At 39.4% G+C, this 72,089-nt stretch overlaps 1 long non-coding RNA gene and 6 gene segments (V, D, J or C); 5 read left to right on the top strand and 2 right to left on the bottom strand.

The window, feature by feature from the left end:
* Nucleotides 1-8,482: 8,482 nt before the first annotated feature.
* On the bottom strand, nt 8,483-8,705 carry LOC122993864. The gene is made up of 2 exons (XR_006406444.1): nt 8,661-8,705; nt 8,483-8,544 (listed from the first exon to the last, which is right to left on the bottom strand). It is a non-coding gene; the product is annotated as an uncharacterized LOC122993864 (long non-coding RNA).
* A 204-nt stretch (nt 8,706-8,909) lies between these two features.
* LOC122994096 lies at nt 8,910-10,628 on the top strand. The segment is given in 3 exon segments: nt 8,910-8,931; nt 9,204-9,281; nt 10,133-10,628. Coding segments are annotated over 3 exon segments (429 nt in total).
* Nucleotides 10,629-31,957: 21,329 nt separating this feature from the next.
* Nucleotides 31,958-32,480, bottom strand: LOC122993835. The segment is given in 2 exon segments: nt 31,958-32,312; nt 32,429-32,480. Coding segments are annotated over 2 exon segments (396 nt in total).
* Nucleotides 32,481-32,676: 196 nt separating this feature from the next.
* Nucleotides 32,677-34,413, top strand: LOC122994094. The segment is given in 3 exon segments: nt 32,677-32,698; nt 32,973-33,050; nt 33,902-34,413. Coding segments are annotated over 3 exon segments (432 nt in total).
* Nucleotides 34,414-47,869: 13,456 nt separating this feature from the next.
* On the top strand, nt 47,870-50,207 carry LOC122994093. The segment is given in 3 exon segments: nt 47,870-47,896; nt 48,783-48,858; nt 49,710-50,207. Coding segments are annotated over 3 exon segments (432 nt in total).
* A 2,710-nt stretch (nt 50,208-52,917) lies between these two features.
* On the top strand, nt 52,918-58,204 carry LOC122993842 (the record flags this gene model as incomplete). The annotated part of the segment is given in 2 exon segments: nt 52,918-53,220; nt 57,885-58,204. Coding segments are annotated over 2 exon segments (375 nt in total), but the record flags the coding sequence as incomplete, so codon positions are not given.
* Nucleotides 58,205-67,575: 9,371 nt separating this feature from the next.
* LOC122993831 lies at nt 67,576-68,252 on the top strand (the record flags this gene model as incomplete). The annotated part of the segment is given in 2 exon segments: nt 67,576-67,750; nt 67,930-68,252. Coding segments are annotated over 2 exon segments (474 nt in total), but the record flags the coding sequence as incomplete, so codon positions are not given.
* Nucleotides 68,253-72,089: the final 3,837 nt, after the last annotated feature.

Genomic DNA, 72,089 nt, shown 5'->3' with positions numbered 1-72,089 from the left:
CAAGTTACCACGTGGCTAGTTCAATCCTGCCTTCAGCCCAACACTACAGAAACAGTCAGCATGTTCTTCACAAAAAGATCAACCTCAACACCGGATCCAGATATCATAGTCTCTGGAAAAAAAACTACAGACTGAGTCTGAGTTTAAATACCTTGATATCACTGTTGACTCTAATCTGTCTTTCACATCACATGTTGCAAGGAATGTTAGATTCAATCTAGCCAATTTCATATTTACAAGGAGCTGCATGACCATTAATGCAGCTGAAATGTTCATGAACACAATGATTTTCCCACACATCACGTACTGTCTGACAAGTTGGGGACATGTCAATAAAACCAAGCAGAAGCCAATAGAATCTGTACAAACAAACAATAAAAACTATAGACATGAAGCCACAAGGATACCATCATTGCAATATTTTGATAAAGCACAACTTATTAAGCTGGTTAAATACAGTAGACTGTGTCTTGTTTTCAAGGTAATACACAATATGGCTCCTCCACCACTCTGTACATACATCACATTAAAAACAAGCTGAACTACCAGAGCAACAACTAGAGGAGATTGTCTTATTCCAAGAAGACAAAGTAGTTTTGGCCAATCTGCTTTTTCTGTCAGAGCATCGCAAGATTGGAACAATTTACCACAACACATAAGAAACTGTGTCAACTATCATTCATTGACCACAACATTAAGAGCCTGGTTCATTAGAAATCAAACTTGTGAACACTAGAACAGTCTTACTTGTCATTATTATGCTTAGTGTAAGAGCTGCTCTTGTTTATCATCGGCTTTGTATGTAACATCCACATTTTACCAGTCCTGACATTGTGCTGTCAACCTATTTGTTGATTTGTTGATTGTTGTCATGCTATTGTTGATTTTGTGTGTTTTAAGAGCTGTCTTTCTTGTCTCTATGCAGTGCAGGCTTGTTTGTATCGGCATATTCTCACTGCTTTTATTGTTGATTGTATTTTCGATGCTTTTATTCAGAATATTTCTGCTTCTAACTTTTGCCTGCCCAGGGACAACGGGGGGGGGGGGGGGGGGGGACTTTTGACTTGTCAGAAAGTTGTTTCTCTACAGATTGATTGTGGTGAATTTTCTGCAGATTCCTCCTTCAGTCTGACCTTCTTGGATGATGATGACTGCAGCATCACTGTCATTTCTAAAGCTTCCATCAGCCTGAATGTAAACAGACTACAGCAAGAGGAGGAGCTACACAACTGAATATGAAAGGCTTCATTTGGAACTGAAGAGATACTGTGTTCTTTCTATTGTTCATTCACTACAAGTCAAATAATGTTACTTCATTTCATTTGGATGATGATGCTCACTTTTCATACTGGTAAGTACTCAGGACACCAATCAGCATGTAACAAGAGATGATAGACATCATTCAATAATGAAAATAATCATTTTCTTTAGAATTTATTTCCTGTTTAACTACTAAACTCAGTTTAAAGATATTTTATCATTCTAAAAATACAAATTTCATGCTAAAATACATATTTGTTGTTTTCAGGATCCTCTGAGGATTTACTGAAACCATTTAAAGTAATGCTGGCTTTGGAAGGAGACAATGTGACTCTCTCTTGCAAATATAAAGTCTCTGTTTATAGCCTCTACTGGTATCAGCAGAAGTCCAGTTCATCTCCACAGCTGCTCATCATGGAAAATTCAGAGAAAGAAGGGTTGTCTTTGAAACATGACAAAGAAAATGAGAAATTACATCTGCAGATCTCCTCTGCTGCAGTGACAGACTCTGCTGTGTACTACTGTGCTCTGCAGCCCACAGTGACAGGAAACACCAAAACTCTGTACAAAAACCTTTGGAGCAAAGACAACAGAATACTCCACAACATCCACTAGAGGGAGTCACACACTGTTAAACTTCAGTGGTTTCTTATCAAACAGTCTAGATTCTTTTCCCTCATGAGACACAGTTGTGATGAAGAGTTTTACAAATGAATGTCATTTGACATATGAGTCTCCTCCTACTGACTGCAGAGGTGGCTGCATGGCAGAGAGCTGTTTGATTCCAGCTGTGAACATCAGACCAAACACAACTCACAAAACCACTCAACACTTATTCAAACTCAACATTCACTTACAGCACATTTCACTTGTGTAACCATGGAAACACTGGCTGTCATTTCACTGTTTTCAGCTCTTGTAGGTACGTATGTTTTTGTCATTGTGTGATATTTTCCAAATGATGGATATTTGACTCTGGAACAGAACTTTAATACAACATGTTTCCTTCACTAGGTAACACCTTGGAAGATGATTTCTATAGAAATCAGTCAAATGAACAGTTGATCAGTTTGTGTCCACAGAGTAACACTGTACAGTTGACATTTTCCACTGTCTTCTCCTCTCAGCCTCATGAACATTGTTAGTCTAATGGCTTCATTTTCTCTACTTTTTCCAGGACTAATAGCTGGAGACACAATCTCTCCTGAACAAGATGAAGTCAGTGGAAGAGAAGGAGAATCTGTCACACTCAGATGTACCTATGAGACAAGCTATTATCCTGACCTTTACTGGTACAGACATCATTCTGACCTTCAGGCACCTCAGTTTATACTCTGGAAAGGATCAGTTAGTGGTGGATATATTCCTGATGATCGATATAAATCCCAAACAACAGCTACAACAACTGAGCTGACCATACAGAGTCTCACCCTGGCAGACACAGCTCTCTACTACTGTGCTCTAGACACACAGTGATAGAAAGTGTAGAAGAGGCTGTACAAAAACCTGAACACAGATATCTGACTACTCTTCAAAGAGGAGGGAAGTGGTATTCAAACCACAGCTTCATATCAGATGGATTCTGCTAATTCCTGTTTTATCAGAGTCACTGTGGTTACAGCTGCTAATGAAACACTGTGGGAGGATTCACATGAGCAGCAAATCCACATCAATGACAAACCAGCTGGATGATGCTTCAAACACAAGACACCATCAAACATAATAAATGGACACTGACCGACTGACTTCATCCTCTTTGTTGGGAAAAGATAATAATAAATTAGATTTATATAGCGCCTTTCAAAACACCCAAGGACACTTTACAGAAAAAGGAAGAGAAAAAAGAAACTAAGCCGAGCTTAAATAATAAACAACTGTGAGGTTAACAAGTTAACTTTGGGCCAAAAGCCTGAGTAAACACGTAGGTTTTTAGGGCTGATTTGAAAGAGTCCAGGGTAGGAGCGTTGTATATTTTGGAAGGGAGAGAGTTCCAGAAGGTGGGGGCTGCCACACTGAAAGCTCTGTCTCCAAACGTTCGTCGGCAGGTGCGGGGGATGGAGAGCGGTCCTGAGTCCGAGGACCGCAGGCTTCGGAAAAGCGCAGGTCGGTAGTGGAGGTCAGAAAGGTACTGGGGGTCCAGGGAGTCGAGGGTTTTGTAGGTGAGGAGGAGGAGTTTGTAGGAGATGTGGTATTTCACAGGGAGCCAGTGTAGGTGAATGAGAGTGGGGGTGATGTGCTGCCAGGGTTTGGTGTGGGTGAGAACCCTGGCAGCGGAGTTCTGGACATATTGGAGCCTGTCCAGGGTTTTACTGGGAACCCCGAACAGGATTCCATTGCAGTAGTCCAGATGATTTGAAATGAAGCTATAGATCAAGGTGTGAGTAACAGTGTTGGAGAGTGACAGCCGGAGTCGGGAGATGTTCTTGAGGTGGAAAAAGGCAGATTTGGTGACGGATTTGGTGTGTTACTGGAAGGAGAGGGTAGAGTCTAGGATGACGCCCAGGTTGTGGACTTCAGGGGACGGGGAGATGGAGCAACCATCGACCTCAAGGAGAAAATCCCCAACCTTCTGGAGCAGCGCCTTAGGTGCCACAACCATGAGCTCTGTTTTCTTGTTGTTTAGTTTGAGCAGATTGGATGACATCCATGATTTTATTTCCTGCAGGCAGTTGATTAGAGACCGGGGGGGAGTTATGTGGATGGTGTGGTACTGAGATAGAGCTGAGTGTCGTCAGCGTAGCAGTGGAAATTTAGTCCATGATGGCAAATGATCTGACCGAGGGGGAGCATTTAGATGGTGAAGAGGATGGGCCCGAGGACGGAGCCTTGAGGCACGCCCTGGTTGACTGGGGCAGGTGGAGAGTGAGAGCCGTTAATGGAGACAAACTGTGCTCTGTTGGTGAGATAAGATCGAAACCAGGCGAGAACAGTACCAGTGAGGCCTAAATCAGAAAGACGGTTGAGGAGAATGGAGTGGGAGATCGTGTCAAAAGCGGCTGAGAGGTCGAGGAGGATGAGTAGACTGATATGGCCGGAGTCAGCAGCGATGAGGAGGTCATTTGTGATCTTGATGAGGGTGGTCTCTGTGCTGTGATGTTTCCTGTAGACGGATTGTAGGGTCTCAAAGAGCATATTGTTAGACATGTGATGATGGAGTTGGTCGGCGACCACTCTTTCCTGGAGCTTACTGAAGAAAGGAGGGTTTGAGATCGGTCGGAAGCTATTGAAGTCGTCGGGGTCCAGACCAGGCTTTTTGAGGACAGTAGTGACTGAGGCGGTTTCGATACAGGTGGGTACATAGCCAGATTCCATGGAGAGATTGATGATATCAACCATGAGGGCCATGAGGGAGCGGCATGTGGGCAGGCAGGCTTTAACAAGAGGTGTGGGCATGGGGTCAAGGCAGCAGGTGGAAGCTTTGGCTTTGGTGATCAGTTGGTAACAAAGGGAACATCAACAGGGGAGAAGGAGGAGAAGCGAGATCGGGGATGGCGAGTTGTGGGCAGGGCAGCGGCTAGTGGCTGGGGCGAGAGGGGAAGACGGGGGGCAGCGTGCGACTGGGTTGGGTGTGAGGGAGGAGGGACAGGCGTCAGGAGCTGCTGGTGGATAGAAGCCACTTTTGCCTGGCCACAATCAGCTCCTTCCATTGTTCACTATCTTTGGCTACATGTTGAGGTTCACCCCAAATACACACTGAAGCATTAAAACTCTGAAATTACTGCTCATTTATATTTTCACACATCAGAAACTCAACAGAAACACTTTGACAGCTGAAGCTTTTACCAAGTTTAGAATCAGCTGATTCATCAAAACTGAAGCTTCCACAACAACATGCATTTGCATTTGACCTCTGAAGGCTGCAGAGGATCAAAAGACACTAAACTGTTGATTTATATTCAAGATGAAATAAATTCTGAGAAGAACATAAAAAGTCATAAATGTGTTCAAATATTCATTCTCAGTTTTCAGCTTTTAAGATGAAAAATATTAAAAGAGCAGCAGCAGCTTCAGGAATATTATCGCCTTTTATATGTTGGGGATCGAAGTGAGTCTGCACCAGATGTAAAACAGGAAACATTCAATCTCCAGTGATGACTACATACAAGACATGCTATGCTAGGAAAGGAGAGAGGCACAAACATGTGTTTAGTGTAAAGTTGTCAGTAGGAGGAATAACACAGGGCTGTGAATGAGCTCTGTCACTGTGATCAGACTCCTCCTTTAAATCCACCAACTTAGTGTTGATGAAGACTAAACAGAGATCAGAGTCTTCTTTATACTCGCTGTAGCTCAGAGTTACTCAACACTGCAGATATGACGTCTCTGTTCATCTCAGTGTTGCTGGCTGCTATGTGCCTTGGTATGAACACAGCTCTGTTTCTGTCATATCAATCCAACATTGACATGATTCTTTAACAGCTCACTGATACTGTTTGTTGCTGTTTTACAGAATGCAGAGCACAAAAAGACAACGTGCTGCAACCAAAGAGAGATGTGACTGCTGCTGAAGGAGAGGCAGTAACACTTGACTGTCAATATAACAGCAGTAGTACAAATTATTACCTCTTCTGGTACAAACAGGATGGAAACAACAGCCCCAAATTCATCCTGAGCCGCTTTAATATTGGCACAGGAAAAACAGAGGACGAGTTTAAGGAAAGATTTTCATCCACGTTGGATTCTACCTCAAAATCGGTTCCTCTGCAGATCTCCTCTGCTGCAGTGTCTGACTCTGCTGTGTACTACTGTGCTCTGCGGCCCACAGTGACAGGAAACACCAAAACTCTGTACAAAAACCTTTGGAGCAAAGACAACAGAATACTCCACAACATCCACTAGAGGGAGTCACACACTGTTAAACTTCAGTGGTTTCTTATCAAACAGTCTAGATTCTTTTCCCTCATGAGACACAGTTGTGATGAAGAGTTTTACAAATGAATGTCATTTGACATATGAGTCTCCTCCTACTGACTGCACAGGTGGCTGCATGGCAGAGAGCTGTTTGATTCCAGCTGTGAACATCAGACCAAACACAACTCACAAAACCACTCAACACTTATTCAAACTCAACATTCACTTACAGCACATTTCACTTGTGTAACCATGGAAACACTGGCTGTCATTTTACTGTTTTCAGCTCTTGTAGGTACGTATGTTTTTGTCATTGTGTGATATTTTCCAAATGATGGATATTTGACTCTGGAACAGAACTTTAATACAACATGTTTCCTTCACTAGGTAACACCTTGGAAGATGATATTACTGCCAGCAGTGCTGAAGTGTTTTCATCAGAGGGCCGTAGTGTTACTCTGTCCTGTAACTATTCAATTAAAGCTAATAATCTCCAGTGGTATCGACAAGATCCTGGATCAGCTCCTCAGTTCCTTCTCCTGATCACTGATACAACATCTCCTACTGTGGTGAATGCAAAACCTGCAGACCCTCGACTGACTGTTGAACTGAAGACAAAGCAAGTTGATCTGCAGATCTCCTCTGCTGCAGTGACAGACTCTGCTGTGTACTACTGTGCTCTGCAGCCCACAGTGACAGGAAACACCAAAACTCTGTACAAAAACCTTTGGAGCAAAGACAACAGAATACTCCACAACATCCACTAGAGGGAGTCACACACTGTTAAACTTTAAGGATATTAAACAACAAATGCTTGAGGAACATCCACTAAAGGTGTCCTCTCTCTCTCTCTCTCTCTCTCTCTCTCTCTCTCTCTCTCTCTCTCTCTCTCTCTCTCTCTCTCTCTGCTGCTGTTTATCCTTCAAACTGAAACTGGTTCACACAACTTGAAGGTTTCGGTCCAGAAATTTTATTTTTTAATTTTAATATAATGAAACTAAAGTTTTATACTCTTGCTAATGGGTGATTTTTGAAATGATGAAGATGTAAACTATTAGTCTGGTTGTTGAAAATGATACATTGGAGTAAGAGAGAGCGCTTTCAACTTTTTATCTTTAGTTCTGAAACCTGTCTGTTGTCATGGTTCAGCAGTGATGCCTCTCTGTTGCCATGGTTACTGAGCTCAAAGAGGGAAGTGAAACACTGAAGAGCAGAAATGTGATCAGTCTCTCTCCCTGCAGTGGGTGGAGTCGCCCCCACCCTGACTTGTTGCCTAAACCCAACTACACACGGGACTCAGGATGCAAACCCGGGTCTCTGCTGCCAGAGTCCTGCATGTTGTACGCCTGCCATCCACTCCATCCTCCTTCTGACTTCACAGCCATATATACCATACCATCATAAGGATGATACAGTTTAATACTAATGTATGTCAATGTTTAGTTGAGTTTTTTTCCTTCTCAAACACACTGCTGGTCGGCTCTTTCATGTGATATCTTTCCATGCAGATAGGTCTGTGAAAATGACTCCCGCTTCCTTTGTTGGGCTGACAAATCTCAGAGCTGTGTGTCTCAAAACCTGCACAAATAAAATATTTGATATGAAGATAACAGCTTAACCACCTTGATTTTTTCCCGCCCAAATACCTGACATGTTTCTGTTCCTTAATGATCTTGTTACAACATGTGAGCTGTTGTTACATATGTAATAACCACAGTATATCACCTGTTTTGATGGTTTTGGTTAAAGGTCATCAGCCATACTGAGCCATGGCTCACCAACAGTAGCAGACTGGTATATTCTCTCTTTTCAAAGAGGAAACACTGAGCTCATAATTAATGACAAACATGGGATCATTGTTGAGTTGATGCTAAGAAGCTGTGATGGTAAACTTCACTGATTTCAGAGGAATCTCCTTATAAATAAAACTGTTTGTGTGAGTCCTTTATTTCATTGTTTGAATATAGTTTTAGTTTTGACACACTTAATAAAGTGCGTGTGTGTGTGTGTGTGTGTGTGTGTGTGTGTGTGTGTGTTCAGTGAACTGTATCAGTCAGTTTCTGTTCAGTCTGACTGAGGGAGGTTTTTGTACGACGCTTTTTCACTGTGTGAACACACCCTGACTGGTGATATTGTGGAGACTCTGACAGTAATAAACTGCTGCATCTTCAGCCTGAACTCCACTGATGGTCAGAGTGAAGTCAGAGTTTGATCCACTGCCTGTAAAACGATCTGGAATCCCTGATTCTCGCTCATTACCAAGATAAATGAGCAGTTTAGGAGTTTCTCCATCTCTCTGTTGGTACCAGGCTAAAGCGTGGTAGGTGCTCAAACTAAAAACATCCTGACTGGTCTTACAGCTGATGGTTGCGGAGCCTCCCAGAGCAGATGTCACTGCTGCAGGCTGAGTCACTGTGATCTGGCCTCTGGACTCTGAGGATACAGAGACAAAAACATAAAGCAGCGTCATGGTTTTGATGGTTTTGTGGGCTTCATTTCAGAGGGACAGATGTTCATAGAGGAGAGGAGTTTGATTCTCTGGACTTTACCTGTGAAGCAGCAGCAGAGGAGAGTCCAGATGAGGACGGAGATCAAAGTCATGTTGTTGATGAGGAGGATTTCTGTGGCTTCTGTTGTGATGAAGGACAGCTGTCAGTCATCCAGTGTTCAACTCTCAGGACTATAAACTCTCCCAGAGCACTGGAGCATGGTGCCGCTGATGCAAAGTGGCTCTCTATGGAAATGCTCTGACTGACTCCAACAGGGACTTGGATTACTCTGATGATGCTGTTTCATCAATGGATCAATCAACTTATCACAGTATTGATTAGGATGTGTCAATGATTATTTTTATGTGGTTTGGGCTTCATGTGTATTGACGACTGTTTTCTTTCAGAAAATATTTTGTTACACTTAAATGTATTACAACACAAATTTAACATTAATTTAAATTAATTTATATGAAATAAAATCACATTCATAAATTGGCGGCTCTGTGTTGTTGTAAGTTTTTGAGTTATTTCAGTAATTTTACTTCATTTTGGTGAGTTTGTTTGTGTCAAAGTCAGAGAGCCGTGTCTCTCTACACTGAGAGGTTTTTGTACGGCGGCTCAATGAGTTTGTATCACTGTGGTTGACTTTTGGTGGAGGAACCAGACTGGATATTGGAAGTAAGTTTCTGCTAAAATATTAAATACTGTATCATCAGTTAAGTTATAATTTCTACGTCTGAACATTTGTAGTAGATATAAGTTTCCACTGTGCTGATCTAAAACACTTTAAAGTCTCAGTTTTATTGTTTGTTCCTCTTGTGTTTCCTTAAAGTTGAACTCAAAGCAGCTTTACTGAACTTTTTTTTGAAATGTTCAAGTTAATTTGTTAAATGTGAACAGCTTGAACTGCAGGACAGAGTAAAAAACAACAATCCTACTTTAAAAATGATTTTAATTTCAGCCTTTAATTCTCTGTTTTAATTTAATAATTTAAATTCAAAGAAGATAAACAATGTGAAATGCTGTGAATCTCTTATCATTTAAAATGTCTCCAGTTGTCTTTTAACCTCAGTCTGAAATCATTTTGACAGATTTTTGAGGGTTTTTCATTTTTTGAATGTCTCAACATTTTCCGTATATTACGGTGGTCTGTTAGTTTTGACTGATGAATCTGATTAACTGTTGATCTTTTGATAGTTTTGAAAGTAAATATGTTGTTATAAATTCAAACTAAATCATAGATGTCTGAATTATATAATCAAACTTTATGTCCTTATTTATATATAGTGTATAGTGTAAAATAAAATACATTAAACAGTCATATAAACGACTTAAAGGAGTTTCTGTCAGATGTTTTTTCTGCTCCACCAGTCACTCACTGACACACTGTTTCACTTCCCTCTGAGAAACCTCTCATGCATATCAGCACAGAAAGAGTCCTCATATGGCTCCACCCTCTCACAGTAAAGGTGTCCAAGTGTCTGGTGTTGGATTCACAGCTGTCCTCTAATCTGATTGGTGTCTCCTAGGTGATGTCCGTCCCACCCTGACGGTGCTGCCCCCCTCCAGCGAGGAGCTGCAGCAGGGGAAGGCCACGCTCATATGTCTGGCCAACAAGGGCTTCCCCTCAGACTGGAGTCTGGCCTGGAAGGTGGACGGCAGCAGCAGCAGCAGCAGCGGGGAGGAGAGCAGGAGCCCCGGGGTGCTGCAGAAGGACGGCCGCTACAGCTGGAGCAGCACCCTGAGGCTCCCTGCAGACCAGTGGAGGAAGGTGGGCTCTGTGACCTGTGAGGCCACCCAGGGCTCCCAGACTCCAGTCTCAGAGACATTGAGGAGAGACCAGTGTTCCCAGTCCTGACCTGACTCATTGGGACTCTGCTACTGGTTTTACTCTGCTACTGCTTTCAGTCTGCACTTTGTCTGTTTCTTTCTCTCGTTGCATGTTTCAACATTTAAGTGTTCTGGTTTGCTGTAATGTTGAATGTTTCAAAATTTTAAAACAATAAAGTTTCATCAAAAATGCAACTGTCAAGGTGTATTTTACAATAAGAGTGACATGTCATTTGACCTTTTTTCTATTCCATATATAGAATCCATTAGGAGCATTAACTCAGTTAATATACACATCTACGATAGAAACAAGTCAGTCCTTTTTCCAGATCACCTTTTAATTCCATTGTGTACCATGGAATATATTCTTCATGTAGCAGTATCATCTCTATTGATGCAAAGGTAATCCACCAATCTAGGGTATCTGTCACCACTAAATATCTGGTTAAAAACATGGATCTTCTTGAAGAGGGACATGTTTTTTTTCATTTTCAACATTAGATAGAGAAATCAGGGTATCATCAGCATCATGTGATATAAAATGTCTCTGATCTGAGATTTAAACCAAGTCATAAGTAAGTTCCACTTCAGCGACAGACTGAGAGAAGAAGATAGCACAGTCTCTCTCTCTGTCAGCAGTCTTCACATTATCTTTTTTATTTCTTGCAGTAATATTGATGTGCTTTATATGTTAAAACTATGCAGATCTATACATCAAATCAGTTGTGTCCATATTATTAAAAATATAACTGCTGTTATACTGTATGTTACTATAACTACTGAAAACAGATATATTTCATCCACGCACACAGAATTTGGTTAAAGGTTAAGGTCACAAGGATTTCAGGTGATGATTTTACAAAGAAATAATGCTCCAGGCCTTGCCCGCCACTGGATTCTACTGTATTAGTTTGTTGAGATTACGTGTTGCGATTATTATTCTCCACAATGAATCACAATATGAACTACAAACACACTAAAAATGTTAAAAGTTACAAATATTACTATGCAGTTTAAGAGAGCATGAATCAGTTTGACATAATAAAGCTTCTGACTTTTTTAAAAGTAGAACAAAGATGAAAAGAGAAGCTTTTACTTCTTTTAAGTTTTACTCCCAAATGTATTAATTTATTGATTGTGTTCGGTTACTAACACTGTAATGTTTTGATAACTTGCATTATAAAAATTCCACAGAGAGTGACTTTAAATGTACATTGATGTAAAACATGAACAATATCATCATGCTGAAAGTTTAATGAGTGTTTAGTGTTGGTGTTCTACCATAAACTGTAATTTAATCAAACCTCTAGTGATTAAATCTCTGTGCAGCTTGAGTCAGATCAGTTCCTCTCCAGCTAAGGGAGGTTTTTGTATGATATTGTATCACTGTGTGAACAGAAAACTGTCACACTGCTGAATGTAGTAAAATCCTGAATTTCCTGTAATAAACTCCTGACAGTATTAAACTCCTGTATCTTCAGTCTGAACTCTACTGATGGTCAAAGTGTAGTCAGTCTCATATCCACTTCTACTAAAATGGTCTGAAACTCCAGACCGATGATTTGTAGCCTGATAAATCAGGAGTTTGGGTCATTCTCCATCTTTTTGAAGGTACCAGTTGAGGTAGGCACCAACACTTGAACTGGTTCAACATGTGAAATTTGTGAAACAAAAGCAGTGAACACTCCTGGTATTTAATTTAATATTATTTTCATTTAATTTAGCTTTGAAATTAAAGGAGGAAATTATTACTTCTAATTTTAAATGGTTTCTGAGTGTGTTTACTATTTCAGAGGTTAAAAGCTATATAGCCTTCATACTCTATACCAACTTATATTAGAGTGTGGTACTGTACTGTGTTAAAGGGTTAGTACACTCAATTGCTTGTTACAATAAGGTAAATTCAAGAGGTATAGGATTTCCAAAGTGACCCAAGCAAAAAACATTAAATTAATCAGAGATAATATAACAAAGGAAATTAGGATAAAGAACTCAGGGCCCCATCTACATAATATAGAGGGTAGACGGGCTACACTCATATTAGAGTAGGTATAATAACAGGGAAATAGTCCTCCTTGTTGGCCGCACAAGAAAGGTCAATTAGAATTATGATTGTCTTTTAAGGTTAAGTGACTAACATGCAAGCACAAGACAACAGAAACAAGTTCACTTTAGTTACATTCACATTTATTACTAATAATAGTACTAAACACTACAACATTTTACAGACAAGACACAAGAGGGAAAGAGAAACTGGTACACAAGGCTATGGCTAGTGAATGATTGAAATGCATGATGCAGAGTTATCTATTGTGTAGTTGGTATGAGAGACCTGATAAACAGATGAGATGACTGTTACCTGAGAAGCAGTGAGTCAAATCAATGGTACCACAACTGAGTTCTGAATTGTCAATTGAAATGAGAAATCATGAAAGCACCAGGGTTTAAGCAAGTTGGTGAAGGTTTTGTATGAATACTTGCTTGCTCTCTGGGGTGGCTTCTTACGGAGAATCGAGTCTGATGTGCTGGGGTAAGGAGCTGGAGTCTGGATCTTGTAATGATGAGTAAATCGGCCGGTCCGAACTTGAAGGGTTCCCATTGGAAGAGAGCTCCTGGTTTATGCTCTCATGCTCTCCTCGGCTTGACCCTCAACTCATGATTCTAGATTCCAATGGTGGGGGTCTTTTATCCAGATGGTACCATCAGTTCACATTGGGGTGTGAAATGGTCTCTCCATCTTGCTGGCTCTTGTAGCTTGAAGGATCAAAGATGGTTTGGGTCAGTGGTCTGGTTTGGTGACCATGCAGGAGATGGGGGTTCATTATCTGATCCTTTCTGTTTGCAGGAGGTGGTTCAGATGATCTGGTCAGTGAGGAGTTTGGGGCTCTCACTTATATATTATTGGCCAACATTCCTGGGGGGTTGAAGACAGAGTTGGTCTGTTGCTTGAGGATTGTGCTGTCTGCCTTCAAAACATGCAGGGACTTTACCCTACATCTTTAAGCCTATGTTGACGTCTTTGCATGTTCTGTTTGGTCTGATTAGCAGTCTGACAACCAAAGAAATTCAGTGTATGATCATGTATGACACAGAAAAGCTTCAGATCCTCACATTTAAGAAGCTGCAACCATCAAATATTTGGTACTTCTGTTGAAAAAATGGCTGAAATTATTATTTGATTATCAAAATACGTGCTAATTAATTTCCTGTTGATTGACTGGTTGATTGATGGCTGCAGATCTATTCCAAACACTGAGGGAGTGTTTGCTGTATCGTTCAACACTGAGGCCTCTAGTTTCACGGTGGGAAACTGTTTTAACAGAATCTCCCCTTTGTGCTGGTCCAGCACTGCTTTTTCCACACAGTCCTCCTGAACAACAGAACGTCTCCTGCTGCTTCCATGACACAGAAATATAACGAACATAATCAGTAACAAGTTTTAGTTCAGGCAAGCTGTTCTTTTTCATGCACACAGAAAGACATTTTCTAACATTTTAAATAGTTGGAGCGAGTGTTTGGCCTGAGATAACTGTCAGGAGCTCCAAGTAAATATGATGAGTTTGTCAGGAGGCTGATGGATCTCAGTGTTCAATTCAAACTTAACAGAACTGAAAGCCGTGTTAAACTGTGAGGAAGTTTATGATGTCATTGATGGTTCAACAATCTACAGAGGTGATTTCCTGGCCCCGCCCACTGAGATTTAACTCAACCAATGAGATTATTTCTGTCTCCAGAGCAGAAATGTTTGAGGAAGTAAAATCCCAATCAGCTTGATGCTGAGGAGAAGGGCTGTGCAGCAGAGAGGCTGTTTAGTTTCTTCATTCTACTGCAGTGGAAGAACATTGATCATCTGCTGTCTGTTTGGTTTCAACAACTCCAAAGACATGTTGCTTTACCTCTTTATACTTTTATCTCACTTTATAGGTGAGTGTTACAACAGAGATGAAAGTCTCATTTTACCTGATGTATTAACCAGATATCTGTTTTTCATAGCTGGATGATTTTGTCATGTTTGTGAAGTAAATTCACAAACAGAAAGAACATGTTGGGTTTTTAATGCATTTTAAAATGATCAAAGATGACAGTAAAAGTCAAGAACCTCTGTTGAGTCTCTTTGAAAATCTCTTGCAGACTAACTGACATGAATGACTCATTTTGCAGCCATGGGTTCCATGAACAGCATAAAGCCAGAAAATACTGAAGAACGTGTTGCAGAGGGAGGAAACATCAACCTGACCTGTAAATATGAGGGTTTGATCTACAATATCCAGTGGTACCGACAATACCAGAGATCCAGACCAGAGTTCCTGCTCTACATCACAGAGGACGGATCGATTCATCCAACTGTTTCTGATTTCTCAGCTCACATTAGCAAAACAGAGAAAGAGAAACGTGTTGATCTGCAGATCTCCTCTGCTGCAGTGTCTGACTCTGCTGTGTACTACTGTGCTCTGCAGCCCACAGTGACAGGAAACACCAAAAATCTGTACAAAAACCTTTGGAGCAAAGACAACAGAATACTCCACAACATCCACTAGAGGGAGTCACACACTGTTAAACTTCAGTGGTTTCTTATCAAACAGTCTAGATTCTTTTCCCTCATGAGACACAGTTGTGATGAAGAGTTTTACAAATGAATGTCATTTGACATATGAGTCTCCTCCTACTGACTGCAGAGGTGGCTGCATGGCAGAGAGCTGTTTGATTCCAGCTGTGAACATCAGACCAAACACAACTCACAAAACCACTCAACACTTATTCACACTCAACATTCACTTACAGCACATTTCACTTGTGTAACCATGGAAACACTGGCTGTCATTTTACTGTTTTCAGCTCTTGTAGGTACGTATGTTTTTGTCATTGTGTGATATTTTCCAAATGATGGATATTTGACTCTGGAACAGAACTTTAATACAACATGTTTCCTTCACTAGGTAACACCTTGGAAGATGATATTACTGCCAGCAGTGCTCAAGTGTTTTCATCAGAGGGCCGTAGTGTTACTCTGTCCTGTAACTATTCAGTTAATGCTTATAATCTCCAGTGGTATCGACAAGATCCTGGATCAGCTCCTCAGTTCCTTCTCCTGATCATTGAATCAACATCTACTGTTGTGAATGCAACACCTCCACACCCTCGACTGACTGTTGAACTGAATAAGAAGAAAAATCAAGTTGATCTGCAGATCTCCTCTGCTGCAGTGTCTGACTCTGCTGTGTACTACTGTGCTGTGAGGCCCACAGTGACAGGAAACACCAAAACTCTGTACAAAAACCTTTGGAGCAAAGACAACAGAATACTCCACAACATCCACTAGAGGGAGTCACACACTGTTAAACTTCAGTGGTTTGAATCTTCACACATTTGACTCAGCCGTACAAAAGACTCATCTGTATCCAACATGTGTGAAACCTGGATTATGATGGTGACTGCAGCATCAGTGTCATTTCCACAGTTGAATCACAGAAGTGTAACAGAAGGGATGAATGGGTCCGACTCTTTCTCTCTTGATAAGGATTCCTGTCTCTCAGCTCAGAGTATCTGCTGATGCAGAGTACTGATCCCATAGCAGTGCTCTCTTTTTCCCACATTCAAATCTGTGCACCCCACTGCTTGAAACTCATTGGAACAACTTCAACATGAGGTCACATGAGGTCATGGATTGCTGACGTGACTGAATGAATATAACTGGTAGTGAAAATACTGAAGTATTATAATGACATGGAAGAAGAGACTGTATTACATGTAGATTGGTCTCATCATGGCAGATACTTGATCTGATGAATCACCTGAGTATTACTGCAGATACTGATGTAGTGTGTCAGTGTTTGTCTAACAGAGAGAACTATAAATACAGAACTACAAAGAGACGGAGACATTCAGGGAGGAGCTAAGCTGTCAGTTAACAGCCACATTTAGAGCAGCAGCACCTGAAAACAAAGAGACTCACCTCAGTTTGCATCACAAACATGTCCAAGTTACCACATGGCTAGTTCAATCCTGCCTTCAGCCCAACACTACAAAAACAGTCAGCATGTTCTTCACAAAAAGATCAACCTCAACACCGGATCCAGATATCATAGTCTCTGGAAAAAAACTACAGACTGAGTCTGAGTTTAAATACCTTGAAATCACTGTTGACTCTAATCTGTCTTTCACATTACATGTTGCAAGGAATGTTAGATTCAATCTAGCCAATTTCATATTTACAAGGAGCTGCATGACCATTAATGCAGTTGAAATGTTCATGAACACAATGATTTTCCCACACATCACGTACTGTCTGACAAGTTGGGGACATGTCAATAAAACCAAGCAGAAGCCAATAGAATCTGTACAAACAAACAATAAAAACTATAGACATGAAGCCACAAGGATACCATCATTGCAATATTTTGAAAAAGCACAACTTATTAAGCTGGTTAAATACAGTAGACTGTGTCTTGTTTTCAAGGTAATACACAATATGGCTCCTCCACCACTCTGTACATACATCACATTAAAAACAAGCTGAACTACCAGAGCAACAACTAGAGGAGATTGTCTTATTCCAAGAAGACAAAGTAGTTTTGGCCAATCTGCTTTTTCTGTCAGAGCATCGCAAGATTGGAACAATTTACCACAGCACATAAGAAACTGTGTCAACTATCATTCATTGACCACAACATTAAGAGCCTGGTTCATTAGAAATCAAACTTGTGAACACTAGAACAGTCTTACTTGTCATTATTATGCTTAGTGTAAGAGCTGCTCTTGTTTATCATCGGCTTTGTATGTAACATCCACATTTTACCAGTCCTGACATTGTGCTGTCAACCTATTTGTTGATTTGTTGATTGTTGTCATGCTATTGTTGATTTTGTGTATTTTAAGAGCTGTCTTTCTTGTCTCCATGCAGTGCAGGCTTGTTTGTATCGGCATATTCTCACTGCTTTTATTGTTGATTGTATTTTTGATGCTTTTATTCAGAATATTTCTGCTTCTAACTTTTGCCTGCCCAGGGACAACAGATGAAAATTAGCCTTTCTGGCTAACTCTGGCATATTTTCAGAAATGTTATTAATATGCACTGTCCCCGTCAAATAAAGTAATAAAATAAAATAAAAAATAAATGTGGTCAGGCAGAGTCGTGCATCACATGCAGGTGTTTGTTCCTCTAAATATTTCATCTCTTACACTTTGGTAATCTGAACAAGTGGTTTATCAATCTGTTCACATGGGTTTCCAGATCAATAAGTTTCTTCCTACCATATGACCCATGTGGGGGGGTCCTTAAGATTGAACATGTTTCACACAACACAGTTACTTTCTGTACAGTTTGCAGTTTGGACTTTTTGACTTGTCAGAAAGTTGTTTCTCTACAGATTGATTGTGGTGAATTTTCTGCAGATTCCTCCTTCAGTCTGACCTTCTTGGATGATGATGACTGCAGCATCACTGTCATTTCTAAAGCTTCCATCAGCCTGAATGTAAACAGACCACAGCAAGAGGAGGAGCTACACAACTGAATATGAAAGGCTTCATTTGGAACTGAAGAGATACTGTGTTCTTTCTATTGTTCATTCACTACAAGTCAAATAATGTTACTTCATTTCATTTGGATGATGATGCTCACTTTTCATACTGGTAAGTACTCAGGACACCAATCAGCATGTAACAAGAGATGATAGACATCATTCAATAAACTACTGTTCATTTTTTTAAGAATTTATTTATTCTTTTTTTACTCAGTTTAAATATATTTTATCATTTTAAAAATACAAATTTCATGGTGAAATATATATTTGTTGTTTTCAGGATCCTCTGAGGATTTACTGAAACCATTTAAAGATGTAATGCTGACTTTGGAAGGAGACAATGTGACTCTCTCCTGCAAATATTCTGGTGATGTTGACATGCTCTACTGGTACCAACAGAAGTCCAGTTCGTCTCCACAGCTGCTCATCATGGAACATTTAGTGAAAGAAGGGTTGTCTTTGAAACATGACAGAGAAACAAAGACATTTCATCTGCAGATCTCCTCTGCTGCAGTGTCTGACTCTGCTGTGTACTACTGTGCTCTGCAGCCCACAGTGACAGGAAACACCAAAACTCTGTACAAAAACCTTTGGAGCAAAGACAACAGAATACTCCACAACATCCACTAGAGGGAGTCACACACTGTTAAACTTCAGTGGTTTCTTATCAAACAGTCTAGATTCTTTTCCCTCATGAGACACAGTTGTGATGAAGAGTTTTACAAATGAATATCATTTGACATATGAGTCTCCTCCTACTGACTGCAGAGGTGGCTGCATGGCAGAGAGCTGTTTGATTCCAGCTGTGAACATCAGACCAAACACAACTCACAAAACCACTCAACACTTATTCAAACTCAACATTCACTTACAGCATTTCACTTGTGTAACCATGGAAACACTGGCTGTCATTTTACTGTTTTCAGCTCTTGTAGGTACGTATGTTTTTGTCATTGTGTGATATTTTCCAAATGATGGATATTTGACTCTGGAACAGAACTTTAATACAACATGTTTCCTTCACTAGGTAACACCTTGGAAGATGATTTCTATAGAAATCAGTCAAATGAACAGTTGATCAGTTTGTGTCCACAGAGTAACACTGTACAGTTGACATTTTCCACTGTCTTCTCCTCTCAGCCTCATGAACAATGTTAGTCAAATGGCTTCATTTTCTCTACTTTTTCCAGGACTAATAGCTGGAGACACAATCTCTCCTGAACAAGATGAAGTCAGTGGAAGAGAAGGAGGATCTGTCACACTCACATGTACCTATCAGACAAGCTATAGCAATCTTTGGCTTTACTGGTACAGACATCTTTCTGACCTTCAGGCACCTCAGTTTATACTCCGGAAGGGAGCTGGATCAGAGAGTCATCGAAAACATATCACTGATGATCGATATAAATCCCAAACATCAGCTACATCAACTGAGCTGACCATACAGAGTCTAACCCTGGCAGACACAGCTCTCTACTACTGTGCTTTGAGGCACACAGTGATAGAAAGTGTAGAAGAGGCTGTACAAAAACCTGAACACAGATATCTGACTACTCTTCAAAGAGGAGGGAAGTGGTATTCAAACCACAGCTTCATATCAGATGGATTCTGCTAATTCCTGTTTTATCAGAGTCACTGTGGTTACAGCTGCTAATGAAACACTGTGGGAGGATTCACATGAGCAGCAAATCCACATCAATGACAAACCAGCTGGATGATGCTTCAAACACAAGACACCATCAAACATAAAGTGACATAAAACTGTGTGTTGAACAAAAACCTGAAGTTACTCGTCGGGTTAAAAAGTGAATGTAATGAAAATATGAGAATGTTTGTTTCATACTGTCAGTTTTTATCATGAGCTGTTTCCATTAGACATTCAACAAGGGTGTCTGCTGCCTCCACTGTTTGAACTACGAGTGTGAATGAGATATGGTTACTGACTACTGAGCATGTGTGGGAACGCTATTCTGTTAACAGAGCTTCGCTAGCTTCTTGTGCTACATATCACTATCTATTAACATGGTACTACATTATGAATTTCTTGAAGAATTTCAGTACAAGTTACAGTACATTTCTCAAACAGGTTGTAGCCACTGTAGGTCTTTGGTTATTGGCCATGATTAATGCTTCTTAACTGTTTAAAGTTAACTAGTGTGCAGTGTCTGCTTAACAAACCTGATCTGGATCCAACTGTATGCAATCATTTCAGGTCTAGCTCAAAATGACTTTTTATTTCAAAAAATATTTTGAGTTGTTGGATCTTAGCTCAGCTTTCGATACAGTGGATCATGGAGTCCTCAGTGACAGGCTACAACGGTGGGTTGGCCCATCTGTTTCTGATTTAAGCTGGTTTATATCATATTTATCAAATAAACAATTATTTGTGATGGTTGCTAATGATATGTCTGATGCTGCTGTCTTGAGTTAGGGAGTGCCTCAAGGGTCTGTTATTGGTCCTATCTTATTTTCTATTCATATACTACTGTTTTAACATATCTTTTCACTTTTATGCAGACGACTAACAGCTGTACATTTCCCTCAGATGTGGCAATTTCAGAAAACTGTCTGATTTAAAGGATTGTCTGGACTCTATGAGAAGCTGGATGTTTAAAAACTTCTTTAACTTTCTTATTCAGTGATGATACAACAGAGGTTTTGAGGCACTATTTAACTACATAACTAAATCTTTACTTCAAGATTCAAGATTTAGTTTATTGACATTTTCTTGTGTATTTGCATACACAAAAAACAAAATGCTGTTCCTCCCAGCTCACAGCAGTGCAACAACAACAGAGAGGATAAAGATATACTGTGTATGCAAAAGTTATATTTAAAAAAATGATAAAAACACATAAATCCCAAGAGAAAAAAAAAACAAAAAACGAACAAGCAGTTAGCAGCACAGTGCATTAAAGTGAATTTAGAGAGAAAAGTACATGTCTCAATTGGATGTAGACAGCTCTTGCATGTCAACGACTGACCAGCACTGATGGGGGAGTTATATAATCCATTATGCTGTCCAGAGAACATTTGGCAATGTGATTGTTGTTGCATGACCGGTATGTATAGGTTAGCAGTTAGCCTAGCTTGCACTCATCTGCACTTGCTTTGGGTCCACTGGGTGCAGCAGACTAAGCGCCATCAGCTGATTTAGCTCCCAGCCAGTATTTCTCGAAGCAAAAGTCTTTGTTACAAATGTCCAAAAAAACTGATATAGACATATTATACACATATTTCCCTTACACCCCACAGGATGACACAGATGTAGACGTAGACATGGACAATGATACTGCAAGTCGGAACTACGAGAGGCCGCTGCAAACGTTGGTTGTGCCACCATCACACCAGTTCATGGAGAGAGAGAATACCACCAACAAGGACCCCTTAATTTCTCTTCTTGTCTCTTTCTCTTCTTCACAAAATAACTCTTCTGTTAGCTTCCTCAGTGCAGTTTCTCCTTTGGAATGTAGGTAACAGTAGCAGGTAGCAGTTGACAGCTAGCTAGCTGTTTTGATTTAAAAATATATCTAAAGATGATATTTCCTCTACTGTTAATTAATTTTGTTACCTCTTCTGCAGAGTATCCTCTGAAGAGTATTTGAAGGTTATTTTGCAAAATGTCCCACTTTGTAGGTCCAAGTTTGAGATGTATTCAGGAGCCCATCTCTGGTGCAGCCACTCTCTGAGCTGTGAGAGCAGGGAGGAGGAGATTAAGGGAGGAGCAAAACTGTCACTGAAGTACAGAAAGACACAAACTTTCACTGTGGTGTTTCATACTAAACAACACAGACAGTTTTTTCTTATCTTCAAGATGGTGTCAATGCAATTAAGTCTGTTTTCAACTTTGTTTCTGATCACACTAACAGGTAGGTGACACACTTCATATTTACTTCTATTGATGTTTGATTGAAAACTGAGCATGAAGTTGTTTGTATTCATGTTATGAGTCTTTGACAACATGTTATAACAGAGTTATCTCTTCCTTCAGGTGTCAGCTGTCAAGAACTCACTCCAGTCAACAGTGAAGAGAACAGTTTAGAAGGCAGCACTGTTACTCTGTCCTACAAATACTCCAAACAAGCTGCTGACAATGATCATTTCTACTGGTATCGACAATATCCAGGAAAACCACCAGAGTTCCTCATGTACATCTCAGGACTGAACAAACCAAGACCAGCAGATTCTCTCAAGTCAGAAACAAGATTCTTTACTGATCTGTTTGAAGACAAGCGTGGAGTCAAACTGCAGATCTCCTCTGCTGCAGTGTCTGACTCTGCTGTGTACTACTGTGCTCTGCAGCCCACAGTGACAGGAAACACCAAAACTCTGTACAAAAACCTTTGGAGCAAAGACAACAGAATACTCCACAACATCCACTAGAGGGAGTCACACACTGTTAAACTTCAGTGGTTTGAATCTTCACATATTTGACTCAGCCCTACAAAAGACTCATCTGTATCCAACATGTGTGAAACCTGGATTATGATGGTGACTGCAGCATCAGTGTCATTTCCACAGTTGAATCAAAGAAGTGTAACAGAAGGGATGAATGGGTCCGACTCTTTCTCTCTTGATAAGGATTCCTGTCTCTCAGCTCAGAGTATCTGCTGATGCAGAGTACTGATCCCATAGCAGTGCTCTCTTTTTCCCACATTCAAATCTGTGCACCCCACTGCTTGAAACTCATTGGAACAACTTCAACATGAGGTCTCATGAGGTCATGGATTGCTGATGTGACTGGATGAATATAACTGGTAGTGAAAACACTGAAGTATTATAATGACATGGAAGAAGAGACTGTATTACATGTAGATTGGTCTCATCATGGCAGATACTTGATCTGATGAATCACTTGAGTATTACTGCAGATACTGATGTAGTGTGTCAGTGTTTGTCTAATAGAGAGAACTATAAATACAGAACTACAAAGAGACGGAGACATTCAGGGAGGAGCTAAGCTGTCAGTTAACAGCCACATTTAGAGCAGCAGCACCTGAAAACGAAGAGACTCACCTCAGTTTGCATCACAAACATGTACAAGTTACCACGTGGCTAGTTCAATCCTGCCTTCAGCCCAACACTACAAAAACAGTCAGCATGTTCTTCACAAAAAGATCAACCTCAACACCGGATCCAGATATCATAGTCTCTGGAAAAAAAACTACAGACTGAGTCTGAGTTTAAATACCTTGATATCACTGTTGACTCTAATCTGTCTTTCACATCACATGTTGCAAGGAATGTTAGATTCAATCTAGCCAATTTCATATTTACAAGGAGCTGCATGACCATTAATGCAGCTGAAATGTTCATGAACACAATGATTTTCCCACACATCACGTACTGTCTGACAAGTTGGGGACATGTCAATAAAACCAAGCAGAAGCCAATAGAATCTGTACAAACAAACAATAGAAACTATAGACATGAAGCCACAAGGATACCATCATTGCAATATTTTGAAAAAGCACAACTTATTAAGCTGGTTAAATACAGTAGAATGTGTCTTGTTTTCAATACACAATATGGCTCCTCCACCACTCTGTACATACATCACATTAAAAACAAGCTGAACTACCAGAGCAACAACTAGAGGAGATTGTCTTATTCCAAGAAGACAAAGTAGTTTTGGCCAATCTGCTTTTTCTGTCAGAGCATCGCAAAATTGGAACAATTTACCACAACACATAAGAAACTGTGTCAACTATCATTCATTGACCACAACATTAAGAGCCTGGTTCATTAGAAATAAAACTTGTGAACACTAGAACAGTCTTACTTGTCATTATTATGCTTAGTGTAAGAGCTGCTCTTGTTTATCATCGGCTTTGTATGTAACATCCACATTTTACCAGTCCTGACATTGTGCTGTCAACCTATTTGTTGATTTGTTGATTGTTGTCATGCTATTGTTGATTTTGTGTGTTTTAAGAGCTGTCTTTCTTGTCTCTATGCAGTGCAGGCTTGTTTGTATCGGCATATTCTCACTGCTTTTATTGTTGATTGTATTTTCGATGCTTTTATTCAGAATATTTCTGCTTCTAACTTTTGCCTGCCCAGGGACAACAGATGAAAATTAGCCTTTCTGGCTAACTCTGGCATATTTTCAGAAATGTTATTAATATGCACTGTCCCTGTCAAATAAAGTAATAAAATAAATAAATTAATTAATTAAATAAATTAATCCTTAAGATTGAACACAGTTACTTTCTGTACAGTTTGCAGTTTGGACTTTTTGACTTGTCAGAAAGTTGTTTCTCTACAGATTGATTGTGGTGAATTTTCTGCAGATTCCTCCTTCAGTCTGACCTTCTTGGATGATGATGACTGCAGCATCACTGTCATTTCTAAAGCTTCCATCAGCCTGAATGTAAACAGACCACAGCAAGAGGAGGAGCTACACAACTGAATATGAAAGGCTTCATTTGGAACTGAAGAGATACTGTGTTCTTTCTATTGTTCATTCACTACAAGTCAAATAATGTTACTTCATTTCATTTGGATGATGATGCTCACTTTTCATACTGGTAAGTACTCAGGACACCAATCAACATGTAACAAGAGATGATAGACATCATTCAATAAACAATTATTAACTTTTTCTTTTTTTTTTTTTTTTTTACAACTAAACTTATTTTAAAGACATTTCATCATTTTAAAAATACAAATTTCATGGTGAAATATATATTTGTTGTTTTCAGGATCCTCTGAGGATTTACTGAAACCATTTAAAGATGTAATGCTGGCTTTGGAAGGAGACGATGTGACTCTCTCCTGCAACTATTCTGGTTTTGTACAAAACCTCTACTGGTATCAACAGAAGTCCAGTTCGTCTCCACAGCTGCTCATCATGGAAAATTCAGAGAAAGAAGGGTTGTCTTTGAAACATGATGGAAAAAAAAAGACATTTCATCTGCAGATCTCCTCTGCTGCAGTGTCTGACTCTGCTGTGTACTACTGTGCTCTGCAGCCCACAGTGACAGGAAACACCAAAACTCTGTACAAAAACCTTTGGAGCAAAGACAACAGAATACTCCACAACATCCACTAGAGGGAGTCACACACTGTTAAACTTCAGTGGTTTCTTATCAAACAGTCTAGATTCTTTTCCCTCATGAGACACAGTTGTGATGAAGAGTTTTACAAATGAACGTCATTTGACATATGAGTCTCCTCCTACTGACTGCAGAGGTGGCTGCATGGCAGAGAGCTGTTTGATTCCAGCTGTGAACATCAGACCAAACACAACTAACAAAACCACTCAACACTTATTCAAACTCAACATTCACTTACAGCATTTCACTTGTGTAACCATGGAAACACTGGCTGTCATTTCACTGTTTTCAGCTCTTGTAGGTACGTATGTTTTTGTCATTGTGTGATATTTTCCAAATGATGGATATTTGACTCTGGAACAGAACTTTAATACAACATGTTTCCTTCACTAGGTAACACCTTGGAAGATGATTTCTATAGAAATCAGTCAAATGAACAGTTGATCAGTTTGTGTCCACAGAGTAACACTGTACAGTTGACATTTTCCACTGTCTTCTCCTCTCAGCCTCATGAACAATGTTAGTGTAATGGCTTCATTTTCTCTACTTTTTCCAGGACTAATAGCTGGAGACACAATCTCTCCTGTAAAAGATGAAGTCAGTGGAAGAGAAGGAGGATCTGTCACACTCACATGTACCTATCAGACAAGCGAGACTATTCCTGCACTTCACTGGTACAAACATCATTCTGACCTTCAGGCACCTCAGTTTATACTCTGGAAAGGTGCAAAATCAGCGAGTGGTCTTGATCATATTCCTGATAAACGATATAAATCCAAAACATCAGCTACATCAACTGAGCTGACCATACAGAGTCTAACCCTGGCAGATACAGCTCTCTACTACTGTGCTCTAGACACACAGTGATAGAAAGTGTAGAAGAGGCTGTACAAAAACCTGAACACAGATATCTGACTACTCTTCAAAGAGGAGGGAAGTGGTATTCAAACCACAGCTTCATATCAGATGGATTCTGCTAATTCCTGTTTTATCAGAGTCACTGTGGTTACAGCTGCTAATGAAACACTGTGGGAGGATTCACATGAGCAGCAAATCCACATCAATGACAAACCAGCTGGATGATGCTTCAAACACAAGACACCATCAAACATAAAGTGACATAAAACTGTGTGTTGAACAAAAACCTGAAGTTACTCGTCGGGTTAAAAACTGAATGTAATGAAAATATGAGAATGTTTGTTTCATACTGTCAGTTTTTATCATGAGCTGTTTAGGTTCTGCTGTAAAATCATAATTTCACATTAAAGTCAATCTTTAAAATGTTCAATATTATATTTCAGTATCATATTAGCTATGAGCTAATCAATATGATGTGATATGAAAAGCACATTGAACACATTATTAGTCAGAGCTGTGAGAGCAGGGAGGAGGAGATTAAGGGAGGAGCAAACTGTCACTGAGGTACAAAAACCTTCTTTAGTGTCAAAATTAAAAATATCCACCTGAAACTGACCTATTCAAGAAATATAACATGCAGTTCACTTTATCCACCAGTCTGTGCTCCCCCTCTTCTACACTCTCTAGTTTTAAACTACCAACTGTTGCTGAAATATCTGGCCTCATTCGAAAATCCAAATCTTCTGCCTGCCAACTAGATCTTCCTCCTACTCACTTGGTAAGAGCCTGTCTACCCCACCTGTCCTCTCTAATAACCGACATCGTACATTCCTCCCTTATTTCTGGTCTTGTTCCTTCATCTGTCAACACAATTTGAATAATTTCAATATCAAATTTACCATTTCTCTCTGAAATACTCAAAAGAACAGTTGCAGCTCAGATTCAGGCTCACTTGTCAGACAATAACCTGTATGAACATTTTCAGTCTGGTTTCCGTCCCTCCCACAGTACAGAGACAGACTTGGTCAGAATCACCAATGACCTGTTGATAGCAGCAGTCTCTGGCCTCTCAACCATATTTGTCCTCCTGGATTTGAGTGCAGCCTTTGACACCATGTCACATACCATCCTCCTTGACAGATTAGCTTCCACTGGAATCACTGGTATCCCACTTTCCTGGTTTCATTCATATCTTTCTGGTTGCCCTCATTTTGTCCAACTTAAAAATCTAAAATCCCAGTCCTTCCCTGTTATTAGCGGTGTTCCTCAGGGCTCTGTCTTGGGCCTCCTTCGTTTTATCATTTATCTCTTACCACTTGGCCATATTCTCAGAAAATTTGGAATACAGTTCCGCTGCTATGCGGATGACACCCAGCTCTACCTGTCTACCAAACCTACTTCCACTCTTACATCCTCTTCCTCTTCCACTTGCCTGCTGGAAATCAAATCCTGGCTTTCACATAATTTCCTCAAATTTAACAGTGATAAAACAGAGGTTCTCCTCGTGGGTACAAAATCTACTTTATCCAAACTCACCAGTTTTTCACTGACTATTGATTATTCCACAGTCACCCCTTCCCCCCAGGTTAAGAGTCTGGGTGTCATCCTTGACAGCACATTATCCTTTGAGCCACACATCAATAATATCACCCTGTCTGCTGACTTCCACTTACACAATATCTCTCATCTCTGTCTGTCTCTTACATCCAACAGTACCGCCATTCTCACTGATGCTCTGATTACATCCTGTATTGATAACTTCAACTCTATCCTTTCTGGTCTTCCTCACAAGTTCCTCCATAAACTTCAACTGGTTCAAGATTCTGTCACCTGTATCATTACCAGAACCTCTTCCAAAGAACATTTCACCTCTGTTCTCCAGCAACTATACTGGCTTCCTGTTAAACACCGTATTGACCTTAAGATTCTTCTTCTCACCTTCAAGGCCCTTCATAAGTAAGCACCTCTGAATCTCTCTGACCTCCTTCACACCTTCACACCCTCCTGTACTCTCAGATCATCCTCTGCCATTCTCCTCACTACACCTCCTGCCTGCTTGACAACCATGGGGTCCAGAACCCTCAGCTGTGCTGCCCCTCACCTCTGGACCTCTGTCTCCCAGACATACGCAACACTGATTCTCTCCCAACCTTCAAATCCCATCTTAAAACGCACCTTTTCAAAGTGGCTTATTCCCTCTGATTGCTTCATTCAAATCAAGTTTGCATTGATGATGATTTTATACTTCTATTTACTATTTTAACCCTATTTTGTATGATGCTGCTTTTTTGGATTTATTGATGTTGTTTTCACTGCTGTGTGTTTGTAAGGTTTCCTTGTGGCAGTGAAAGGAAACACCAAAACTCTGTACAAAAACCTTTGGAGCAAAGACAACAGAATACTCCACAACATCCACTAGAGGGAGTCACACACTGTTAAACTTCAGTGGTTTGAATCTTCACATATTTGACTCAGCCCTACAAAAGACTCATCTGTATCCAACATGTGTGAAACCTGGATTATGATGGTGACTGCAGCATCAGTGTCATTTCCACAGTTGAATCACAGACGTGTAACAGAAGGGATGAATGGGTCCGACTCTTTCTCTCTTGATAAGGATTCCTGTCTCTCAGCTCAGAGTATCTGCTGATGCAGAGTACTGATCCCATAGCAGTGCTCTCTTTCTCCCACATTCAAATCTGTGCCCCCCACTGCTTGAAACTCATTGGAACAACTTCAACATGAGGTCACATGAGGTCATGGATTGCTGACGTGACTGAATGCATATAACTGGTAGTGAAAACACTGAAGTATTATAATGACATGGAAGAAGAGACTGTATTACATGTAGATTGGTCTCATCATGGCAGATACTTGATCTGATGAATCACCTGAGTATTACTGCAGATACTGATGTGGTGTGTCAGTGTTTGTCTGTTCAAGGCTCCATTCTGGGGCCTTTTCTGTTCAACATCTACATGCTGCCACTAGCTCAGGTTATGGAAAACAACTAAATATGTTACTAGTTATGTAGATGATACACAACTTTACATAACCATATCACCAGGGGACTATGGTCCAATACAAGCACTGAGTAAGTGCATTGAACAAATCACTGATTGGATGTGCCAGAATTTTCTTCAATTAAACAAAGATAAAACTGAAGTAATTGTTTTTGGAGCAAAGGAAGAACGTTTAAAAGTCAGCACTCAGCTTCAGTCGATAATGTTAAAAACTACAAACCAAGCCAGAAATCTTGGTGTAGTCATGGACTCAGACCTGAATTTCAACAGCTACATTAAGACAATTACAAAGTCAGACTACTATCACCTGAAGAATATATCAAGAATTAAAGGACTTATGTCTCAGCAGGATTTGGAAAAACTTGTCCATGTATTTATCTTCAGTAGACTCGACTACTGTAACGCTGTCTTCACAGGTCTCCCTAAAAAACAATCAGACAGCTGCAGCTGATCCAGACGCTGCTGCTCGAGTCCTCACTAAGACCAAGAAAGTGGATCAAATCACTCCAGTTCTTGGATCTTTACACTGGCTTCCTGTCTGTCAAACAACTGATGTCAAAATACTGCTGTATGTTTATAAAGCACTGAATGGTTTAGGGCCAAAATACATTTCTGATCTGCTGCCTCATTATGAACCATCCAGACCTCTCAGGTCGTCTGGATCAGGTCTGCTTTCTGTCCCCAGAGTCAAAACTAAACATGGAGAAGCAGCGTTCAGTTTTTATGCTCCACATATCTGAACAAACTCCCAGAAAACTGCAGATCTGCTGCAACTCTCAGTTCTTTTAAATCACAGCTGAAGACTTTTCTGTTTGAGTTTTATTAAACCAAATTTAAGGGTCAATATTTTACACTGCACTGTAACTTTTATTCTCCTGTTTTATCTGTCTTATTCTTTTTTTTAGCTTCTTTTTATTTCCAAATTTAACGCTTTTTATTGTATTTAAATGTCTTTTTACTTGTGTTGCCTTTATATTCTGTTTTGGTGCCTTTTATGCTCTATGTAAAACACTTTGAATTGTCTTGTTGTTGAAACGTGCTACACAAATAAACTTGCCTTTCCTAACAGAGAGAACTATAAATACAGAACTACAAAGAGACGGAGACATTCAGGGAGGAGCTAAACTGTTACTGAACTATAGAAGAGAGACGAACTTCCATATTCAGCAGAGTTCAATACACAAACCACAAACATTACCTTCATTCAACATGCTGGCTTTGCAATACTCCGTATTTTACTTACTATTTCTGGCCATTCTTGCAGGTATGTTAGATTCTGTATTTTATAAAAGTTTAATACTAATAGTATCTGAATGTGATTCATTTACTGAGACAACATGTTATAACAGAGTTATCTCTTCCTTTAGGTGTCAGCTGTGAAGAACTCACTCCAGTCAACAATGAAGAGAACAGTTTAGAAGGCAGCACTGTTACTCTGTCCTACAACTACTCCAAAGCTGCTGCAGCTAATGATTATTTCTTCTGGTATCGACAATATCCAGGAAAACCGCCAGAATTCCTTATTTCTCATTATGGCACAGGAAATCCACTATCAGCTGCAGTACCTAGACTGTCTTTTAAAGTGAGTGAAGACAAAACCCAAATGGATCTGCAGATCTCCTCTGCTGCAGTGTCTGACTCTGCTGTGTACTACTGTGCTGTGAGGCCCACAGTGACAGGAAACACCAAAACTCTGTACAAAAACCTTTGGAGCAAAGACAACAGAATACTCCACAACATCCACTAGAGGGAGTCACACACTGTTAAACTTTAAGGATATAAAACAACAAATGCTTGAGGAACATCCACTAAAGGTGTCCTCTCTCTCTCTCTCTCTCTCTCTCTCTCTCTCTCTCTCTCTCTCTCTCTCTCTCTCTCTGCTGTTTATCCTTCAAACTGAAACTGGTTCACACAACCTGAAGGTTTTGGTCCAGAAATTTTATTTTTTAATTTTAATATAATGAAACTAAAGTTTTACACTCTTGCTAACGGGTGATTTTTGAAATGATGAAGATGTAAACTATTAGTCTGGTTGTTGAAAATGATACATTGGAGTAAGAGAGAGCGCTTTCAACTTTTTATCTTTAGTACTGAAACCTGTCTGTTGTCATGGTTCAGCAGTGATGCCTCTCTGTTGCCATGGTTACTGAGCTCAAAGAGGGAAGTGAAACACTGAAGAGCAGAAATGTGATCAGTCTCTCTCCCTGCAGTGGGTGGAGTCGCCCCCACCCTGACTTGTTGCCTAAACCCAACTACACACGGGACTCAGGATGCAAACCCGGGTCTCTGCTGCCAGAGTCCTGCATGTTGTACGCCTGCCATCCACTCCATCCTCCTCCTTCTGACTTCACAGCCATATATACCATACCATCATAAGGATGATACAGTTTAATACTAATGTATGTCAATGTTTAGTTGAGTTTTTTTCCTTCTCAAACACACTGCTGGTCGGCTCTTTCATGTGATATCTTTCCATGCAGATAGGTCTGTGAAAATGACTCCCGCTTCCTTTGTTGGGCTGACAAATCTCAGAGCTGTGTGTCTCAAAACCTGCACAAATAAAATATTTGATATTAAGGAAACAGCTTAACCACCTTGATTTTTTTCCCGCCCAAATACCTGACATGTTTCTGTTCCTTAATGATCTTGTTACAACATGTGAGCTGTTGTTACATATGTAATAACCACAGTATATCACCTGTTTTGATGGTTTTGGTTAAAGGTCATCAGCCATACTGAGCCATGGCTCACCAACAGTAGCAGACTGGTATATTCTCTCTTTTCAAAGAGGAAACACTGAGCTCATAATTAATGACAAACATGGGATCATTGTTGAGTTGATGCTAAGAAGCTGTGATGGTAAAATTCACTGATTTCAGAGGAATCTCCTTATAAATAAAACTGTTTGTGTGAGTCCTTTATTTCATTGTTTGAATATAGTTTTAGTTTTGACACACTTAATAAAGTGTGTGTGTGTGTGTGTGTGTGTGTGTGTGTGTGTGTGTGTGTGTTCAGTGAACTGTATCAGTCAGTTTCTGTTCAGTCTGACTGAGGGAGGTTTTTGTACGACGGTTTTTCACTGTGTGAACACACTCTGACTGTTGATATTGTGGAGACTCTGACAGTAATAAACTGCTGCATCTTCAGCCTGAACTCCACTGATGGTCAGAGTGAAGTAAGAGTTTCTTCCACTGCCTGTAAAACGACCTGGAATCCCTGATGCTCGCAGATTAGCAGCAGAAATGAGCAGTTTAGGAGTTTCTCCATCTCTCTGTTGGTACCAGGCTAAGTAGTGGAAGCTGATCCCAACAGTGTTCAAAGTATAAACATCCCGACTGGTCCTACAGCTGATGGTTGCGGAGCCTCCCAGAGCAGATGTCACTGCTGCAGGCTGAGTCACTGTGACCTGGCCTCTGGACTCTGAGGATACAGAGACAAAAACATAAAGCAGCGTCATGGTTTTGATGGTTTTGTGGGCTTCATGTCAGAGAGACGGATGTTCATAGAGGAGAGGAGTTTGATTCTCTGGACTTTACCTGTGAAGCAGCAGCAGAGGAGAGTCCAGATGAGGACGGAGATCAAAGTCATGTTGTTGATGAGGAGGATTTCTGTGGCTTCTGTTGTGATGAAGGACAGCTGTCAGTCATCCAGTGTTCAACTCTCAGGACTATAAACTCTCCCAGAGCACTGGAGCATGGTGCCACTGATGCAAAGTGGCTCTCTAGGAAATGCTCTGACTGACTCCAACAGGGACTTGGATTACTCTGATGATGCTGTTTCATCAATGGATCAATTAACTTATCACAGTATTGATTAGGATGTGTCAGTGTTTATTTTTATGTGGTTTGGACTTCATGTGTATTGACGACTGTTTTCTTTCAGAATATATTTTGTTACAGTTAAATGTATTACAACACAAATTTAACATTAAGTTAAATTAATTTATATGAAATAAAATCACATATTCATAAATTGGCGGCTCTGTGTTATTGTAAGTTTTCAAGTTATTTCAGTAATTTTACTTCATTTTGGTGAGTTTGTTTGTGTCAAAGTCAGAGAGCCGTGTCTCTCTACACTGAGAGGTTTTTGTACGGCGGCTCAATGAGTTTGTATCACTGTGGTGGACTTTTGGTGGAGGAACCAGACTGGATGTTGGAAGTAAGTTTCTGCTAAAATATTAAATACTGTATCATCAGTTAAGTTTATAATTTCTACGTCTGAACATTTGTAGTAGATATAAGTTTCCACTGAGCTGATCTAAAACACTTTAAAGTCTCAGTTTTATTGTTTGTTCCTCTTGTGTTTCCTTAAAGTTGAACTCAAAGCAGCTTTACTGAACTTTTTTTGAAATGTTCAAGTTAATTTGTTAAATGTGAACAGCTTGAACTGCAGGACAGAGTAAAAAACAACAATCCTACTTTAAAAATGATTTTAATTTCAGCCTTTAATTCTCTGTTTTAATTTAATCATTTAAATTCAAAGAAGATAAACAATGTGAAATGCTGTGAATCTCTGATCATTTAAAATGTCTCCAGTTGTCTTTTAACCTCAGTCTGAAATCATTTTGACAGATTTTTGAGGGTTTTTCATTTTTTGAATGTCTCAACATTTTCCGTATATTACGGTGGTCTGTTAGTTTTGACTGATGAATCTGATTAACTGTTGATCTTTTGATAGTTTTGAAAGTAAATATGTTGTTATAAATTCAAACTAAATCATAGATGTCTGAATTATATATTCAAACTTTATGTCCTTATTTATATATAGTGTATAGTGTAAAATAAAATACATTAAACAGTCATATAAACGACTTAAAGGAGTTTCTGTCAGATGTTTTTTCTGCTCCACCAGTCACTCACTGACACACTGTTTCACTTCCCTCTGAGAAACCTCTCATGCATATCAGCACAGAAAGAGTCCTCATATGGCTCCACCCTCTCACAGTAAAGGTGTCCAAGTGTCTGGTGTTGGATTGACAGCTGTCCTCTAATCTGATTGGTGTCTCCTAGGTGATGTCCGTCCCACCCTGACGGTGCTGCCCCCCTCCAGCGAGGAGCTGCAGCAGGGGAAGGCCACGCTCATATGTCTGGCCAACAAGGGCTTCCCCTCAGACTGGAGTCTGGCCTGGAAGGTGGACGGCAGCAGCAGCAGCAGCAGCAGCGGGGAGGAGAGCAGGAGCCCCGGGGTGCTGCAGAAGGACGGCCGCTACAGCTGGAGCAGCACCCTGAGGCTCCCTGCAGACCAGTGGAGGAAGGTGGGCTCTGTGACCTGTGAGGCCACCCAGGGCTCCCAGACTCCAGTCTCAGAGACACTGAGGAGAGACCAGTGTTCCCAGTCCTGACCTGACTCACTGGGACTCTGCTACTGGTTTTACTCTGCTACTGCTCTCACTCTGATCACTGCAGCTCTCTCTCTCTTATCACACTGATTCAGTATTAGTCAACATCAGTTCTTCATGTTTTCTTTGCTGTTATGATGCTCATTCAAGTTTGAACAAAATAAAGATTTTCTCTTCAAATCAGACTTTTTTCTCTGGATATTATCATATGGATGGCAGATGTCGTATTCTTTATGATAATAATCAAAATGAAATGATAATAAACATTATTTCCACAGAACAAGTCATTCATAAAATGCAACACAAAGAGTTTTACATGAAAGAAAGTAATCATGACATTTACAATAAAACACTGATAAAAACAATAAAACTGGATCAAATTGAATTCAGAAGACATGATGAGAAAAGATCAAATAACCATCAGATAAAAACTCTTTAGGAGAAAGCAATTGTGAAAACATGTGTCTTAAAAGATAATACAGCAGATTAAAGACTCAAAGCTGCATCAAGGTGCAGTGAAGAAGATTTTCCAGGTGATGGTCTGTTATAATAAATAGTGAGATCACTTCCTACATTGTCTTCTATCCACTAACTCTGAGTGTCTCTGTGTAGCAGTGCTATCATAAAGCAGCTAAGGGCTGCTGTGGGTAGAAGGACAAAACGAGGCCATTTGAAACTAATTTCTCTTTCATGGTTTTTACATAAATCCTTAAAGCTGCTGATTCTGAATTTAAAAAACTCTTCCAGTGTTTTCTGAGTGTGATTCATTTAATGAGTCTTTTAATTTGTGGTTTATTGTCTGTTTTCTCTACAGTTTGTTTAAGTATCATTATTAAGATAAGACAAGTAGAAACTATAGAGTCTCATGATGCTGATTCATAATTATACCAGGGAGGATAAATGGTTCAACTTTGTTGTAACAAAAAGGTTCAAAGGTTCAATCTCCTCATGATGAGCTGCTCTGGATAAGAGCGTCAGCTAAACAGCTGAAATGTAAATGTGATGTAAATGTTGAGAGTTCCCTCACTCCATTAGTTCCCTTCCCCTCATAGGTCATCCCCACTACTGAATTATGAATATAAGACCTATAATCATTGCAAAATAAATGATAATAACACCAAACTTCATACAACGTTTGTATATAATGTATACAAACCCCCCCCCCCCAAACCCTACCCCTATTCTGAGAATTTTAGAGTACTCTTCTGGTGAAATATCCTCATAAATCCCATGACTTTGGCCAAATCTTACATTAAAAATCATATTTTAGTAGGAAATCCATTGATACAGGTTTGAAAGTGTTCAGACTTATAGTTTAGACGTCAGAAGCCTCTATTTGACACAAAGGTCATGCCTCCCCATTGCTTTACATTATAAGGGTGATGGGTGAATATTTCCATTTTATTAAATTTATCACCACACCTGATGTGCATGCCAAATTTGGTACGTTTTTGAGCATGTTTATGGGGTCGAATTTAGGGTTTAAGTGGCGTAATAATAAAGAAAGAAACAAACACACAAAATACAAGAGGGCCTTTGCCCTTAATATAATTTTCAGATCTTTTTTGTCTTTTTTAGTCCTGACATGTAACACAAATACAATATTACTGATATTTGTGTTTGACTAAAATGTTCTGTATTATATTTAATTAAATATAAATAGTATTTTCTTATTGATTGATATTATATCAATATGAAAAGCACATTGAACACATTATTAGTCAGAGCTGTGAGAGCAGGGAGGAGGAGATTAAGGGAGGAGCAAAACTGTCACTGAAGTACAGAAAGACACAAACTTTCACTGTGGTGTTTCATACTAAACAACACAGACAGTTTCTTCTCATCTTCAAGATGGTGTCAATGCAATTAAGTCTGTTTTCAACTTTGTTTCTGATCACACTAACAGGTAGGTGACACACTTCATATTTACTTCTATTGATGTTTGATTGAAAACTGAGCATGAAGTTGTATGTATTCATGTTATGAGTCTTTGACAACATGTTATAACAGAGTTATCTCTTCCTTTAGGTGTCAGCTGTCAAGAACTCACTCCAGTCAACAATGAGGAGAACAGTTTAGAAGGCAGCACTGTTACTCTGTCCTACAACTACTCCAAACAAGCTGCTGCCACTGATTATTTCTTCTGGTATCGACAATATCCAGGAAAACCACCAGAGTTCCTTCTTTCTCATTATGGAACAGAACCAGAAAAGAATTTAACAAACTCAAGGTTATCTGTTAAAGTGACTGAGGGTCGAACCCAAATGAATCTGCAGATCTCCTCTGCTGCAGTGTCTGACTCTGCTGTGTACTACTGTGCTCTGCAGCCCACAGTGACAGGAAACACCAAAACTCTGTACAAAAACCTTTGGAGCAAAGACAACAGAATACTCCACAACATCCACTAGAGGGAGTCACACACTGTTAAACTTCAGTTGTCTAAGTGTTTGTTTTATAAAACTGAAACTCTGATGTTAATGAGCTGCACATGAATATCAGAGATATGATGCAGCAACAAACAACCAGACAGTTATACATATATAATAACAGTATAATGAACACAAAGTAGTTTATTTGTGTTGACTGTTCAACTCAGTGATTTTTGAGATGTAAAAAAATAACTTTCTGATATCAGTTAAACTCAAAGAGGAACAACAAGATCCTCCAGTGTGGACAAAAGTGACAACAGAACATCTCAGATACAGTTTGGATCATTTCTCAGAGGCACATTTGTTATTAACACACAAAAAATTGTGATTTTTGGAGTTGAACCTCATTGATCACAGAATGTCAACAGCTGGTTTCAGAGCCCCGTCCACTAAAGTTCAAGTTTGTTATGAAACAGTCTGGATTTGATCAAATGATAAAATTCTCAGGAAAAGTGCAGAAATTAAGATGAAAGAATGATGGAGAGTGATAAACTTACTACTTAAATACTCTTTAATAATTCAAATTCAAAAGCCAGACATCAAATTTTATAAAGACCTCCAATCTAGCGTCCCCCACTCCTACCAGTACAAAGCCCTTCAGTGCCAAGAGTTGAACAAAGATAAGAGTCCCCTCTGCCAGCTGGTCCTGAAGCTCTGCCCTCACACACCAGGGCTTCAGGACAGACACCAAACAATCTGGTCCAACTCAATCATCTCAAAACAACAAGAAGATGATATCAAATATTGGAACCAAACCGCCGAATCACAAAGTAAATTAGAATTGTATTTGACCCTAAAGAGAGAGTACATGGTGGCAGAGTACCTGACCACCGTGACTGATAGAAAACTAAGGAAAACACTGACAGACTGAGTGGACACAGCCGGGCCATAGAAACAGGTCGTCACAGGCAGAACAGGCTCCCCAGGGAGGCCAGGCTGTGTTCACTTTGTCATAAAAGAGAGGTTGAGACAGCATCTCACTTGCTGTTATACTGTGAGAAATATAAAGATTTAAGAGAGAAAAAATAAATCATATATATCCTGAGTTGATCCATCTCCCCGACCCTCAGAACCTGCCTCTATGTGGGGAGAGAAGTCAGTGTGCAGTAATAGCTGCAAAATATGTTAAATATTGTCATACTTTAAGAGAAACAAGCTCTGTACTACATGTTTCTGTGTGATTACATCTGTAAAAAAAAGCCTTTTATTATATTGTATTTGATATCATTGTTGATATTTGCATATTGTATATTTATTGCGAATCATCTGTCAATGTTAATAATTTTCTGTAGTGTTTTGGTAATATAGGTTTGTGATCTGTCATGTCAATAAAGCTTATTTGAATATGAATTTGATATGTAGTTGTATGGTGCAACACTGATGACAATAAGGTTTTGGGATGTTAACTTTGTATGTGAGCTATTGTTGGCATAAGTGAGAGTATCACACAGTAACTCTTCAGACAACTAATCTAACAACAGAGAGGAAACCACCAAGGATGTCCTTTCTCTCCACTGCTGTTTGATCCTTAAAGCTCAAACTGCTTCACACAAGCTGACAGTTTGGTCCAGAGGATAAAAAAACAAGACACAGGATGAATAATTATTTTCATTGATTATCTGAAAGCAACAGATTTAGGTTGAAGCTGATGTTTAACTGCTTAAATTCCAGCAGGTACAATGACATTCACCAAAGTAGAGAAGTTGTCCTGTAACACTCATTGAGACATTGTGTGTATTTGAAGTAAACTAACACTCAAGACTTTATATAATGTCAGAATTCAGAAGCTCAGTTTCTTCAAGTTTCCTCAGAGACACTTTGCTTTTCATCTCTCCCTGATCTCACTTTGGTTGGTTTGGAACAAGAATCATCAAAAATCATCAACTGTTATGTAATTTCATCTCAACACTTTCATAATCAGTAGAGCAAATCATTTCTTTTTTATAACTTGTATGTTGGTTTCATCTGTTTGACTCAATGATAATGAAGAAACAAACACTATTTATATCCAACATGAGTGAAACATGATTTATATGATGGTGACTGCAGCATCAGAGTTTCCAGAGTTGAAGGTAGAGGAAGAGTAACTGAGAGAAGTGAAAATACAGATCTAAGAGGAGACGGAGAGATTCAGGGAGGAGCTAAGCTGTTACTGAACTATAGAAGAGAGACGAACTTCCATATTCAGCAGAGTTCAATACACAAACCACAAACATTACCTTCATTCAACATGCTGGCATTGGACTATTATGTATTTTCTTTACTGTTTCTAGTCATTCTGACAGGTATGAAAGTTTCTGCATGAAAAAAATTCAGTTCCACTTTTGTCTGAATGTGATTCCTTGATCGTGACTTTAACATGTTATAACAGAGTTATCTCTTCCTTTAGGTGTCAGCTGTCAAGAACTCACTCCAGTCAACAATGAAGAGAACAGTTTAGAAGGCAGCACTGTTACTCTGTCCTACAAATACTACAAAAGTATAACTAGTGCTGATGATTTCTTCTGGTATCAACAATATCCAGGAAAACCACCAGAATTTCTCCTGTACATCTCAGGATTGAACAGTACAAGACCAGCAGACTCTCTAAACAAAAGGTTCTCTACTAAACTGTCTGGAGAAAAACATGTTGATCTGCAGATCTCCTCTGCTGCAGTGTCTGACTCTGCTGTGTACTACTGTGCTCTGCAGCCCACAGTGACAGGAAACACCAAAACTCTGTACAAAAACCTTTGGAGCAAAGACAACAGAATACTCCACAACATCCACTAGAGGGAGTCACACACTGTTAAACTTCAGTGGTTTCTTATCAAACAGTCTAGATTCTTTTCCCTCATGAGACACAGTTGTGATGAAGAGTTTTACAAATGAATGTCATTTGACATATGAGTCTCCTCCTACTGACTGCAGAGGTGGCTGCATGGCAGAGAGCTGTTTGATTCCAGCTGTGAACATCAGACCAAACACAACTCACAAAACCACTCAACACTTATTCAAACTCAACATTCACTTACAGCACATTTCACTTGTGTAACCATGGAAACACTGGCTGTCATTTTACTGTTTTCAACTCTTGTAGGTACGTATGTTTTTGTCATTGTGTGATATTTTCCAAATGATGGATATTTGACTCTGGAACAGAACTTTAATACAACATGTTTCCTTCACTAGGTAACACCTTGGAAGATGATTTCTATAGAAATCAGTCAAATGAACAGTTGATCAGTTTGTGTCCACAGAGTAACACTGTACAGTTGACATTTTCCACTGTCTTCTCCTCTCAGCCTCATGAACAATGTTAGTCTAATGGCTTCATTTTCTCTACTTTTTCCAGGACTAATAGCTGGAGACACAATCTCCCCTGAACAAGATGAAGTCAGTAGAAGAGAAGGAGAATCTGTCACACTCAGATGTACCTATGATACAACCGAGACTCGTGTTTACCTTTACTGGTACAAACATCGTTCTGAACTTCAGGCACCTCAGATTATACTCAGGAAAGGAGCAAGATCATGGAGTGGTGAATATATTCCTGATAAACGATATAAATCCAAAACATCAGCTACATCAACTGAGCTGACCATACAGAATCTAACCCTGGCAGACACAGCTCTCTACTACTGTGCTGTAGACACACAGTGATAGAAAGTGTAGAAGAGGCTGTACAAAAACCTGAACACAGATATCTGACTACTCTTCAAAGAGGAGGGAAGTGGTATTCAAACCACAGCTTCATATCAGATGGATTCTGCTAATTCCTGTTTTATCAGAGTCACTGTGGTTACAGCTGCTAATGAAACACTGTGGGAGGATTCACATGAGCAGCAAATCCACATCAATGACAAACCAGCTGGATGATGCTTCAAACACAAGACACTATCAAACATAATAAATGGACACTGAAAACACTGAAAAACAAACTCTTATTAAAAATTCAAGGTATCAGATTAGAATGACATCATATGTAACTGATTCATGGAAATTAATGTTTTGTCTACTAAACAGATTTAAATGATGTATATAAATGACACTTTAGAGGAGTTTTCCATTCAACAGCATGAACCCAAATCACACAGCAGAAGTTCAGCAATGAAACAACAATATTTGTTAAATAACTTTTGTTCCTTTAATGCCAATTCTCTTTCTGAATCTAAACTGTTTCTGACTAAAGGTCACGCAGGTTTCAGCTTTATAACTTTATAACTTGTCAAAGAAGAGACACAAAGTTGTATTTCAGTCTTTTGTAGTTTAAGAAGCATCCGAATCTCTTTCTGGTTGAATTATATAAGTGTTGTGGAGTTATGAAAGATTAATCACAGTCTTTTTGACAACAGACTGCTTTTAAAAACTGTTATGTCTTCACACAGTTTATACAGTGTGTGATTGGTCCATCACATTCCAAACTAGAGCTGCAACTAACTATTATTTTCATTATCAATCTGTTGATCTTTCATATCCATTAATAGATAAATTGTTTTGTCTATTCCAGAAAATTGTAAAAAATGTCTGTCATAATTTCTTTGTAGGAATTTGTGCACTCAATATCTTTATGAATTATGAGTTATTCTTATGCACAACTCCAACATTAAATTATTCGTCCAGTGACATAACTCATATTAGAGTAGGTATAATAAGAGGGAAATAGTCCTCCTTGTTGGCCACACAAGAAAGGTCAATTAGAATTATGATTGTTATTAATCTTAATTATGATTTTGCAAGAGTATAAGGTCTTTTCAGGTTAAGTGACTGAGATGCAAGCACAAGACAATAGAAACAAGTTCACTTTAGTTACATTCACATTCATTACTAATAATAGTACTAAACACTACAACATTTTACAGATAAGACACCAGAGGGAAAGAGAAACTGGTACACAAGGCTATGGCTAGTGAATGATTGAAATGCATGGTGCAGAGTTATCTATTGTGTAGTTGGTATGAGAGACCTGATAAACAGATGAGATGACTGTTACCTGAGAAGCAGTGAGTCAAATCAATGGTACCACAACTGAGTTCTGAATTGCCAATTGAAATGAGAAATCATGAAAGCACCAGGGTTTAAGCACGTTGGTGAAGGTTTTGTATGAATACTTGCTTGCTCTCTGGGGTGGCTTCATACGGAGAATCGAGTCTGATGTGCTGTGGTGAGGAGCTGGAGTCTGGATCTTGTAATGATGAATAAATCGGCCGGTCTGAACTTGAAGGGTTCCCATTGGAAGAGAGCTCCTGGTTTATGCTCTCATGCTCTCCTCGGCTTGACCCTCAACTCATGACTCTAGATTCTGAGGTTTCACCTCCTGTTGTTCTGAGTCACATCTTCAGACTAGCAAACTTCAAGCTTCACACTGGCATGACAGAAAGCAAGAATACAAAATCAAAAGTAAGAAGAAACCAGCAGCCAGCCTGGACAACCAGCCTGGAAAAACCAGCCAGCAACCAGCAAAAAGCAGCAGCCTCAACAAAACAGCCTAGAGTCTCAGATAAGACACTGTTTTAAAGTTTTGGTCTGCCTGCCCAGAAGGTGCATCCTGGTCAGTCCCAGGGGTTGCAGAGTTCTGGGGGGGCATAGTCAGTCCCCTCCTGTTCATGGACAGACAGGTTCAACTCCTGAATATGGTTACTCCATTAATCAAAGTATTTACAATTTAGCAATTGCATGATTCTTAATTTTGCATTTTTGATAGTAGCTGTGTAGTGTGTGTGTGTGTGTGTGTGTGTGTGTGTGTGTGTGTTCTGGTAAATGTCTGTGAGTGTCTGTATGTCACTGGAGCATGACATATTGTGCAGCATGTCTTGTGCTTTATGCTGGTTTGCCCAGTGATCAGTTCTTGGGTTGGTCATTCAAGTCCTGGAAAATCTGAAAATCAAAATCCACAGTGGGATTAAAGTTGGTGCCAGCTCGTCTCTGTGTGTGACTGGCTGTTAGAGGTGAGTTATGATAACCAATGGTGGGGGTCTTTTATCCAGATGGTACCATCAGTTCACATTGGGGTGTGAATTGGTCTCTCCATCTTGCTGGCTCTTGTAGCTTGAAGGATCAAAGATGGTTTGGGTCAGTGGTCTGGTTTGGTGACCATGCAGGAGATGGGGGTTCATTATCTGATCCTTTCTGTTTGCAGGAGGTGGTTTAGATGATCTGGTCAGTGAGGAGTTTGGGACTCTCACTTATATATTATTGGCCAGCATTCCTGGGGGGTTGAAGACAGAGTTTGTCTGTTGCTTGAGTATTGTGCTGTCTGCCTTCAAAACATGCAGGGACTTTACCCTACATCTTTAAGACTATGTTGACGTCTTCACATGTCCTGTTTGGTCTGATTAGCAGTCTGACAACCAAAGAAATCCAGTGTATGATCATGTGTGACACAGAAAAGCTTCAGATCCTCACATTTAAGAAGCTGCAACCATCAAATATTTGGTACTTCTGTTGAATAAATGGCTGAAATTATTATTTGATAATGAAAATACGTGCTGATTAATTTCCTGTTGATTGACTGGTTGATTGATGGATACAGATCTATTCCAAACACTGAGGGAGTGTTTGCTGTATCGTTTAACACTGAGGCCTCTAGTTTCACGGTGGGAAACTGTTTTAACAGAATCTCCCCTTTGTGCTGGTCCAGCACTGCTTTTTCCACACAGTCCTCCTGAACAACAGAACGTCTCCTGCTGCGTCCATGACACAGAAATATAACAAACATAATCAGTAACAAGTTTTAGTTCAGGCAAGCTGTTCTTTTTCATGCACACAGAAAGACATTTTCTGACATTTTAAATAGTTGGAGCGAGTGTTTGGCCTGAGATAACTGTCAGGAGCTCCAAGTAAATATGATGAGTTTGTCAGGAGGCTGATGGATCTTAGTGTTCAACTCAAACTTAACAGAACTGAAAGCCGTGTTAAACTGTGATGAAGTTCATGATGTCATTGATGGTTCAACAACCTATAGAGGTGATTTCCTGGCCCCGCCCACTGAGGTTCAACTCAACCAATGAGATTCTTTCTGTCTGCAGAGCAGAAATGTTTGAGGAAGTAAAATCCCAATCAGCTTGATGCTGAGGAGAAGGGCTGTGCAGCAGAGAGGCTGTTTAGTTTCTTCATTCTACTGCAGTGGAAGAACATTGATCATCTGCTGTCTGTTTGGTTTCAACAACTCCAAAGACATGTTGCTTTACCTCTTTATACTTTTATCTCACTTTATAGGTGAGTGTTAGAACAGAGATGAAAGTCTCATTTTACCTGATGTATTAACCAGATATCTGTTTTTCATGGCTGGATGATTTTGTGGAAGTAAATTCACAAACAGAAAGAACATGTTGGGTTTTTAATGCATTTTAAAATGATGAAAGATGACAGTAAAAGCCAAGAACCTCTGTTGAGTCTCTTTTAAAATCTCTTGCAGACTAACTGACATGAATGACTCATTTTGCAGCCATGGGTTCCATGAACAGCATAAAGCCAGAAAATACTGAAGAACGTGTTGCAGAGGGAGGAAACATCAACCTGACCTGTAAATATGAGGGTTCTATCTACAATATCCAGTGGTACCGACAATACCAGAGATCCAGACCAGAGTTCCTGCTCTACATCACAGAGGACGGATCGATTCATCCAACTGTTTCTGTTTTCTCAGCTCACATTAACAAAACAGAGACACGTGTTGATCTGCAGATCTCTTCTGCTGCAGTGACAGACTCTGCTGTGTACTACTGTGCTCTGCAGCCCACAGTGACAGGAAACACCAAAACTCTGTACAAAAACCTTTGGAGCAAAGACAACAGAATACTCCACAACATCCACTAGAGGGAGTCACACACTGTTAAACTTTAAGGATATCAAACAACAAATGCTTGAGAAACATCCACTAAAGGTGAGGCACATAAGTTACCATGGAGATTTATTCTGTGCAGCTAGCCTGCTCCAGACCAGGCTAACGGCCAGGCTTGATTAATCCTGGCTCTATCTGACCAGTCAGCTGTCACTCCGATCGGTAATAAGTGTGTTTTACAGTTATTCCATGTTCTTCTGTATATATTTTTCTTCATTTTTATTATCCTGCTTTAAAATGCCACAGATACATTGCCATTCAGTGAAGTAGATCCACTGTTATTTTAATTGTAACCATTATCATTTTTATAATTAGTCATGTGATAGTCATCACTGTTAGGCCTACTGTTCATATTGCTGTCAGAGGTTTGATGAATACATATATTATTGCACATCTTGAGATGATTAGAGATGCTGATGAGGCCTATCCCTTACTAATAAAGGACAGTGTATGTCACTCTTCCCTGTGTACATATATTTTATTTGGAATTGGTAGCACACAGTTTGTTGTTAGGTTTCATAATTGTATAATCTTCTCAAATTATAGTCTCACTTCACTGGACCGATAACTATATAGTGTACTGTACATTCATAAAACTGGGAGGACACCACAATGTGTTTTGACCTTTTTATTTTGCAGTCACCACTTGTCAGCTTGGAGCTTGGGAGAGAGAACAACAATGATTAATACACTGTGTTACAGTCATGCTTACAGTGTGCATTGAAATCACTTCCCTTTCTAGTTTCAGGATTTCCGGGTCCAGTTTTCTCAGTGTCTTTCGTTTGATCTCCATATCAAGGTCCATATCCTGCAGTTTCTTCTTGTGGACTTTAATCTTCACATCTGCCAGCTCTATTTGTCTCTCTAGGTGTTTGGTGTATAGACATCTGACAGTTTGTGAATTCTGTAAAACACTTATCAATTAGCACAGCAGGAATTGTGCATAATGTGGATTTCCTTTAGGCAATACTCACTACGTTGCCATGCTGGCTATCTGGCTGTAAAACATCTGGGTCCTGTTACAAATGTGATATTTTTTTTATGGAGCACCACATCACTGACTTCTTATCCATTATGGACTAAAGTATTTCCACAAGATTGACATGATACCTCAAGCCCTCTGGAGTCCAGTGACACAGACTCCTCGTCATCTGCTGCAGAAGTGCCCCCCCCCCACCCCCCCCCCCCCCCCATCATATCCAACAGAACTTGTATTGACAGGATGTGCCAAACCTACACCCTTAATGAATAATACTCACCAGATTATCGTCTGGTGGCTCCAGAAGAGAGAGTGTGTTACCAGATACTGCAAGGCAAGCCAAAGTAAGACAGTCCACATAACACCATGGGCCAACACCCCCCTAAAATCAGTACAGACAATAAAATGTGAGCAGGCACGTTCTAAGTAATTTATACACCTCATTTGTACATTATCATCAGCAATCAAGCCACTAACCAGCCTGCAAAATGTTCTTTCATTTAAGATTTACTTGTTGCCAAATCCTCTTCTGTCCAGTCATGTTTGTTCTGTATGAACATTGATAGAGAGATATAGAGATATAGAGACAGAGATTTGCACATATGGTTGTAGTAAATATTCTTGCATTATGGTTTGTAATTAGTCTTCATGGTACATTTCCTGAGTAACATTAACTTCCACTGATCACTTTTAAGGCAAAGTGTACAACTGTTAATTTGTGAAAATGACAACTCGTTGAATTGTAATTATGACGGTTTCAGTGGAGTAGTGGTTAATAAGTGTATATTATTGGACTACTTACACATTCAGTCGGTCTGCTATTGTCTACCAGGCTTTTTCTCTCTGTTTAATTACAGCGGCCTTATTGCCTTTTTACTTATAATATGTTTCACCTCCTCATAAGTTTCCATTATAAACTGTTGCTCATTTGGGGAGAAGTATGAGTCACACGTCTTCTCCATTTCTGCATCAGTAAATCTGTGATCGACCTTGTGGTCTGTTCAAGAAAGCCGTGAACGCGAACTTATCGGAATTATTTACACCTGGCTTGACATAGTCGCACCTCCTCATCCTGGCTTGGCAAATGTGCAACGGATTAAGCCTGGATGCACTGATTAGACCAGGTCAAGCCTCACTTTTTCAGTTATCCTGGATTTCTGAATTCTGCTTTTGTGCAATAGTCCTCTGGTTCACACAACCTGAAGGTTTGGTCCAGAGATTTTTAATTTTAATATAGTGAAACTAAAGTTTTACACTCTTGCTAACGGGTGATTTTTGAAATGATGAAGATGTAAACTATTAGTTTGGTTTTTATCTTTAGTTCTGAAACCTGTCTGTTGTCATGGTTCAGCAGTGATGCCTCTCTGTTGCCATGGTTACTGAGCTCAAAGAGGGAAGTGAAACACTGAAGAGCAGAAATGTGATCAGTCTCTCTCCCTGCAGTGGGTGGAGTCGCCCCCACCCTGACTTGTTGCCTAAACCCAACTACACACGGGACTCAGGATGCAAACCCGGGTCTCTGCTGCCAGAGTCCTGCATGTTGTACGCCTGCCATCCACTCCATCCTCCTCCTTCTGACTTCACAGCCATATATACCATACCATCATAAGGATGATACAGTTTAATACTAATGTATGTCAATGTTTAGTTGAGTTTTTTTCCTTCTCAAACACACTGCTGGTCGGCTCTTTCATGTGATATCTTTCCATGCAGATAGGTCTGTGAAAATGACTCCCGCTTCCTTTGTTGGGCTGACAAATCTCAGAGCTGTGTGTCTCAAAACCTGCACAAATAAAATATTTGATATTAAGGAAACAGCTTAACCACCTTGATTTTTTTCCCGCCCAAATACCTGACATGTTTCTGTTCCTTAATGATCTTGTTACAACATGTGAGCTGTTGTTACATATGTAATAACCACAGTATATCACCTGTTTTGATGGTTTTGGTTAAAGGTCATCAGCCATACTGAGCCATGGCTCACCAACAGTAGCAGACTGGTATATTCTCTCTTTTCAAAGAGGAAACACTGAGCTCATAATTAATGACAAACATGGGATCATTGTTGAGTTGATGCTAAGAAGCTGTGATGGTAAACTTCACTGATTTCAGAGGAATCTCCTTATAAATAAAACTGTTTGTGTGAGTCCTTTATTTCACTGTTTGAATATAGTTTTAGTTTTGACACACTTAATAAAGTGTGTGTGTGTGTGTGTGTGTGTGTGTGTGTGTTCAGTGAACTGTATCAGTCAGTTTCTGTTCAGTCTGACTGAGGGAGGTTTTTGTACGACGGTTTTTCACTGTGTGAACAACCACTGACTGTTGATTTCATGAACACTCTGACAGTAATAAACTGCTGCATCTTCAGCCTGAACTCCACTGATGGTCAGAGTGAAGTGTGAAGTCAGAATGAAGAAAGAGTTTGATCCACTGCCTGTAAAACGACCTGGAATCCCTGATGCTCGCTGATTAGCAGCATTAATGAGCAGTTTAGGAGTTTCTCCATCTCTCTGTTGGTACCAGGCTAAAGCGTAGTAGGTGCTCCCACTATAAGTCCAACTATAAACATCCTGACTGGTCCTACAGCTGATGGTTGCGGAGCCTCCCAGAGCAGATGTCACTGCTGCAGGCTGAGTCACTGTGATCTGGCCTCTGGACTCTGAGGATACAGAGACAAAAACATAAAGCAGCGTCATGGTTTTGATGGTTTTGTGGGCTTCATGTCAGAGGGACGGATGTTCATAGAGGAGAGGAGTTTGATTCTCTGGACTTTACCTGTGAAGCAGCAGCAGAGGAGAGTCCAGATGAGGACGGAGATCAAAGTCATGTTGTTGATGAGGAGGATTTCTGTGGCTTCTGTTGTGATGAAGAACAGCTGTCAGTCATCCAGTGTTCAACTCTCAGGACTATAAACTCTCCCAGAGCACTGGAGCATGGTGCCGCTGATGCAAAGTGGCTCTCTATGGAAATGCTCTGACTGACTCCAACAGGGACTTGGATTACTCTGATGATGCTGTTTCATCAATAGATCAATCAACTTATCACAGTATTGATTAGGATGTGTCAGTGTTTATTTTTATGTGGTTTGGACTTCATGTGTATTGACGACTGTTTTCTTTCAGAATATATTTTGTTACAGTTAAATTTATTACAACACAAATTTAACATTAATTTAAATTAATTTATATGAAATAAAATCACATATTCATAAATTGGCGGCTCTGTGTTGTTGTAAGTTTTCGAGTTATTTCAGTAATTTTACTTCATTTTGGTGAGTTTGTTTGTGTCAAAGTCAGAGAGCCGTGTCTCTCTACACTGAGAGGTTTTTGTACGGCGGCTCAATGAGTTTGTATCACTGTGGTTGACTTTTGGTGGAGGAACCAGACTGGATGTTGGAAGTAAGTTTCTGCTAAAATATTAAATACTGTATCATCAGTTAAGTTTATAATTTCTACGTCTGAACATTTGTAGTAGATATAAGTTTCCACTGTGCTGATCTAAAACACTTTAAAGTCTCAGTTTTATTGTTTGTTCCTCTTGTGTTTCCTTAAAGTTGAACTCAAAGCAGCTTTACTGAACTTTTTTTGAAATGTTCAAGTTAATTTGTTAAATGTGAACAGCTTGAACTGCAGGACAGAGTAAAAAACAACAATCCTGCTTTAAAAATGATTTTAATTTCAGCCTTTAATTCTCTGTTTTAATTTAATAATTTAAATTCAAAGAAGATAAACAATGTGAAATGCTGTGAATCTCTGATCATTTAAAATGTCTCCAGTTGTCTTTTAACCTCAGTCTGAAATCATTTTGACAGTTTTTTGAGGGTTTCTCATTTTTTGAATGTCTCAACATTTTCCGTATATTACGGTGGTCTGTTAGTTTTGACTGATAAATCTGATTAACTGTTGATCTTTTGATAGTTTTGAAAGTAAATATGTTGTAATTAATTCAAACTAAATCATAGATGTCTGAATTATATATTCAAACTTTATGTCCTTATTTATATATAGTGTATAGTGTAAAATAAAATACATTAAACAGTCATATAAACGACTTAAAGGAGTTTCTGTCAGATGTTTTTTCTGCTCCACCAGTCACTCACTGACACACTGTTTCACTTCCCTCTGAGAAACCTCTCATGCATATCAGCACAGAAAGAGTCCTCATATGGCTCCACCCTCTCACAGTAAAGGTGTCCAAGTGTCTGGTGTTGGATTGACAGCTGTCCTCTAATCTGATTGGTGTCTCCTAGGTGATGTCCGTCCCACCCTGACGGTGCTGCCCCCCTCCAGCGAGGAGCTGCAGCAGGGGAAGGCCACGCTCATATGTCTGGCCAACAAGGGCTTCCCCTCAGACTGGAGTCTGGCCTGGAAGGTGGACGGCAGCAGCAGCAGCAGCAGCGGGGAGGAGAGCAGGAGCCCCGGGGTGCTGCAGAAGGACGGCCGCTACAGCTGGAGCAGCACCCTGAGGCTCCCTGCAGACCAGTGGAGGAAGGTGGGCTCTGTGACCTGTGAGGCCACCCAGGGCTCCCAGACTCCAGTCTCAGAGACACTGAGGAGAGACCAGTGTTCCCAGTCCTGACCTGACTCACTGGGACTCTGCTACTGGTTTTACTCTGCTACTGCTCTCACTCTGATCTCTAATCAGAACAGTGTAACATTGTGTAACTTCAAACTGTAACAACTGCATTATTGTAGTACTGATGACTTAGATGCTTGAAACAATAAACATTTTCTCTCTTGAAATCAAATATTTTTCTGTGGATGTTTGACACCAACAATACATGCAGGATTATAACTCTTTCTTGATCTTAATCTTGGGATTATATAAAGTATTGTTACATATCTATGAAGTCTTTGAGTCTCAACTGACAGTGTGTCTGTTTAGCAGTGGTATCATAAATCATTATGTAAAACATGGTGTTAATGGAAGGATGAAAGGATCCCATAATTTTAAAATCCTTTCAAAATGTAGTTTACATTAATAGAGTTTTGAGGATTAGAAACATAGTGCAGAGTATTGTCAGCAAAAGATGATATCACCTGGTTCTTCTTTTACACCAAAGGTTTCCATGTCAGTATGTTTGTTGCATGTTTCTTTAAGAATACCAAAAGAACACCTCTGATGTGTTTTTATTTATGTGCTGCATTAAAGTTCTTATTGAATTGTCTCTGGTTTTGAGATGTTAAAATGTGCAATAATATGTTTTAATGTCTGAAAGGGTATTATCTTATTCAAAGAGAAAAGTAACATTTGTATTTGTAATGTTTTAAACAGATATAGGACTTTGTTTGCTCATATTTCAGTTTTCTAAACTGGTTTGATCATTTCATGGAAAATCACCCAGGTATCCTTTGACCTTGATGTAATTTATTATTATTTCAGTTTCATAAAGGGTAAATGTGCATTAAGCTGATATCCTGAATCCTGTCAATAAATTGACAAAAGTCTTAAGAATAAAAAATGAAGATCTGACATAGAATGCAGGACATAATCATAACAAATATGTAAAAATAACAAAACATGAGTGTGATCTCTAAAGTTACACTATGTACATATACAGTAGGTACAATCATTGTACAAATGTAGTGCATATGGCCTGCCTCCCCATGTTCCCCCCACACTAGACCTCTGACCTTTTCATGTGTGTCTGAAAGAAAAAAAGGGAAAAAACTGCTAATAACACAAAAATGACTATCTAAGATAATTTTGTTTCCATTAGAGTTCTTCTTAAAAGCCCTCCTTAATTTCAGCTCCTGCCATGAAACCAAGAGATACCAACATTGTTTCCCTCTGAGATCTGATTATTATTATTATATCAGAAGGAATATAGGATTTTGTGAAATATAATAAAATGTCATCGGCATATAGATAGATTTTTCAATGGTGTGACTGAAACAACATCTGAAATTTTGTGATGTTTCTAATGTAATGATGACAAAATGTAGAGAGTGGTGCAGAAAGAGGAAGTCCACTGCTGTTTTAATCTTAAAGCTGAATCTGGTTCACTGACAGTTTGGCCCAGAGGATAAATAATAAGAAACATCTTCACTGATTACTTTTGTAGACACATAACAGACCGTATTTTAAGTGCAGCGTGGTAGATCCTGGATGTACGGACTGTGCAGGCGTCTCCAGGCACTCCTGTTATTCAGGTTCATGAATGTGCCGGAGCACAAAGTGCAAAAGGGCTGGATGAAGGTGAATATAGAAGGGAGGGTGGGCTGATTATTTGTCAAGTCAATTATTATCAAACAGTCTAGATTTCTTGTAGTGGTGATGAAAACAACAGAAATAGAAGCAATACAGATAAATAGATCATATCAACATTCTATAGAAAATATGACATCATAATTTCTCTTCATGAACCGGTTGACATCACAGACTCAGAGTTTGATTGGTTTATTCTTATTATAAAACAAGTTTCTCTGTAGTTCTCTTGGATTTCTTGTGGTGAACCACAGGGTTCAATCCTGGGTCCTCTTATTTTCAGTTTAGATGTTACTGTTGGATCAAAGAGTTAAGTGTTAGTGTTCCAGATCTTCCTACAATCCAGTGATTCTTAAACTGAGATCCTTTAATTTGCCCCTAAAATTCTGCCAAACAGGTGAAATCCTGCTGAAACTGTCTGTTGATGTTAAACTTACTGTTCATAGTCTGTGTATAATATTTGATGCTGTGTTTTCCTTTAATCATCAGCTGGCTTTAATCGTACAGTGAAGAGGTAATGTTGTCTCCACTTTTGAAGCAAACCAATAGGTTCTTCTTGTGTTTGTAAAGCCTGAAAAGGTGATCAGCTACCTTTCTGCAACTCCAGTTATAAATGTAACCAGTCTGTTAACCAGGAGGAAGAGTAACTGAGAGAAGTGAAAATACAGATCTAAGAGGAGACGGAGAGATTCAGGGAGGAGCTAAGCTGTTACTGAACTATAGAAGAGAGACGAACTTCCATATTCAGCAGAGTTCAATACACAAACCACAAACATTACCTTCATTCAACATGCTGGCATTGGACTATTATGTATTTTCTTTACTGTTTCTAGTCATCTAACAGGTATGAAAGTTTCTGCATGAAAAAAATTCAATTCCACTTTTGTCTGAATGTGATTCCTTGATCGTGACTTTAACATGTTATAACAGAGAAACATGAAAACATTTTGTATTATGAAAATATTGTACATGTGTTTCTGAGATAATGATTACAGTCTAATCTTTCTCTCCACTGCTGTTTTACTCTAAACAGTTATACGTTCAAATATTAATTTATTATCAACTATTGCATTAAAGTCATCAGTTAGCATCTGTGAAATATAAGAGACCCTCTCTGGAAACTCATGTTTTTAGCACATCACACACTTAAAACCATTTCAACTTATGAATTAAAGAAGTAAATATTTTAATGGAGCAGTATCTGCTGCAAAATAATGATCACATTAATGTCTGAAAACATGTAGATTGAAGCCAAAGTTTATTTCGTTCACTGTTCTCACAAAGAAACATTTAAAAATTTAATGAACAAGCTACAAAGTCTGATAATTATCCTTTTATCACCTGATCGTAGTTATATAATATCCTGAAGAGGAAGACAGCAGCAGGAAGAAAAAACATCTGAGAGCTGAGAGGAGGGAGGAGAAAACCTGAGACTGAAGAACAGAAAAGACACAAACTTTCACTGTGGACTTTAACACAAACACGGTTGGTTTTTAAGATGCTGTCAGTGCACTTTAGTCTGTTTCTGACTTTGTTTCTCGTCACACTGACAGGTAGGTGAGCAGATGAACTACTAAATAATATTTTCTACTATTGACTTTAAAGGAGTTTTACTGATAAACATGAAGTAAAACAGAGTTATCTCTTCCTTTAGGTGTCAGCTGTGAAGAACTCACTCCAGTCAACAATGAAGAGAACAGTTTAGAAGGCAGCACTGTTACTCTGTCCTGTAAATATACGAGAGGAGCTGCTGATTTTTTCTTCTGGTATCGACAATATCCAAGAAAACCACCAGAGTTCCTCATCTCTTACATGGAAAACGGAGATGTGGTTAAAAATCCAGTATCTAGACTGTCTGTTAATGTGATTAAATATAAAATCCAAATGGATCTGCAGATCTCCTCTGCTGCAGTGACAGACTCTGCTCTGTACTACTGTGCTGTGAGGCCCACAGTGACAGCAAACCCACAGTCTCTGTACAAAAACACAAGCTGACACACTGACAAGCTGCTGGAAGCCTTTTTTCCACACTGTTGTACTGAACTTTTTACCTCCACTAGAGGGCCACATCATCAAGTAGGCGGTGCACTACTTCTGCACTGTGTTCAACCATTCTGTCAATAATAACTGCTGCTGTGAAGAGAACAATTCTCAGACTGAATGTTGAACATCAGATAGTTTCTCCTGTTGATTTAAACCTTGTTGTAGAGATGGAACATTGGCTGTGGATTATTCTTGCTGCTCTTTTCTTTGGTAAGACAGAAAGCAGAATGTGTTTCCTTTCTCAACAGTTTTTAACACAGAACTGAGCTATAAGTGCTTTTAATGTCCATCATAAAGGAAACAGATAATTTCTGCCTCCATGTATATTTTTTCTAGATGTGTCAGTGTCTGCTAGGTAACTCTTGAAAGCTGCAGATTGTTCTCCTTTAATCAATCATCTTTATTGATTCATCTCTTCCTCTGCATGTTCTGTTCTTCCCCAGAGTGTAAAGGACAAGACAGCGTGACCCAGCCAACAGGAGATGTCATTGCTGCTGATGGAGACACAGTTACACTTGGCTGTCAATATAAGAGCAGTGGAACTCCCTATTTGTTCTGGTACAAACAAGAAGTAAATGATTTCCCAAAGTACGTTTTGCGACGTTTGTCTGGTGGAGGAGATAATGCTGCAGAGTTCCAGAAAGACAGATTTGATGCTACATTGAACAAAACATCAGTTCCTCTGAAGATCCAGAAGCTGCAGCTGTCTTACTCTGCTGTGTACTACTGTGCTCTGCAGCCCACAGTGACAGGAAACACCAAAACTCTGTACAAAAACCTTTGGAGCAAAGACAGAATACTCCACAACATCCACTAGAGGGAGTCACACACTGTTAAACTTCAGTGGTTTCTTATCAAACACTCTAGATTCTTTTCCCTCATGAGACACAGTTGTGATGAAGAGTTTTACAAATGAATGTCATTTGACATATGAGTCTCCTCCTACTGACTGCAGAGGTGGCTGCATGGCAGAGAGCTGTTTGATTCCAGCTGTGAACATCAGACCAAACACAACTCACAAAACCACTCAACACTTATTCAAACTCAACATTCACTTACAGCATTTCACTTGTGTAACCATGGAAACACTGGCTGTCATTTTACTGTTTTCAGCTCTTGTAGGTACGTATGTTTTTGTCATTGTGTGATATTTTCCAAATGATGGATATTTGACTCTGGAACAGAACTTTAATACAACATGTTTCCTTCACTAGGTAACACCTTGGAAGATGATTTCTATAGAAATCAGTCAAATGAACAGTTGATCAGTTTGTGTCCACAGAGTAACACTGTACAGTTGACATTTTCCACTGTCTTCTCCTCTCAGCCTCATGAACAATGTTAGTCTAATGGCTTAATTTTCTCTACTTTTTCCAGGACTAATAGCTGGAGACACAATCTCTCCTGTACGAGATGAAGTCAGTGGAAGAGAAGGAGAATCTGTCACACTCACATGTACCTATGATACAACTGAAACTCGTGTTTGGCTTTACTGGTACAAACATCATTCTGACCTTCAGGCACCTCAGTTTATACTCTTGAAAGGAGCAAAATTATGGAGCAGTGATGAATATATTCCTGATAAACGATATAAATCCACAACATCAGATACATCAACTGAGCTGACCATACAGAGTCTAACCCTGGCAGACACAGCTCTCTACTACTGTGCTCTAGACACACAGTGATAGAAAGTGTAGAAGAGGCTGTACAAAAACCTGAACACAGATATCTGACTACTCTTCAAAGAGGAGGGAAGTGGTATTCAAACCACAGCTTCATATCAGATGGATTCTGCTAATTACTGTTTTATCAGAGTCACTGTGGTTACAGCTGCTAATGAAACACTGTGGGAGGATTCACATGAGCAGCAAATCCACATCAATGACAAACCAGCTGGATGATGCTTCAAACACAAGACACCATCAAACATAAAGTGACATAAAACTGTGTGTTGAACAAAAACCTGAAGTTACTCGTCGGGTTAAAAAGTGAATGTAATGAAAATATGAGAATGTTTTTTTCATACTGTCAGTTTTTATCATGAGCTGTTTCCATTAGACATTCAACAAGGGTGTCTGCTGCCTCCACTGTTTGAACTACGAGTGTGAATGAGATATGGTCATTGACTACTGAGCATGTGCGGGAACGCTATTCTGTTAACAGAGCTTCGCTAGCTTCTTGTGCTACATATCACTATCTATTAACATGGTACTACATTATGAATTTCTTGAAGAATTTCAGTACAAGTTACAGTACATTTCTCAAACAGGTCGTAGCCACTGTAGGTCTTTGGTTATTGGCCATGATTAATGCTTCTTAACTGTTTAAAGTTAACTAGTGTGCAGTGTCTGCTTAACAAACCTGATCTGGATCCAACTGTATGCAATCATTTCAGGTCTAGCTCAAAATGACCTTTTATTTCAAAAAATATTTTGAGTTGTTGGATGTTAGCTCAGATTTCGATACAGTGGATCATGGAGTCCTCAGTGACAGGCTACAACGGTGGGTTGGCCCATCTGTTTCTGATTTAAGCTGGTTTATATCATATTTATCAAATAAACAATTATTTGTGATGGTTGCTAATGATATGTCTGATGCTGCTGTCTTGAGTTATGGAGTGCCTCAAGGGTCTGTTATTGGTCCTATCTTATTTTCTATTCATATACTACTGTTTTAACATATCTTTTCACTTTTTTGCAGACGACAAACAGCTGTACATTTCCCTCAGATGTGGCAATTTCAGCAAACTGTCTGATTTAAAGGATTGCCTGGACTCTATGAGAAGCTGGATGTTTAAAAACTTCTTTAACTTTCTTATTCAGTGATGATACAACAGAGGTTTTGAGGCATTATTTAACTACATAACTAAATCTTTACTTCAAGATTCAAGATTAAGTTTCTTGACATTTTCTTGTGTCTTTGCATACACAAAAAACAAAATGCTGTTCCTCCCAGCTCACAGCAATATAACAACAACAGAGAGGATAAAGATATACTGTGTATGCAAAAATTATATTTAAAAAAATGATAAAAACACATAAATCCCAAGAGAAAAAAACAAAAAACGAACAAGCAGTTAGCAGCACAGTGTATTAAAGTGCATTTAGAGAGAAAAGTACATGTCTCAATTGGATGTAGACAGCTCTTGCATGTCAACGACTGACCAGCACTGATGGGGGAGTTATACAATCCATTATGCTGTCCAGAGAACATTTGGCAACATGATTGTTGTTGCATGACCAGTATGTATAGGTTAACAGTTAGCCTAGCTTGCACTCATCTGCACTTGCTTTGGGTCCACTGGGTGCAGCAGACCAAACGCCATCAGCTGATTTAGCTCCCAGCCAGTATTTCTCGAAGCAAAAGTCTTTGTTACAAATGTCCAAAAAAACTGATATAGACATATTATAGACATATTTCCCCTACACTCCACAGGATGGCACAGATGTAGACGTAGACATGGACAACGATACTGCAAGTCGGAACTACGAGAGGCCGCTGCAAACGTTGGTTGTGCCACCATCACACCAGTTCATGGAGAGAGAGAATACCACCAACAAGGACCCCTTAATTTCTCTTCTTGTCTCTTTCTCTTCTTCACAAAATAACTCTTCTGTTAGCTTCCTCAGTGCAGTTTCTCCTTTGGAATGTAGGTAACAGTAGCAGGTAGCAGTTGACAGCTAGCTAGCTGTTTTGATTTAAAAATATATCTAAAGATGACATTTCCTCTACTGTTAATTAATTTTGTTACCTCTTCTGTAGAGTATCTTCTGAAGATTATTTGAAGGTTATTTTGCAAAATGTCCCACTTTGTAGGTCCAAGTTTGAGATGTATTCAGGAGCCCATCTCTGGTGCAGCCACTCTCTGAGCTGTGAGAGCAGGGAGGAGGAGATTAAGGGAGGAGCAAAACTGTCACTGAAGTACAGAAAGACACAAACTTTCACTGTGGTGTTTCATACTAAACAACACAGACAGTTTCTTCTTATCTTCAAGATGGTGTCAATGCAATTAAGTCTGTTTTCAACTTTGTTTCTGATCACACTAACAGGTAGGTGACACACTTCATATTTACTTCTATTGATGTTTGATTGAAAACTGAGCATGAAGTTGTATGTATTCATGTTATGAGTCTTTGACAACATGTTATAACAGAGTTATCTCTTCCTTTAGGTGTCAGCTGTCAAGAACTCACTCCAGTCAACAATGAAGAGAACAGTTTAGAAGGCAGCACTGTTACTCTGTCCTACAAATACTCCAAACAAGCTGATTATGATAATTTCTTCTGGTACCGACAATATCCAGGAAAACCACCAGAGTTCCTCATGTACATCTCAGGACTGAACAAAGCAAGACCAGCAGATTCTCTGAAGTCAGACAAAAGATTCTTGACTGATCTGTTTGAAGACAAGCGTGAAGTCAAACTGCAGATCTCCTCTGCTGCAGTGTCTGACTCTGCTGTGTACTACTGTGCTCTGCAGCCCACAGTGACAGGAAACACCAAAACTCTGTACAAAAACCTTTGGAGCAAAGACAACAGAATACTCCACAACATCCACTAGAGGGAGTCACACACTGTTAAACTTCAGTGGTTTGTTTTCAAACAGTCTAGAGTTATTGTGGTGTACTACAGGGTTCAACCTGAGGTCCTCTCATTTTCAATTTACACATTTCCTTTGGGTTAAGATTTGTGGTTTAAAACAACAATTTCAGTCGTTTTACTGATAAAACTTGATGGTATATTACATTAAAATACAGTCATTATGGCAGCTGGTGTGTTACATGTTAAGTGCTGCTGTTTCAGACTTTCCTACAGTTCAGTGATTCTAGAACTGAGATCCTTCAACTTGTGAAAATTCTGTCAACAAGTTGAAATCAAACCTTGTTCAGCTGTCCATTAATGTGAAGCATATTGCTCATAGTCTGTGTATAATATCTGATGCTGAGCTTTCCTTTCATTATCAGCTGACTTCAGTTGTACAATGATGTAACAATTTTGTCTCTACTGTAGGAGCATAACATCAGGTCCTTTGTGTTTTTGTAAACCCTGAAAAGGTGATCCATCCTTTAAATAATCACAGCTACATGTCTGGAACTCCCTGTATAAAGGGGTCGCTAAAAAAACATTTCCCTCTTCCAGCTGATATAAAATCATGCTAACAGTCTGTTAACTGTGAGCAGGAATCTTTGGGAAACTCACAGTTTGGGTTGGACATCCGCCATAGGTGTCCTCTCTCTCTCTCTCTCTCTCTCTCTCTCTCTCTCTCTCTCTCTCTCTCTCTCTCTCTCTCTCTCTCTCTGCTGTTTATCCTTCAAACTGAAACTGGTTCACACAACCTGAAGGTTTTGGCCCAGAGGACAAATAAGACACATAATGATCACTGATTACTTTTATAAGAACATGAGGCAATTCTCTGCATGTTGACGGTGTTCCTCAGTGACGGCGTATAAATTCAATCTGTGTTTCTCTTGTTGAAGCAAATGTGTGATGTGGACGCTACAGACAATAAACTTTATCTCCAACAGGCAGAGTGACATTCAAGAGTTAACAGAATGATGCCATGATGGCTTCTCATCCATATTTTACATTTATTCTCATCATGCATAAAATATTAAATGGCTATACTCAAAGAAAACTAATATCATTTTTCCTCTGAGTGATTTATAATTTAATCAGATAGGTTTCCTCATAATTACTAAATAATTACTACCTCATACACCTATTTCCTTTATCTATTTAATCTCTAATGAAAACCGTCATTTAGTACAAGTCTCCTGACTGAACTGTTACTGAGGATGAAGTGATGATGTGTATATATTATATATATTTCTGTTATAAACTGAAATTATTTTAATGTAAAATCACTTTTTGTATCCAACATGAGTGAAACATGATTTATATGATGGTGACTGCAGCATCAGAGTTTCCAGAGTTGAAGGTAGAGGAAGAGTAACTGAGAGAAGTGAAAATACAGATCGAAGAGGAGACGGAGAGATTCAGGGAGGAGCTAAGCTGTTACTGAACTATAGAAGAGAGACGAACTTCCATATTCAGCAGAGTTCAATACACAAACCACAAACATTACCTTCATTCAACATGCTGACATTGGACTATTATGTATTTTCTTTACTGTTTCTAGTCATTCTGACAGGTATGAAAGTTTCTGCATGAAAAAAATTCAGTTCCACTTTTGTCTGAATGTGATTCCTTGATCGTGACTTTAACATGTTATAACAGAGTTATCTCTTCCTTTAGGTGTCAGCTGTCAAGAACTCACTCCAGTCAACAATGAAGAGAACAGTTTAGAAGGCAGCACTGTTACTCTGTCCTACACATACTACAAAAGTATAACTAGTGCTGCTGATTTCTTCTGGTATCAACAATATCCAGGAAAACCACCAGAATTTCTTCTGTACATCTCAGGATTGAACAGAACAAGACCAGCAGACACTCTAAACAAAAGGTTCTCTACTAAACTGTCTGGAGAAAAGCATGTTGATCTGCAGATCTCCTCTGCTGCAGTGACAGACTCTGCTCTGTACTACTGTGCTGTGAGGCCCACAGTGACAGCAAACCCACAGTCTCTGTACAAAAACACAAGCTGACACGCTGACAAGCTGCTGGAAGCCTTTTTTCCACACTGTTGTACTGAACTTTTTACCTCCACTAGAGGGCCACATTATCAAGTAGGCGGTGCACTACTTCTGCACTGTGTTCAAACATTCTGTCAATAATAACTGCTGCTGTGAAGAGAACAATTCTCAGACTGAATGTTGAACATCAGATAGTTTCTCCTGTTGATTTAAACCTTGTTGTAGAGATGGAACATTGGCTGTGGATTATTCTTGCTGCTCTTTTCTTTGGTAAGACAGAAAGCAGAATGTGTTTCCTTTCTCAACAGTTTTTAACACAGAACTGATCTATAAGTGCTTTTAATGTCCATCATAGAGGGAACAAGTTATTTCTGCCACCATTTATAATTCTTTTTAGAAAAAAAGATGTGGTTCAGTCTGACAGACAGCAGTCAGTAAAAAATAGGCTATTCTAGATGTCTCAGTGTCTGCTAGGTAACTCTTTAAAGCTGCTAATTGTTCTCCTTTAATCTATCATCTTTATTGATTCATCTCTTCCTCTGCATGTTCTGTTCTTCCCCAGAGAGTAAAGGACAAGACAGCGTGACCCAGCCAACAGGAGATGTCATTGCTGCTGAAGGAGACACAGTTACACTTGCTTGTACATTTAAGACCAGTGGAAGTCCCATTTTGTTCTGGTACAAACAAGAAGTAAATGACTTCCCAAAGTTTATGCTGAGAGGTTTAATGTCTGGAACAGCAGCTAATACTGCAGCTGAAGATAGGATTGATGCTAAAATCAACGGAACATCAGTTCCTTTGAAGATCCGAGAGCTGCAGCTGTCTGACTCTGCTGTGTACTACTGTGCTCTGCAGCCCACAGTGACAGGAAACACCAAAACTCTATACAAAAACCTTTGGAGCAAAGACAACAGAATACTCCACAACATCCACTAGAGGGAGTCACACACTGTTAAACTTCAGTGGTTTCTTATCAAACAGTCTAGATTCTTTTCCCTCATGAGACACAGTTGTGATGAAGAGTTTTACAGATGAATGTCATTTGACATATGAGTCTCCTCCTACTGACTGCAGAGGTGGCTGCATGGCAGAGAGCTGTTTCATTCCAGCTGTGAACATCAGACCAAACACAACTCACAAAACCACTCAACACTTATTCAAACTCAACGTTCACTTACAGCACATTTCACTTGTGTAACCATGGAAACACTGGCTGTCATTTCACTGTTTTCAGCTCTTGTAGGTACGTATGTTTTTGTCATTGTGTGATATTTTCCAAATGATGGATATTTGACTCTGGAACAGAACTTTAATACAACATGTTTCCTTCACTAGGTAACACCTTGGAAGATGATTTCTATAGAAATCAGTCAAATGAACAGTTGATCAGTTTGTGTCCACAGAGTAACACTGTACAGTTGACATTTTCCACTGTCTTCTCCTCTCAGCCTCATGAACAATGTTAGTCTAATGGCTTCATTTTCTCTACTTTTTCCAGGACTAATAGCTGGAGACACAATCTCTCCTGTAAAAGATGAAGTCAGTGGAAGAGAAGGAGAATCTGTCACACTCACATGTACCTATCAGACACGTTATAGGAGTATTGCCCTTTTGTGGTACAGACATCATTCTGACCTTCAGGCACCTCAGTTTATACTCTGGAAAGGAGCAAAGGGGGACACAGATCAATATATTCCTGATAAACGATATGAATCCACAACATCAGATACATCAACTGAGCTGACCATACAGAGTCTAACCCTGGCAGACACAGCTCTCTACTACTGTGCTCTAGACACACAGTGATAGAAAGTGTAGAAGAGGCTGTACAAAAACCTGTACACAGATATCTGACTACTCTTCAAAGAGGAGGGAAGTGGTATTCAAACCACAGCTTCATATCAGATGGATTCTGCTAAATCCTGTTTTATCAGAGTCACTGTGGTTACAGCTGCTAATGAAACACTGTGGGAGGATTCACATGAGCAGCAAATCCACATCAATGACAAACCAGCTGGATGATGCTTCAAACTCAAAACCATTTCATGGAACAAAAGATTAAATGAAAAAAACAAATCAACAGATTATTCACATTAAAGTTTTGATATTTGCAGCCTTGTTCATTTTTCCTTGTTTTGGTTTGTATCAAGATTTCAAGTGTTTGTTGTCACTATTCAGCCATGATGTGTCAGTAGATGAACACAACACAGAACGCATTGTTCCCATCAGAAAAAGTGGTTTCAGTCAGTCAGTATTCTGTCATTGCAGCTAAACAGTGGAACTCGCTCCTCAAGCTCATCAAGGAAATTCATACATATCACACTTTCACAGACCAGCTGACGATGTGGCTCATTGAAAACCAGGTTTGCCGACATTAGTCTGTTGACAGCCCTCTCTGCTGCCATCTTGTGTTTTTAATGTGATACATGTAATTCTGTTTTATCACATGTCTTCATTTATTACCTTATTCTGTTCATGTAGTTATAGGCTTTAATATCTGGTCAGAGACAACAGATGAAACTAATCCTCTCAGACTAACACTGGCTCATTAATATGTATATGTTCATCAATGAGCACTGTCCCTGACAAATCAACTAATAAATGAAATGAAAGTGAGTAGTCATGTAGTTCAGTATCCATGATGTGTTCATCCAGCAGGCAGACTGTATGAGACTAAAACGCTGTTAACCTGAACATGTTTCACACTCACAACACAGTTACTTTCTGTACAGTTTGCAGTTTGGACTTTTTGACTTGTCAGAAAGTTGTTTCTCTACAGATTGATTGTGGTGAATTTTCTGCAGATTCCTCCTTCAGTCTGACCTTCTTGGATGATGATGACTGCAGCATCACTGTCATTTCTAAAGCTTCCATCAGCCTGAATGTAAACAGACCACAGCAAGAGGAGGAGCTACACAACTGAATATGAAAGGCTTCATTTGGAACTGAAGAGATACTGTGTTCTTTCTATTGTTCATTCACTACAAGTCAAATAATGTTACTTCATTTCATTTGGATGATGATGCTCACTTTTCATACTGGTAAGTACTCAGGACACCAATCAACATGTAACAAGAGATGATAGACATCATTCAATAAACATTTCATTTTCTTTAGAATTTATTTCCTGTTTTAACTACTAAACTCAGTTTAAAGATATTTTATCATTTTAAAAAATGCAAATTTCATGGTGAAATATGTATTTGTTGTTTTCAGGATCCTCTGAGGATTTACTGACACCATTTAAAGATGTAATGCTGGCTTTGGAAGGACACAATGTGACTCTCTCCTGCAAATATAAAGGCTCTGTTTACAACCTGTGTTGGTATCAGCAGAAGTCCAGTTCGTCTCCACAGCTGCTCATCATGGAACATTCAAAGAAAGAAGGGTTGTCTTTGAAACATGACAAAGAAAATGAGACATTTCATCTGCAGATCTCCTCTGCTGCAGTGTCTGACTCTGCTGTGTACTACTGTGCTCTGCAGCCCACAGTGACAGGAAACACCAAAACTCTGTACAAAAACCTTTGGAGCAAAGACAACAGAATACTCCACAACATCCACTAGAGGGAGTCACACACTGTTAAACTTCAGTGGTTTCTTATCAAACAGTCTAGATTCTTTTCCCTCATGAGACACAGTTGTGATGAAGAGTTTTACAAATGAATGTCATTTGACATATGAGACTCCTCCTACTGACTGCAGAGGTGGCTGCATGGCAGAGAGCTGTTTGATTCCAGCTGTGAATATCAGACCAAACACAACTCACAAAACCACTCAACACTTATTCAAACTCAACATTCACTTACAGCACATTTCACTTGTGTAACCATGGAAACACTGGCTGTCATTTTACTGTTTTCAGCTCTTGTAGGTACGTATGTTTTTGTCATTGTGTGATATTTTCCAAATGATGGATATTTGACTCTGGAACAGAACTTTAATACAACATGTTTCCTTCACTAGGTAACACCTTGGAAGATGATTTCTATAGAAATCAGTCAAATGAACAGTTGATCAGTTTGTGTCCACAGAGTAACACTGTACAGTTGACATTTTCCACTGTCTTCTCCTCTCAGCCTCATGAACAATGTTAGTCTAATGGCTTAATTTTCTCTACTTTTTCCAGGACTAATAGCTGGAGACACAATCTCTCCTGTAAAAGATGAAGTCAGTGGAAGAGAAGGAGGATCTGTCACACTCACATGTACCTATGAGACAAGTTATACTCGTGACCTTTACTGGTACAAACATCATTCTGACCCTCAGGCACCTCAGTTTATACTTTGGAAAGGAGCAGGATCACGGAGTAGACAAGAATATATTCCTGATACTCGATATAAATCCCAAACATCATATACATCAACTGAGCTGACCATACAGAGTCTAACCCTGGCAGACACAGCTCTCTACTACTGTGCTCTAGACACACAGTGATAGAAAGTGTAGAAGAGGCTGTACAAAAACCTGAACACAGATATCTGACTACTCTTCAAAGAGGAGGGAAGTGGTATTCAAACCACAGCTTCATATCAGATGGATTCTGCTAATTCCTGTTTTATCAGAGTCACTGTGGTTACAGCTGCTAATGAAACACTGTGGGAGGATTCACATGAGCAGCAAATCCACAACAACTTTATTTATATATCACAATTCATGCATAAAATGCAACACAAACTGCTAAATATGAAAGCAGATAATCATAGCATTTCTAATTAAAAAAAAAAAAATAAGGAAAATTAAAAAAAAATAAAACAACAGGAAAAGACAACATAAAATAACCATAAGGTAAAAACACTTCAGGAGAAAGCGACAGTAAAAAGATGTGTCTTAAGTTTTCATTGTAAAGTGTCAACAGATTCAGAGCCCTTAAGACTCTCAGACAGACTGTAATTAATGAAGGCTGCCTCCCTGAGTCTTTTAGTTCTGACCTCAGGAACAATCAAGAGGTTTGAGCCAGAGGATCATCTGTCTTATCCATGTCAGACTGACAAGACAGGGCAAAGCCAGTCAGTGATTAAAACCAATAGAAGAACTTTAACATTAATTCTGAGACTGCCAGGTAACCAGTGTAAATATTTTAAAATTGGAGTAATGTGGTGTCTTTGTCTGGTTTTCATCAGAACACCTGCTGCTGCGTTCTGTACGAGCTGTGACTGACCAACAGCTTTCTTAGACACACCAGACAGAAGAGCGTTACAATAGTCCAGCCTGTATTGTACAACCTGTATGTATTAACTTTTCTGTGTCTGACTCTGACACTATTCCTTAAATGATAGAAGGACACTTGAGTCACGTTTCTAATGTGACATTAAACATTTAGGTCAGAGTCAATGATAACACCAAGATTATTGACCTGCTCCTTGGTGTTTAGTGTGAATAATTTTAGGTGGTCATCAGGATCTCAGTTTTGTCTTGATTCAGCTGTAACAAGTTCTGAGTCAGATGCATGCAATCTTGTCACTGATAGAACTGTAATCATTTGAACTTACACAGATACGTATATAGCAGGGTATCATCTGCGTAATTATGGAGATTGACGTTGCGATATCTAATAATATTGCCAAGCGGTAACATATACAGACTGAGAAGAATTGGGCCTAAGATAGAGCCCTGAGGGACACCACGTCAGGCCTATTTTATTGGAGGAGTGGTCGTCCATGGCCACAATGAATTGTCGACCAGTTAAGTAAGACCTGAACCATCAAAGAACTGTACCAGAGAGACAGACCCAGTGTTCAAGTCTGTCCAGCAGAATAATGTGATCTACAGGATCAAATGCAGCACTGAGATCTAACAGGACAAGCACAGAGAGATTCTTCTCATCAGTGTTCATCCTGAGGTCATTCACAACTTTGACTAGAACTGTTTCCATACTGTGATGGGCCCTGAAACCAGACTGGAACTTTTCAAATACAGTGTTGTCACAGAAGACCTCCTTCAACATTTTTTTCTAAAATCTTACTCAGAAAAGGCAGGTTGGATATTGGTCTGTAGTTTGAGATGACAGAACAATCTATATTGTCTTTTTAAGCAGTGGTTTAATTAAAGTGGTTTTGAAAGCTGCAGGAAAGGTGCCTGTGAACAGTGAGTGATTAATTATTGTTAAAACTTCCTCTGCTAAAAAGTTAAAAAACAGTTTTTGAAAAGTGGTGGGAATGAGATCAAGAGCACAGGTAGAGGATTTTAACTCACAGACAACTTTCTTGATTGTTTCCAAGTCCACTGATGTAAACTGATGTAACTGATGCTTGGTGTATTATAATATTCAAGGTCTAAGGTTTGACCACAGCTGTGAGTTGGTTCATTGACATGTTGTATGAAGCTCAGATCTTCCAATAGATGTGAAAAGTCAGAAGTCTTCTTGTCTGTGTTATTGTCAGTGTGTAAATTTAAGTCAGCAATGATGATTATATTGTCATAGTTAGAGCTGATGATAGATAAGAGCTCAGAGAGATCAGACAAGACATTTGGGCAATGCTTTGGTGGTCTACAGACAATAGCTGCAAAAAGACATTTCAGTATGACAGCATGGTACTCAAATGAACTAAAATCATCTAAAGTAACATCCCTCAGCCTCAGAGCATTGATACATATGGCGACTGTCCCTCCGCCCCTCTTCCCTTGTCTAATGGAGTAGGAGAAATTATAAGTTTGCAGGTTAAATTTCATTAAGAGCATCTGTGTTTAGCCAGGTTTCAGTTGAAAATAGACAGTCAAAATGAGGCTCTACAATAAGATCATTCATTTAAAAGGTTTGACTGCTGAGGGACCTGATATTTAAAAGTGCTATTTGCAGATTTACTGTCTTGCTTTGATCTGTAAGTGGTTGGTAACAGCTACTGGATGCAGGGATGCATATGAAGTCCTATAAGAGACTGAGATTTGTTGAATTAGATTTTAAAATGGTCTATGAGGTCTTTCAGTTGCATGGACTGGAATCCTGCCTGGTGAGCAGATAGATGGTACATGATGATCAGATAAACTTGAGGATATGTGTGAAGTATTTGTTGCAGCAGAACAAAGTCTGTGAAAAGTCTGATGGTCAATTTTACAGTCAGAGCCTGAATAAACACTGTGGGAGGATTCACTTGAGCAGCAAATGCACATCAATGACAAACCAGCTGGATGAGGCTTCAAACACAAACTGTGATGAAGTTCATGATGTCATTGATGGTTCAACAACCTATAAAGGTGATTTCCTGGCCCCGCCCACTGAGGTTCAACTCAACCAATGAGATTATTTCTGTCTGCAGAGCATAAATGTTTGAGGAAGTAAAATCCCAATCAGCTTGATGCTGAGGAGAAGGGCTGTGCAGCAGAGAGGCTGTTTAGTTTCTTCATTCTACTGCAGTGGAAGAACATTGATCATCTGCTGTCTGTTTGGTTTCAACAACTCCAAAGACATGTTGCTTTACCTCTTTATACTTTTATCTCACTTTATAGGTGAGTGTTAGAACAGAGATGAAAGTCTCATTTTACCTGATGTATTAACCAGATATCTGTTTTTCATAGCTGGATGATTTTGTGGAAGTAAATTCACAAACAAACCTGCTGATTGTTCTCCTTTAATCAATCATCTTTATTGATTCATCTCTTCCTCTGCATGTTCTGTTCTTCCCCAGAGTGTAAAGGACAAGACAGCGTGACCCAGCCAACAGGAGATGTCATTGCTGCTGAAGGAGACACAGTTACACTTGGCTGTCAATATAAGAGCAGTGTAACTCCCTATTTGTTCTGGTACAAACAAGAAGTAAATGATTCCCCAAAGTATATGCTGCGGCGTTACAAGTCTGGTGGAGGAGATAATGCTGCAGAGTTCCAGAAAGACAGATTTGATGCTACAGTTAACGGGACATCAGTTCCTCTGAAGATCCAGAAGCTGCAGCTGTCTGACTCTGCTGTGTACTACTGTGCTCTGCAGCCCACAGTGACAGGAAACACCAAAACTCTGTACAAAAACCTTTGGAGCAAAGACAACAGAATACTCCACAACATCCACTAGAGGGAGTCACACACTGTTAAACTTCAGTGGTTTCTTATCAAACAGTCTAGATTCTTTTCCCTCATGAGACACAGTTGTGATGAAGAGTTTTACAAATGAATGTCATTTGACATATGAGTCTCCTCCTACTGACTGCAGAGGTGGCTGCATGGCAGAGAGCTGTTTGATTCCAGCTGTGAACATCAGACCAAACACAACTCACAAAACCACTCAACACTTATTCAAACTCAACATTCACTTACAGCACATTTCACTTGTGTAACCATGGAAACACTGGCTGTCATTTTACTGTTTTCAGCTCTTGTAGGTACGTATGTTTTTGTCATTGTGTGATATTTTCCAAATGATGGATATTTGACTCTGGAACAGAACTTTAATACAACATGTTTCCTTCACTAGGTAACACCTTGGAAGATGATTTCTATAGAAATCAGTCAAATGAACAGTTGATCAGTTTGTGTCCACAGAGTAACACTGTACAGTTGACATTTTCCACTGTCTTCTCCTCTCAGCCTCATGAACAATGTTAGTCTAATGGCTTCATTTTCTCGACTTTTTCCAGGACTAATAGCTGGAGACACAATCTCTCCTGTAAAAGATGAAGTCAGTGGAAGAGAAGGAGAATCTGTCACACTCACATGTACCTATGAGACAAGTGCAGGGGGTGCTTACCTTCACTGGTACAAACATCATTCTGACCTTCCGGCACCTCAGTTTATACTCATGAAAGGAGCAGGATATCTGAATCATGTTGGTTATATTCCTGATAATCGATATAAATCCCAAACATCAGATACATCAACTGAGCTGACCATACAGAGTCTAACCCTGGCAGACACAGCTCTCTACTACTGTGCTGTAGACACACAGTGATAGAAAGTGTAGAAGAGGCTGTACAAAAACCTGAACACAGATATCTGACTACTCTTCAAAGAGGAGGGAAGTGGTATTCAAACCACAGCTTCATATCAGATGGATTCTGCTAATTCCTGTTTTATCAGAGTCACTGTGGTTACAGCTGCTAATGAAACACTGTGGGAGGATTCACATGAGCAGCAAATCCACATCAATGACAAACCAGCTGGATGATGCTTCAAACACAAGACACCATCAAACATAAAGTGACATAAAACTGTGTGTTGAACAAAAACCTGAAGTTACTCGTCGGGTAAAAAAGTGAATGTAATGAAAATATGAGAATGTTTGTTTCATACTGTCAGTTTTTATCATGAGCTGTTTCCATTAGACATTCAACAAGGGTGTCTGCTGCCTCCACTGTTTGAACTACGAGTGTGAATGAGATATGGTCACTGACTTCATGTTGTCTTCAGGTATTTACATTTGTTGACATAAGAACTGTCAGTTGTCAGTGTTTTACTATTATCTACCTGATAAAATTTTTAAGTTATGTAAACCAGGACAGAAAAGACACAAACTTTCACTGTTTCCAGGTTTTCAAGCCTCTCATGAGCTGTTCTGGATAAGAACGTCAGCAGAAAAGACTGTTACAAGGATGTTTAATATAGAAAAACAGGGAACTCATCTTCATCTTTAACCAAAGTTGTGGGATATTAAATATGTAGATGAAGTATTTCTTACCTTTCCTTCCCTGTTATTAGCGATGTTCCTCAGGGCTCTGTCTTGGTCCTCCTTCATTTTATCATTTATCTCTCACCACTTGGCCATATTCTCAGAAAATTTGGAATACAGTTCCGCTGCTATGCGGATGACACCCAGCTCTACCTGTCTACCAAACCTACTTCCACTCTTGCATCCTCTTCCTCTTCCACTTGCCTGCTGGAAATCAAATCCTGGCTTTCACATAATTTCCTCAAACTTAACAGTGATAAATCAGAGATTCTCCTCGTGGGTACAAAATCTACTTTATCCAAACTCACCAGTTTTTCACTGACTATTGATTATTCCACAGTCACCCCTTCCCCCCAGGTTAAGAGTCTGGGCATCATCCTTGACAGCACATTATCCTTTGAGCCACACATCAATAATATCACCCTGTCTGCTGACTTCCACTTACACAATATCTCTCATCTCTGTCCGTCTCTTACATCCAACAGTACCGCCATTCTCACTCATGCTCTGATTACATCCTGTATTGATTACTTCAACTCTATCCTTTCTGGTCTTCCTCACAAGTTCCTCCATAAACTTCAACTGGTTCAAGATTCTGCTGCCTGTATCATTACCAGAACCTCTTCCAAAGAACATTTCACCTCTGTTCTCCAGCAACTATACTGGCTTCCTGTTAAACACCGTATTGACTTTAAGATTCTGCTTCTCACCTTCAAGGCCCTTCATAAGTTAGCACCTCTGTATCTCTCTGACCTCCTTCACACCTTCACACCCTCCTGTGCTCTCAGATCATCCTCTGCCATTCTCCTCACTACACTTCCTGCCTGCTTGACAACCATGGGGTCCAGAGCCTTCAGCTGTGCTGCCCCTCACCTCTGGACCTCTGTCTCCCAGACATACGCAACACTGATTCTCTCCCAACCTTCAAATCCCATCTTAAAACGCACCTTATCAAAGTGGCTTATTCCCTGTGATTGCTTTATTCAAATCAAGTTTGCATTGATGATGATTTTATACTTCTATTTACTATTTTAACCCTATTTTATATGATGCTGCTTTTTTGGATTTATTGATGTTGTTTTCACTGCTGTGTGTTTCATTTTAGTTTGTGTTTGTAAGGTTTTTTTGTAGCAGTGACAGGAAACACCAAAACTCTGTACAAAAACCTTTGGAGCAAAGACAACAGAATACTCCACAACATCCACTAGAGGGAGTCACACACTGTTAAACTTCAGTTGTCTAAGTGTTTGTTTTATAAAACTGAAACTCTGATGTTAATGAGCTGCACATGAATATCAGAGATATGATGCAGCAACAAACAACCAGACAGTTATACATATATAATAACAGTATAATGAACACAAAGTAGTTTATTTGTGTTGACTGTTCAACTCAGTGATTTTTGAGATGTAAAAAAATAACTTTCTGATATCAGTTAAACTCAAAGAGGAACAACAAGATCCTCCAGTGTGGACAAAAGTGACAACAGAACATCTCAGATACAGTTTGGATCATTTCTCAGAGGCACATTTGTTATCAACACACAGAAAAATGTAATTGTTGGAGTTGAACCTCACTGATCACAGAATGTCAACAGCTGGTTTCAGAGCCCCGTCCACTAAAGTTCAAGTTTGTTATGAAACAGTCTGGATTTGTTCAAATGATAAAATTCTCAGGAAAAGTGCAGAAATTAAGATGAAAGAATGATGGAGAGTGATAAACTTACTACTTAAATACCCTTTAATAATTCAAATTCAAAAGCCAGACATCAAATTTTATAAAGACCTCCAATCTAGCATCCCCCACTCCTACCAGTACAAAGCTCTTCAGTGCCAAGAGTTGAACAAAGATAAGAGTCCCCTCTGCCAGCTGGTCCTGAAGCTCTGCCCTCACACACCAGGGCTTCAGGACAGACACCAAACAATCTGGCCCAACTCAATCATCTCAAAACAACAAGAAAATAATATCAAATATTGGAACCAAACCACCGAATCACAAAGTAAATTAGAATTGTATTTGACCCTAAAGAGAGAGTACATGGTGGCAGAGTACCTGACCACCGTGACTGATAGAAAACTAAGGAAAACACTGACAGACTGAGCCACAGCCGGGCCATAGAAACAGGTCGTCACAGGCAGAACAGGCTCCCCAGGGAGGCCAGGCTGTGTTCACTTTGTCATAAAAGAGAGG

Source organism: Thunnus albacares, chromosome 12 (genome assembly GCF_914725855.1).
Source record: "Thunnus albacares chromosome 12, fThuAlb1.1, whole genome shotgun sequence".
Lineage (NCBI taxonomy): Eukaryota > Metazoa > Chordata > Actinopteri > Scombriformes > Scombridae > Thunnus > Thunnus albacares.
Note: the sequence above shows the minus strand (reverse complement) of the source record. Positions and strands in the feature narration are given on the sequence as shown.